The sequence below is a fragment of the Tachyglossus aculeatus genome, chromosome 2, assembly GCF_015852505.1.
Source record: "Tachyglossus aculeatus isolate mTacAcu1 chromosome 2, mTacAcu1.pri, whole genome shotgun sequence".
Lineage (NCBI taxonomy): Eukaryota > Metazoa > Chordata > Mammalia > Monotremata > Tachyglossidae > Tachyglossus > Tachyglossus aculeatus.
Window position 1 is genome coordinate 176,082,399 of NC_052067.1, and position 71,091 is coordinate 176,153,489.

Genomic DNA, 71,091 nt, shown 5'->3' on the forward strand with positions numbered 1-71,091 from the left:
CTTTAATTCTATCTGTTCCGTCAACTTGACACCTGTCCACATGTTTTGTTTTGTTGCCTGTCTCCCCCTTCTAGACTGTGAGCCCGTTGTTGGGTAGCAACCGCCTCTATATGTTGCTAACTTGTACTTCCCAAGCGCTTAGTACAGTGCTCTGCACACAGTAAGCGCTCAATAAATATGATTGAATGAATGAATGAATGGTAGCAACCATTATTGTTATTATTATCATTCTGATAAGAGAACTAAAGCACAGAAAAGAAAAGTGATTTGCCCAGAGTTACACAGCAGACAAATGGCAGAACTGGGAGTACAACCCAGGTCCTCCGACTCCCAGGCCTGTGCTCTTTCCACTAGACCATGCTGATTGTTACTATTCTTCTTCTTATTATTTTTATAAATAATAATTGTGGTATTTGCTAAGTGCTTACACTGTGCCAAGCACTGTACCAAGTACTGGCATAGATTCAAGAAGCAGTGTGGCCTAATAAGAAGCAGCCTGGCTTAGTGGATGGAGTATGGGTCTGGAAGTTAGAAGGATCTGGGTTTGTTCATTCATTCATTCATTCAATTGTATTTATTGAGCGCTTACTGTGTGCAGAGCACTGTACTAAGTGCTTGGGAAGTACAATTTATCAACAAAGAGAGACCATCCCTGCCCACAATGGGCTCACAGTCTAGAAGCGGGGGGGGACTGACATCAAAACAAGTAAACAGGCCTCAATAGCATCAATATAAATAAATACAATTATAGATATATATTCACATCAGAACAAGTAAACAGTAAACAAGTAAATATTATTAATATAAATAATTCATTCATTCAATTGTATTTATTGAGTGCTTACTGTGTGCAAAGCACTGTACTAATCATGGTTCCACAACATGTCTCCTGTGTGACCTTAGGTAAGTCACTTAACTTCTCTGGGCCTCAGTTCCCTCATCTGTAAAGTGGGGATTTAGAGTGTGAGCCCCAATAAATACACTTGAATGAATGAATGAATGTGAGACAGGGACTGTGTACAACCTGCTTAATTTGTATGTATCCCAGCACTAGAACAGTGCTTGGCACATAGTAAGTACTTTACAAGTACCATAATTATTAGTGAAAAGAGTGTGAGCCTGGGACTCAGAGGGCTTGGGTTCTAATTCCCGTATGGCCACTTGTCTGCTGTGTGACCTTGGGTAAATTCATTCATTCATTCAATTCATTCAATCTTATTTATTGAGTACTTACCGTGGGCAGAGCACCATACTAAGTGCTTGGGAGAGTACATACAACAATAAACAGACACATCCATGCATTCATTCATTCAATCATATTTACTGAGCACTTACTGTGTGCAGAGCACTGTACTAAGCACTTGGGAAGTACAAGTCGGCAACATATACAGACGGTGCCTACCCAACAAAAGGCTCACAGTCTAGAAGTGGGGGACAGACACAAAACAAAACAAGGAGACAGGTGTCAAAACCATCAGAATAAATATAATTATAGCTATAGGCACATGATTAATAAAATAGAGTAGTAAATATGTACAAGTAAAATAAATAAAGTAATATGTACAAATGTATACAAGTGCTGTGGGGAGGGGAAGGAAGTAGAGCGGGGGGGATGGGGAGGAGGAGAGGAAAAAGGGGGCTCAGTCTGGGAAGGCCTCCTGGAGGAGGTGAACTCTCAGTAGGGCTTTGAAGGGAGGAAGAGAGCTAGTTGGCAGATGTGGGGAGGGAGGGCATTCCAGGTCAGGGGAAGGATGTGGGCCAGGGATCGACAGCGGGACAGGCAAGAACGAGGTACAGTGAGGAGGTTAGCGGCAGAGGAGCGGAGGGTGTGGGCTGAGCTGGAGAAGGAGAGAAGGGAGGTGAGGTAGGACAGGGAGAGGTGATAGAGAGCCTTGAAGGCAAGAGTGAGGAGTTTTGGCTTGATTCGTAGGTTGACAGGCAACCATTGGAGATTTTTGAGGAGGGGAGTGACATGCCTGGGGAGTGGCATGCCCAAAGCGTTTCTGTACAAAGATAATCTGGGCAGCAGAGTGAAGTATAGACTGAAGCGGGGAGAGACAGGAGGATGGAAGATCAGAAAGGAGGCTGATGCAGTAATCCAGTCTGGATAGGATGAGAGATTAAACCAGCAAGGTAGCAGTTTGGATGGAGAGGAAAGGGCAGATCCTGATGATGTGGAGGTGAGACTGGCAGGTTTTGGTGATGGATTGCATGTGTGAGGTAAATGAAAGAGGGGAGTCAAGGATTCATTCATTCATTCAACCGTATTTATTGAGCACTTACTGTGTGCAGAGCATTGTATTAAGCACTTGGGAAGTACAAGTAGGCAACATATAGAGACGGTCCCTATCCAACAACAGGCTCACAGTCTAGAAGGGGGAGACAGACAACAAAACAAAACATGTAGACAGATGTCAAAATCATCAGAACAAATAGAATTAAAGCTTTATGCACATCATTAACAAAATAAATAGAATAGTAAATACGAACAAATAAAATAAATAGAATAATAAACCTGTACAAATATATACAAGTGCTCTGAGGAGGGGAAGGAGGTAGGGCAAGGGGGGATGGGGAGGAGGAGAGGAAAAAGAGAGCTCAATCTGGGAAGGCCTCCTGGAGGAGGTGAGCTCTCAGTAAGGCTTTGAAGGGAGGAAGAGAGCTAGCTTGGCAGATGTGTAGAGGGAGGGCATTCCAGGCCAGGGGAAGGACGTGGGCTGGGGGTCGACAGCGGGACAGGTGAGAATGAGGTACAGTGAGGAGGTTAGCGGCAGAGGAGCAGAGGGTGTGGGCTGGGCTGGAGAAGGAGAGAAGTGGGGTGAGGTAGGAGAGGGTGAGGTGATGGAGAGCCTTGAAGCCAAGAGTGAGAAGTTTTTGCTTCATTTGTAGGTTGACAGGCAGCCACTAGAGATTTTTGAAGAGGGAAGTAACATGCCCAGAGCATTTCTGCACAAAGATAATTTGGGCAGCAGAGTTAAGTATAGACTGAAGTGGGGAGAGACAGGAGGATGGGAGATCAGAGAGGAGGCTGATGCAGTAGTCCAGTTGGAATAGGATGAGAGATTGAACCAACAAGGTAGCGGTTTGGATGGAGAGGAAAGGACGGATCTTGGCAATGTTGTGGAGGTGAGACCGGCAGGTTTTGGTGACAGATTGGATGTGTGGGGTGAACAAGAGAGTGGAGTCGAGGATGATGCCAAGGTTGCGGGCTTGTGAGATAGGAAGGATGGTAGTGCCGTCTACAGTGATGGGAAAGTAAGGGAGAGGACAGGGTTTGGGAGGGAAGATAAGGAGCTCAGTCTCGGACATGTTGAGTTTTAGATGGTGGGCAGACATCCAGATGGAGTTGTCTTGAAGGCAGGAGGAGATATGAGCCTTGAAGGAGAGAGAACAGGGGTGGAGACGTAGATCAGGGTGTCATCAGCATAGAGATGATAGTTGAAGCCGTGGGAGCAAATTAGTTCACCAAGGGAGTGATATAGATAGAAAAAAAAGGGGACCAAGGACTGACCCTTGAGGAACCCCTACAGTAAGGGGAGGGGAGGGGGAGGAGGAGCCCACAAAAAGACTGAGAAGGTATGGCCAGAGAGATAAGAGGAGAACCAGGAGACCACGGAGTGTGAAGCCAAGGTTGGATAGTGTTTTGAGGAGAAGGGGATGGTCCACAGTGTCAAAGGCAGCTGAGTGGTTGAGGAGGATTAGGATAGAGTTGGATTTGGCAATAAGGAGGTCATTGGTGACATTTGAGAGGGCAGTTTTGGTGGAGTGTATGGGATGGAAGCCTTCCCACAATGAGTTTATAGTCTAGAGGGAGTTTATGGTCTAGAGGGAAGTCAGAAAGTTAGGAGATCCTATTATACCTGCTGTGTGACCTTTCTGGTTCTCAGTTTTCTCATCTGAAAAGTGGGGATAAATACCTCCTCATTTTCTCAGTCAATTGTATTTATTGAGTGCGTACTGTGAGAGTACACTATAACATGCATTTCCTGCCCACAATCTATCTTACAGACATCAATATAAATAAATGCATGACAGATATGGACATAAGTGCTGTGGGGCTGGAAGGGGGGATGAAAAAAGGGAGCAAGTCAAGGCAGTGCAGAAGGGAGTGGGAAAAGAGGAAAGGAGGACTTAGGGAAAGTCTCTTGGAGGAGACGAATATATATGAAGAGGAAGGGCATTCTAGGCCACAGGCAGAGGTTGGTGATGAGATAGACAAGATTGAGGTAAAGTGAGAAGGTTAGCGTTACAACAGCAAAGTGTTCGGCCTGGGTTGTAGTAGGAGAGTAACCATGTGAGGCAGGAGGGGGCAAAGTGATTGAGTGCTTTAAAACCAATGGTGAGGAGTTTCTGTTTGTAGAGGTGAATGGGCAATCACTGGAGGTTCTTTAGGAATGGGGAGACATGTCCTAAACGTTTTTGTAGAAAAATGATCCGGTCAGCAGAGTGAAGTATGGACTGGAGTGGGGAGATACAAGACGAAGGGAGGTCAGCAAGGAGGCTTATACAATTATCAAGGTGGGATAGCATAAGTGATTGGATTAACATGTAGCAGATGCTACTGGTCCTGTCCATGAAGACACTCCTGGTTCTGTCCAAGATGACCCAGGTTCTGTTCATCAGGATGATCCAGGTCCTGTCCCTCAAGATGATTCGGGTCCTGCCCTAGATGAGTCAGGTCCTGAGAATCGGCATGGTATAGTGGATAGAGAAGGGGCCTGGGAGTCAGAAGGTCGTAGGTTCTAATCCCAGCTCTGCCACTTGTCTGCTGTGTGACCTTGGGCAAACCACTTAACTTCTCTGTGTCTCAGTTACTTCAATTGTAAAATGGGGATTAAGATGGTGAGCCCCACTTGGGACAACTTGATTACCTCGTGTCTACCCTGGCACTTAGAACAGTGCTTGGCTGTTGCAGGTAAAAAATTATGCCTGTTCGTTGCTCTGCATGGTCAATGATAGGAATACATGATTCGCTTAACAAATACTATTATCAACATCATCATCATCATCATCATCTTCAGACAGTCTCAAAATTTTATTTTGCAGAATGGTCAAACACCACACCTTGGGAGGTGATCAGTGTAAGACCCCAAAGACATTTTTTAGGTTACATTTATACCCAAGCAATAGCCCCCCTTCCCCACCCCCTTCCCCCACCATATGCACATTTCAATCAATGATGTTGGCATTTTGATTCTCAGATACTTTATCTTGGGCACCAGGGCTTGTTGACACACTCTCAATGGTCAGCAGTAAAATTCAGCCACTACAAAGGACTCTCTAAACCAGATGGAACCTTTCATATTAACATTTTAAAAGTTCTGTTCCTCAAAAAGGTGTTACTTTAGCTAAGGGCTATGTTTCCACCAAATGGCGGTGCCTTGGCTCAGGTATGGCAGTTTCACTACATCGCTTTCCTCAGGGTCTAACGAATACCATTATCATTGTTATTATTAATAATAAATACCATAATCATTATTATTATTATTGTAAGAGACGTTCGAAAACAGGGCGGGTTTAGGTGGACAGCGGGGCCTGAGGCTGCTGCGGCTGTGCCCTCAGACCAGAAGGGAGTCTAATCCTAATCCTCCTCGACCTCTCAACTGCTTTCTACACTGTGGACCACCCCCTTCTCCTCAACACGCTATCCAACCTTGGCTTCACAGACTCTGCCCTCTCCTGGCTCTCCTCTTATCTCTCCGGCAGTTCATTCTCTGTCTCCTTTGTGGGCTCCTCCTCCCCCTCCCATCCCCTTACTGTAGGGGTCCCTCAAGGCTCAGTTCTTGGATCTCTGCCCCTGCTCTCTCTCCCTCCTTCCAGGCTCGTATCTCCTCCTGCCTTCAAGACATCTCCATCTGGATGTCTGCCCGCCATCTAAAGCTCAATATGTCCAAGACTGAACTCATTATCTTCCCTCCGAAACCCTGTCCTCTCCCTGACTTTCCTGTCACTGTAGATGGCACTACCATCCTTACCATCCTTCCCATCTCATAAGCCCGCAACCTAGGTGTCATCCTCGACTCCGCTCTCTCCTTCACCCTACACATCCAATCCATCACCAAAACCTGCCAGTCTCACCTCCACAACATCGCCAAGATCTGCCCTTTCCTCTCAATCCAAACCGCTATCTTGCTGATTCAATCTCTCATCCTATCTGGACTGGAGTACTGCATCAGCCTCCTCTCTGATCTCCCATCCTCCTGCCTCTCCCCACTTCAGTCTATACTTCACTCTGCTGCCCGGATTATCTTTGTACAGAAACGATCTGGGCATGTCACTCTCGTCCTCAAAAATCTCCAATGGTTGCCTGTCAACTACGTATCAAGCAAAAACTCCTCAATCTTGGCTTCAAGGTTCTTCATCCCCTCGCCCCCTCCTACCTCACCTCCCTTCTCCCCTTCTACAGCCCAGCCCGCACCCTCTGCTCCTCTGCCGCTAACCACCTCACTAGGCCTCATTCTCGCTTGTCCCGCCGTCGACCCCCGGCCCAAGTCATTCCCCTGGCCTGGAATGCCCTCCCTCCACACATTCATTCATTCATTCATTCATTCATTCAATCATATTTATTAAGAGCTTACTGTGTGCAGAGCACTGTACTAAGTGCTTGGGAAGTACAAGTTGGCAACATTTAGAGACAGTCCCTACCCAACAACAGGCTCACAGTCTAGAAGGGGGAGACAGACAACAAAACAAAACATGTGGACAGGTTTCAAGTCGTCAGAACAAATAGAATTAAAGCTAGATGCACATCATTAACAAAATAAATAGAATAGTAAATATGTACAAGTAAAATAAATAGAGTAATAAATCTGTATAAACATATATACAGGTGCTGTGGGGAGGGGAAGGAGGTAGGGCAGAGGGGGGATGGGGAGGAGGAGAGGAAAAGGGGGGCTCAGTCTGGGAAGGCCTCTTGGAGGAGGTGAGCTCTCAGTAGGGCTTTGAAGGGAGGAGGAGAGCTAGCTTGGCAAATGTGTGGAGGGAGGGCATTCCCGGCCAGGGGGAGGACATAGGCCGGGGGTCGATGGCGGGACAGGCGAGAATGAGGTACAGTGAGGAGGTTAGCGGCAGAGGAGCGGAGGGTGCAGACTGGGCTGGAGAAGGAGAGAAGGGAGGTGAGGTAGGAGGGGGCGAGGTGATGGACAGCCTTGAAGCCAAGAGTGAGAAGTTTCTGCTTCCTTTGTAGGTTGACAGGCAGCCACCGGAGATTTTTGAGGAAGGAAGTAACATGCCCAGAGTGTTTCTGCACAAAGATAATCTGGGCAGCAGAGTGAAGTATAGACTGAAGTGGGGAGAGACAGGAGGATGGCAGATCAGAGAGGAGGCTGATGCAGTACTCCAGTCGGGATAGGATGAGAGATTGAACCAGCAAGGTAGCAGTTTGGATGGAGAGGAAAGGGCGGATCTTGGCAATGTTATGGAGGTGAGACCGGCAGGTTTTGGTGACGGATTGGATGTGAGGGTGTCACCCGTCGTCCGGGGACGGGTTCGTTCAATGATTGGCGAGGTGAGAGAGAGAGATAAGCCGGGGACGGAAAGCCTAAGTTTTATATAAAATTTGTTCCGCAAGGTGAATTGAATTTATGTAATTGTTTAGGCGCAATGGATTGAGCTTCCCTTTCGGGAGGAATATAATCAATTAGCAATATTAGAGCTTCCCTACACGGGAGGAACACAATCATCCGTTAATCGCGCGTGGGTGAGTTGGTTAACTCTCACCCATGTGCACTTCCCACTCGGGAAGAATCCGCTTACTTTCCCACATGGGAAGAATTCATTACATTACCCGCGCACGTGGTGGGCGGCTAGCTCTCACAATGTGCTCTCCCTACATGGGAGGAATCCACTCATAATTCCCATCAGCAGCGGGATACCTGGGTCCCACCCACGAGACACTCACCCATCCCGCGGCCCTTGCCTCAGTGTGTTGGTTCTGGTTGTAGAGCGGGCATCTGGCCTTCTGGGCAGGGAGAGACACGGGGGCTGCTGCTGCTGCTGCCGCAGCAGCAGCTCCTGCTGCTGCGTGTCCTGGTGTTCTGACCCCGAAGGTCAGAGGCGACAGGTATTTATTGCCTGTGCCCCTAGGCCATTCCAGCTTCCGGCCTCAGTCTATCCAATCTCTGCCCTCCCCGCCTCCTCCATACCTAATTTGATTGGCACGGGGGTGAGGGACACCTTCTGTATTCCCAGCTTGGGCTGTCAATCTAGCAGATTTGGTCGTGGGGGCAGTATACCACCCTCACTTCCAAGTTCCGCCTGCTGGCTCAGGTGGTCACGAGATAGCTTTTGACCTTGAGATGGCCGGTACCCAAGGGTCACCTCAGGACAGAGGGGTGAACGAGAGAGCGGAGTCGAGGATGACACCAAGGTTGTGGGCTTGTGAGACGGGAAGGATGGTAGTGCCGTCTACAGTGACGGGGAAGTCAGGGAGCGGACAGAGTTTGGGAGGGAAGATAAGGAGTTCAGTTTTGGACATATTGAGTTTTAGATGGCGGGCAGACATCCAGATGGAGATGTCCTAAAGTCAGGAGGAGACACGAGCCTGAAGGGAGGGAGAGAGAGCAGGGGCAGAGATGTAGATTTGCCAAAATAGCCAAACTAGCTTTCTTCCTCCTTTCAAAGCCCTACTGAGAGCTCACCTCCTCCAGGAGGCCTTCCCAGACTGAGCCCCCTGTTTCCTCTCCTCCTCCCCATCCCCCCCACCCTACCTCCTTCCCCTCCCCACGGCACCTGTATATATATTTGTACAGATTTATTCATTTATTTTACTTGTACGTATTTACTATTCTATTTATTTTGTTAATAATGCGCATATAGCTTTAATTATATTTGTTCTGACGATTTTGACACCTGTCTACATGTTTTGTCTTGTCTGTCTCCCCCTTCTAGACTGTGAGCCCATTGCTGGGTAGGGACCGTCTCTATATGTTGCCGACTTGTACTTCCCAAGCTCTTAGTACAGTGCTCTGCACACAGTAAGTGCTCAATAAATATGATTGAATGAATGAATGAATGAAAAGTTCTCCTCCGTGTTTCTCAAAAAGGTGTTACTTTAGCTAAGGGCTATGATTCCATCAAACGGTGATGCCTTGGCTCAGGAATGGCAGCTTCATCAGAGAAGCAGAGTGGCTCAATGGAAAGAGCACGGGCTTGGGAGTCAGAGGTCATGGGTTCCAATCCAGGCTCTGCCACTTGTCAGCTGTACGACCTTGGGCAAGTCACAACTTCTCTGTGCCTCAGTTAACTCTTCCGTAAAATGGGGATTAAGACTGTGAGCCCCAGGTGGGACAACCTGATCACCTTGTATCCTCCCCAGTGATTAGAACAGTGCTTTGCATATTGTAAGCGCTTAGCTAATGCCATCATGATTATTATTCTCACATCGTTTTCCTCAGGGTTTAATGAATAGCATCATCACTATTATTACTACTAATAAATACCATAATCATTATTGTTATTATTATTGTAAGAGATGATCGAAAAGGGGGCGGGCTTGGGTGGACAGCGGGTCCCGAGGCTGTCCCTCGGACAGCCTCCTCAAAAATCTCCTCACCGTGCCTCGTTCTCGCCTGTCCCACTGTCGACCCCCGGCCCACGTCATCCCCCGGACCTGGAATGCCCTCCCTCTGCCCACCCGCCAAGCTCGCCCTCTTCCTCCCTTCAAGGCCCTACTGAGAGCTCACCTCCTCCAGGAGGCCTTCCCAGACTGAGCCCCTTCCTTCCTCTACCCCTCGTCCCCCTCTCCATCCCCCCACCTTACCTCCTTCCCTTCCCCACAGCACCTGTATATATGTATATATGTTTGTACATATTTATTACTCTATTTATTTATCTTGTACACATCTATCCTATTTATTTTATTTTGTTAATATGTTTTGTTTTATTTTCCGTCTCCCCCTTTTAGACTGTGAGCCCGCTGTTGGGTAGGGACTATGTATGTTGCCGACTTGTACTTCCCAAGCGCTTAGTACAGTGCTCTGCACACAGTAAGCGCTCAATAAATACAATTGATTGACTGATTGATTATTCTCACATCGTCTTCCTCAGGGTTTAACGAATAGCATCATCACTATTATTACTACTAATAAATACCATAATCATTATTATGTAATAATAATTACATATTATTATTGACTGTGAGCCCAATGTTGGGTAGGGACTGTCTCTATATGTTGCCAATTTGTACTTCCCAAGCTCTTAGTACAGTGCTCTGCACATAGTAAGCGCTCAATAAATACGATTTATTGATTGATTGATTATTCTTATTCTTATTGTAAGAGACGATCGAAAAGGGGGCGGGCTTGGGTGGACAGCGGGTCCCGAGAAAGGAAGGAGCCGGTCGGGCCGCCTCCGGGCCCGCGCGGGGTGGGGGAGCAGCACGTGAAGGCGCGACCGGGCGGTCCTCCGCCCCCGGACCGCCCCCGGACATCCCCCGCCCTATGCCCCGCCCCCGGGCCCGTCCCCTCCCGATCAAACCCTAGGTTCTCCGCGGGCCGGTGAGAACGGCAGGGTGACGCGGAGCGGAGCGGAGCGGATTTGGATGGCCCGGGGACAGGGGACCGAGTGTGGGCAGATGGCGGGGGGCGGCCAGGGCCCGCCCGGGGACAGGCTGCCCTTGTCGGTGGAGGAGTCCGGGCCCGGGGGGCCGGAGGGGGCCTCGTCGGTGCAGATGATCCCGGACGGGGCGGGATCCCCCGGAAAGGCCCCCCCCGGGCCGCCGGACAAGCGGTGGCCGCTCCCGGAGCACCGGGCCCCGCACGGGCCTGACCGCCAACAGGACCGTTGGGAGGCCGCGCTGCGAGGTGATGGGGGTCGGGGGGTGGGGGAGCGGTGGGGTTGGGCGGAGAAGATCAATCAATCAATCAATCGTATTTATTGAGCGCTTACTATGTGCAGAGCACTGTACTAAGCGCTTGGGAAGTACAGATTGGCAACATATAGAGACAGTCCCTATCCAACAGTGGGCTCACAGTCTAAAAGGGGGAGACGGAGAACAAAACCAAACATACTAACAAAATAAAATAAATAGAATAGATATGGACAAGTAAAATAAATAAATAAATAAATAGAGTAACAAATAAATAGAGTAATAATAAATAAAGTAATAATAAATAAATAGAGTAATAATAAATAAATAGAGTAATATAAATAAATAGAGTAATAAGTAGTAAGATGAAGGTGAAGGGTTCCCGCCGGGCCCGGACAGCTGAGACATTTTGGTCCCTGCTCGGCCCGGGCCCGGCTCCGCCCCCACACTGGCCCAGGGCGGCAGGACCCAGCTGGGCGGGACAGAGGCGCCCCTCCACCCCGGAATCTGCCCAGGGTCGGGGGGCTCGTTTGGGGCAAGGAAAGGCTCCGTTTATTGTTGTTTTGCCCTGTCCCGAGCGCCTAGTACGGGTTCTGCAGGCAGTAAGCGTTCAATAAGTATGATTGAACGTATGGGGGCGGGGGGCAGGGGGTGCCAGTGGGAGGGAGTGGGTCAGAGGGCAGTGCCAGGGTTAACGGGGCCTGGAGGGCCGACGGTGGGTTTGGTCCTTTCCTCTTGGCTGCAGACAAGAAGACACGGCTCGTCCTGATCGGGATCGGGATTTTGTTCCTGACCATCATCTTGACTTCGCCGTTACTGAGAAATCGTGAGTGCCGAACCCCCCACACCCCAGACCCCTCCTGACTTCGCCGTAGTGTGGGAGGGGGGGCGGGGGGCGGGAAGGGGGGGGGGTCGCATTCATTCATTCAATCGTATTTATTGAGCGCTTACGGTGTGCAGAGCACCGTACTAAGCGCTTGGGAAGTACACGTTGGTAACATATAGAGACGGGCCCTACCCAACAACGAGCTCACAGTCTAGAAGGGGGAGACAGACAACAAAACAGGTGAACAGGTGTCAAGTCATCAGAGTAAATAGAAATAAAGCTAGATGCACATCATTAACAAAGTAAATAGAATAGTAAATATGTACAAGTAAAATAAACAGAGTGATAAATCTGTACAAACGTATATACAGGTGCTGTGGGGAGGGCTGGCTCAGGGCTTGGGGAACCGGGAGCCGATGAAGGAAGATCTGGAGGGTGGGGAGAGGGTGGTCAGGGGAATGGGAGGCTGGGAGGGGGAATAACTGGGGGCAGTTTTTTGCCTGAGGAATGGGAGACCCTTCCAGCCACCAGCCACTGTAAACCAAAGAATTTCCATTGGAATTGAACAAGTGGCCCCACAGTGGTGCGGAGGTGGGGGGCCCTGATCCATAGATAAATCATTGGGATTCATTATAATAGTAATAATAATCATAATAATAATTGTATTTAAGTGCGTACTATGTGAAAAGCACTGTTCTAGGCGATGGGGTAGATACAAGGTAATCAGGTTGTCCCACGTGGGGCTCAGAGTCTTCATCCCTTCCCTGAGGCACAGAGAAGTTAAGTGATTTGCCCAAGTTCACACAGCTGACAAGTGGCGGAACTGGGATTAGAACCCATGACTTCTGACTCCCAAGCCCTTGCTCTTTCCACTAAGCCACAATGCTTCTCACCCCCAAAGGTGTGAAGTCCATCCTGTTGGTATTTATTTTTAGTGGTATTTATTAAATGCTTACTATGTGTCAGGCACTGTACTAAGCACTGGGGTAGTTTCAATATTGGCTTCAAAGCCCTCCATCACCTTGCCCCCTCCTATCTCACCTCCCTTCTCTCCTTCTACAGCCCAGCCCTCACTCTGCCCTCTTCTGATGCCAACTTCTTCACTGTGCCTTGTTCTGGCCTGTCTCGCCATCGACCCCTGGCCCACGTCATTCATTCATTCAATTGTATTTATTGAGTGCTTATTGTGTGCAGAGCACTGTACTAAGCGCTTGGGAAGTACAAGTTGGCAACATATAGAGACGGTCCCTACTCAGCAGCGGGCTCACAGGTTAGAAGGGGGAGATAGACAACAAAACAAAACATATTAATAAAATAAAATAAATAGAATAGTAAATAAGTGCAAGTAAAATAAATAGAGTAATAAATCTGTACAAACATATATACAGGTGCTGTAGGGAGGGGAAGGAAGTAGGGCTGGGGGGGTGGGGAGGGGGAGAGGAAGGAGGGGGCTCAGTCTGGGAAGGCCTCCTGGAGGAGGTGAGCTCTCAATAGGGCTTTGAAGAGAGGAAGAGAGCTAGCTTGGAAAAATATGGAATGCTTCACGAAGCCTGGGAGTCTCCCTCAGCCCCACAGCATTATGTACACATCCATCATTTATTTAGTGTCTGTTTCCACCTCTAGACTGTGAGTTCATTGTCGGCGGGCAATGTGTCCCCAAACTCTGTTTTGACTACCTACAGTACGAATCGCAAATTCGTGAAGTGTTCCGTATTTTTCTATTTATTTTATTTTGTTAATATGTTTTTATTCATTCATTCAGTCGTATTTATTGAGCGCTTACTGTGTGCAGAGCACTGTACTGAACACTTGGGAAGTACAAGTTGGCAACATATAGAGACGGTCCCTACCCAACAGTGGGCTCACAGTCTAGAAGGGGGAGACAGAGAACAAACCAAAACATATTAACAAAATAAAATAAATAGAATAAATGTGGACAAATAAAATAAATAGAGTAATAAATACGTACAAACATATATACATATATACAGGTGCTGTGGGGAGGGGAAGGAGGTAAGGCTGGGGGGGGATGGGGAGGGGAAGGAGGGGGCTCAGTCTGGGAAGGCCTCCTTTGTTTTGTTGTCTGTTTCCCCCTTCTAGACTGGGAGCCCGCTGTTGGGTAGGGACTGTCTCTATATGTTGCCAACTTGCACTTCCCAAGCGCTTAGTACAGTGCTGTGCACACAGTAAGCGCTCAATGAATACGATGGAATGAATGAATCTACAGTCTAAACTCTCAGGGGAAAGGCTGGCATTCTGCTTCAGGTTGGAGAAAGGGGGTGGACTGGCAACCCAGGAGAAGGCCAGTGAGCTCTACCTCTGGCCTGGAATGCCCTCCTTCCACACATCCGCCAAAGTAGCTCTCTTCCTCCCTTCAGAGCCCTACTGAGAACTCACCTCCTCCAGGAGGCCTTCCCAGACTGAGCCTTCCCCTTTCCTCTGCTTCCTCCCCATCACCCCCACTCCCTCCCTCTGCCCTGCCCTCTTCCCCTCCCCACAGCACTTGTGTATATTTGTGCATATTTATTGCTGCATTCATTTTCTTAATGATGTGTATATATCTATAATTCTATTTATTTTGATGGTATTGACACTTGTCTACTTGTTTTGTTTTGTTGCCTGTCTCCCTCTTCTAGACTGCGAGCTCGTCGTTGGGTAGGGACTGTCTCTATCTGTTGCCAAATTGTACTTTCCAAGCGCTTAGTACAGTGCTCTGCACACAGTAAGCGCTCAGTAAATACAATTGAATACAAGATATTAGGTTGGACATAGTCCCTGTCCCACATGGGGCTCTCAGTCTAAGTTGGAGGGAGGAGAATTTAATGCTCATTCTGTGACCATCAGTCCCTACAGTTCATGGGCCCTCTCTTCCCATCACCCTCTCCAAGCTCTGCATCAAGATCTTCAGTCTGGATCCTGAAATCCACCAGACCCCTGCTCTCCTCATGATACATACATATATATATATAAATATATATATATATATCTCATGTGTGTGTGTGTGTGTGTGTGTGTGTGTGTGTGTGTAGGTAGTATTAAGCACTTACTATGTGCCAAGCACTGTACTAAGAGCTGGGGTAGATACAAGTTAATCATGTTGGACATAGTCCCTGTCCCACATGGGGCTCCCAGTCTTAATCCCCATTTTACAGATGAGCAACTGAGGCACAGAGAAGTGAAGTGAATTGCCCAGGGTCACACAGCAGACACACGGCAGAGCCAGGATTAGAGCCCAAGTCCTTCTGACTCTCAAGCCCATGCTCTTTCCATTAGGCCATGCTGCTTCCACATCTTCAGAGGGCTCCTGAAATCCTTAAACCCTGACCCTGACTTTCTGCAGCAGGCTTTTCCCAATCAGTCATCTTCTCTGACACTTGAGAAACAGTGTGGCCTAGTGGAGCACAGGCCTGGGTGTCAGGAGGACCTGGGTTTTAATGCCAATCTGACACTTGTCTGCTGGTTGACCTGTGGCAAGTCACTTCACTTATCCATGCCTGTTACCTCATCTATAAAATGGGGATTAAGACTGTGAGCCCCATGTAGGACATAATAATAATAATAATAGCATTTATTAAGCACTTACTATGTGCAAAGCACTGTTCTAAGCACTGAACATTGTGCTAAGCGCTGGGGAGGTTACAAGGTGATCAGGTTGTCCCACGGGGGGTCACAGTCTAATTATAATAATGATAGCATTTGTTAAGCTCTTACTATGTGCAAAGCACTGTTCTAAGCACTGGATAGGATACAAGGTGATCAGATTGTCCCACATGGGGTTCAAAGTCTTCATCCCCATTTAACACAGTAGGTACCTGAAGCACAGAGAAGTTAAGTGACTTGCCCAAAGTCACACAGCTGACAATTGGCGGAGGCAGGATTTGAACCCATGACCTCTGACTCCCAAGCCTGTGCTCTTTCCATTGAGCCACGCTGCTTCACATGGGCTGTGTCCAACCTATCTCGTATGTACCTCAGCACTTGGTATGGTGCCTGGCACATAATAAGCACATAACAAACTCCATTAAAAAAATAGTCCCTTCCTCCCACCTCCCACCTCAGCTTCTCATCACACTCTTGTGCAGATGTGGCCTGGGAGTCAGAAGGCAGTCTACCAATCTCCCTATTTTTAAAGCCCTCCTAAATTCACATCTCCTCCAAGAAGCCTTCCATGACTAAACCTTCTTTTACCCATATTGCCTCATTTTTGCATTGCCTCTGCCCTTGACTTATGTATCCCTTAGGCACTTTGGTAGTCTCCCCTCCCCCAATCCCCACAAGCCCTTAAATACATCTCTTCTAGACTGTATGCTCTTTGTGGACAGGGAACTTGTCAACACTCTGTTCCTGTTGTACTTTCTCAAGCACTTAGTGCTCTGCACACAATAAATGCTGTTGATTGATCCCCATCTGTGATTTGTTTTAATGTCTAGCTCCCCCTCTAGAGTGTAAGCTCCATGCGGGCAGGGATCATATCTACCTACTTTATTATATTGTATTCTCCCAGGTGCTTAGTGAAACGCACAGTGCACAAAGCCAGTCGTACCCTGTACAGTACAGTACACATTCAATAAACCCCATTGACTGATTAATAAATACTGATGATTGATTGGCCTGGGTTCTAATCTTGGCTCTAACTCTTCATTAATTCAATTGTATTTATTGAGCACTTACTAGGTGCAGAGCACTATACTAAGCGCTTGTGAGAGTACCCCAGATTTGCCCACTGGCTGGGAGGAGGTTTACATTTTTGAAGGAGCGAGTTATCATATAAAGTCACTCAAGCACTTCTGCATCAGGTTGGTGTTTTATGGAGGCCATCAATCTGTGTCCTTGACAGCGCCCTGTCAGTTGAACTGGTGTCAGGTGTTTGGGCCTGGGAGACCAGTTGGCTGGATTGTCTTCCTGGCGGTTAGTGAGCCTGTGTCAAATGCTATTCTTACGTAGTTGTTCCTCCTTCCGGTACTTTCTGGAATGGCCGGATTGTTGGCACGTGAAAACTGGTGTTGGCGCCCAGTGTAGGCCTGAGTCCAGCTTGCGGCTGGTCCTGGGGCACCGCCCACTCTGGCCAGATTACAGGCACTGAGACCCATGAGGTGTGGGCGAGGGTACGTGGGGTGTGAGTCGGAGCTTGTGCATTAGCACTGTGTCCTAATGGATGGAGCCCGAGCTTGGGAGTCAGAAGGACCTGGGTTTTAATCCCTGCTCCGTGACGTGTCTGCTGGGTGTCCTTGGGCAGGTCACTTCACTTGTCTAGGCCTTGGTTCCCTCATCTGTAAAATGGGGATTAAGATTGTGAGCCCAATATATTAAACTTGTCCTCTAGACTGTAAGCTCATTGTGGGCAGGGAATGTGTCTGTTTACTGTTGTTTGTTTACATTTATGTGTCTGCCCTGCTTTAGACTGTAAATTCAAAAATCTCCAGTGGCTACCAATCAACCTACACATCAGGCAGAAACTCCTCACCCTTGGCTTTGCTCTCCATCACCTCGCCCCCTCCTACCTCACCTCCCTTCTCTCCTTTTACAGCCCAGCCCGCACCCTCCGCTTCTCTGCCGCTAATCTCCTCACCGGGCCTTGTTCTCGCCTGTCCTGCCATCAACCCCTGGCCCACGTCCTCCCCCTGGCCTGGAATGCCCTCCCTCTGCCCATCCGCCAAGCTAGCTCTCTTCTTCCCTTCAAGGCCCTACTGAGAGCTCACCTCCTCCAGGAGGCCTTCCCAGACTGAGCCCCCTCCATCCCCTCCCCATCCCCCCCCCACCTTACCTCCTTCCCTTCCCCACAGAACATGTATATATGTTTGTACATATTTATTACTCTATTTATTTTACTTCTACATATCTATTCTATTTTATTTTGTTAATATGTTTTGTTTTGTTCTCTGTCTCCCACTTCTGGACTGTGAGCCCACTGTTGCGTAGGGACCGTCTCTATATGTTGCCAACTTGTACTTCCCAAGCTCTTAGTACAGTGCTCTGCACACAGTAAGCACTCAATAAATGCGATTGATTGATTGATTGTGGCCAGAGAATGGATCTGTTTATTGTTGTACTCTCCCAAATGCTTAGTACAGTGCTCTGCACACAGTAAGTGCTCAATAAATACAATTGAATGCAGGAATTCCTTGCTCACGATGAGCTTACAGTCTAGAGCTGGGGAGACAGACATTAATATAAATAAATACATTACAGATATGTACATTCGTTCATTCAATCATATTGAGCGCTCACTGTGTGCAGAGCACTGCACTAAGTGCTTGGGAAGTACAAATCGACAACATATAGAAACAGTCCCTACCCAACAACGAGCTCACAGTCTAGAAGGGGGAGACAGACAACAAAACAAGAGAAGTGACTTCTCCAAGTTCACACAGCAAACAAGTGTCGGAATTAGAACCTTTGACCTTCTGACTCCCGGACCCGAGCTCTAGCCCCTCGCCAAGTCTTCCGTGGCCCAACCCGCTCTGGGCATCCGAGGGCCTAGAAGGGGGTCGCCCGCTCCGGGCCTGACTGAGCCTCACACCAGGGCCTGGGGTGACCTCTCATCCGTCCCGGGCCCCGCACCCTCTGCCCACACTCCCCCTACTGAATCTGCCGGTCCAAGTGGAATCTACCCCAGCTCCCTCCAACTACACCAGTCCCGAGCTCCTCACATAAGTGCTGTGGGGCTGGGACAGGGGCGGAGAGCAAAGGGAGCAGGTCAGAGTGACACAGAAGGGAGTGGGAGAAGAGGAAAGGGGATGCTTAGTTAGGGAACCAGGGGTTGACGGCAAGGTAGGTGAAATCGAGGCACAGTGAGAAGGTTAGCGTCAGAGGAGTAAGGTTGCAGGCTGGGTTGTTGTAGGAGAGTAGCAAGGTGAGGTAGGAGGCGGCAAGATGATGGAGTGCAGTGAGGAGTTTTTGTTTGATGCAGAGGTGGATGGGCAACGACTGCAGTTCTTTGAAGAGTGGGGTGACATGCTCTGAACGTTTTTGTAACAATAATGATGATACTTGTGTTAAGCGCTTACTATGTGCCCAACACTGTTCTAAGCACTGAGGTAGATACAAGGTAATCAGGGTGTCCCACGTGGCGCCCACAGTCTTAATCCCCATTTTACAGATGAGGGAACTGAGGCACAGAGAAGTTAAGTGACTTGCCCAAGGTCACACAGCAGACAAGTGGCAGGGTTGGGATTAGAACCCATGACCTCTGAGTCCCAAGCCCGTGCTCTTTCCACTGAGCCACGCTGCTTCTATAGAAAAATGATCCAGGCAGCAGAATGAAGTGTGGACTGGAGTGGGGAGTGACAGGAGGCAGGGAAGTCAGCAAAGAGGCTAATGCAGAAATCCAGGCAGGATAGGATGAGAGATTGCATTAACTTGGTAGTAGTTTGGACGGAGAGGAAAGGGTGAATTTTAGTGATGTTGTGAAGGTGTAATGGACAGGATTTAGTGATGGCTTGAATATGTGGGTTGAACAAGAGAGAGACGTCAGGGTAACGCCAAGGTTACGGGCTTGTGAGACAGGAAGGAGGGTGATGCCGTCTACGGTGATGGGAAACTCTTGCCTGCTGTGTGACAAAGGGCAAGTCACTTAACTTCTCTGGGCCTGTTTTCTCATGAATTAAATAGGGATTCAGGACCTGTTCTGCCTACTGAGACTGTGAGCCTCATGTGGGACATAGACTGTGTTCAACCAGATTATCTTGTATCTCTCCCAGTGCTTAGTACAGTGCTAGTAGGATCATAATAAGCACTTAACAAACACCATTATTTTTCCTCCTTTCAACTGTAAGGTCCTGGAGGGCAGGGAATGTGTGTTGGCTGCTTCTGTAGTCTCCAAAGTGCTGGCCTCGATGCCCAGCACTCAAGCCCGCTGTTGGGTAGGGACCATCTCTATATGTTGCCAACTTGTACTTCCCAAGCACTTAGTACAGTGCTCTGCACACAGTAAGCGCTCAATAAATACGATTGAATGAATGAATGACTACTGTTGATTGATTGACTGATGGTATTCTCCACGGGTCCTCGGCCTTGTCTGCTTTGTTACCCTCCCAGTCAACTGACACCTGAGCTTTTCCTCCCACAGCCCCCACCTCCTGTGCTGTGAGTGTCTGAGGCAGAAGGGGTTAAGAATCCCAGCCCTCCTCTCCCCTGGCTCAGACCTGATGCCCATTCATTCATTCATTCATTTAATCATATTTATTGAGCGCTTACTGTGTGCAGAGCACTGTACTAACCATTTGGGAAGTACAAGTTGGCAACATATGGAGACGGTCCCTACCCAACAGCGGGTTCACAGTCTAGAAGGCAGGTTCACCAGGCCTCCTCCCCACTGGCTCAGGCCTTAGGCCTCATCCCTAAATTTCCTCCCCGCTGGCTCAGGCGTTAGACCTCAATCCCCAATCCTTCTCCTTGATAATAATTAATAAATTATAGTATTTGTTAAGCGCTTAATATGTGCCAGGCACTGTACTAAGCCTTGGGGTGGATACAAGCAAATAGGGTTGGACACAGTCCCTGGTCCCTGTGGGACACACAGTCTCAATCCTCATTTTACAGATGAGGTAACTGAGGCACAGAGAAGTAAAGTGACTTGCCCAAGGTCACACAGCAGACAAGTGGCAGAGTCTGGATTAGAACCCCTGATCTGACCTTAAGACTCCCAGGACCGTGCTCCTGCTTCTCTGAGCCTCATCCCCAGCCTTCCTCCCCTTGGCTCAGGCCCCATCCCCAGCCGGTCTCCTCTGACTCAGGTCTTCTCCCCATTTGCTCAGCTCTCATCTGCAGGCCTCATCCCAAACCCTCCTCCCCAAGGGCTCAGATCCGGGCCTCCTCCCCAGCCCTCCTCCCCACTGGCTAAGGCCCGAGGATTCATTCCCAGCTGTCCTCTACTCTGTCCCAGGCCTCCTCCCCAGTACTCCTCCCCGCTGGCTCAGGCTTTGTCCTCAGCCCTCCTCTCCACTGCATCAGGCCTCATCCCCAGCCCTTTTTTCCACTGTCTCATGCCTTAGGCCTTATCCCCAGCCCTCCTCATCACTGTCTCAGGCCTTAGTCCTCAGGTACTAATCCTGACTCTGCCACTTGTCTGCTGTGTGACCCTGGACAAGTCACTTCACCTCTCAGTGCCTCAGTTCCCTCATCTGCAAAATGGGAAATAAGACTGTGAGCCCTATGCGGGACAGGGACTGTGTCCAACCTGATTTGCTTGTATCCACCGCAGCGCTTAGTACAGTGCCTGGCACATAGTAAGCGCTTAACAAATACCATGTGGCGAGATGGAAGATCCGTGGGCCTAAAAGCCGAGGTCCCAGTTTTGAATTCCAGCTCTGACACCCATTCCCTGTGTGGCTTTGGGCAAGTCACTTCACCTCCTAATGTCTCAGTTTCCCCAGCTGTAAACTGGGGGTAATAATACCTGAACCCTTCCTTGCAGGGGTGTTGTGAGGAGTAAATAACTAAATGATGTAAGGTGCTTTGGTAATAATAATAATAATAATTTTATTGATATTTGTTCAGTGCTTACTATGTGCCAAGCACTGTTCTAAGTGCCGGGGTAGATACCAGGTCATCAGGTTTTCCCACGAGGGACTCACAGTCTTCATTCATGAGGCACAGAGAAGTTAAATGACTTGCCCATGGTCCTACAGCCGGTAAGTGGCAGAGGCAGGATTCCAACCCATGACTTCTGGCTCCCAACCCCGGACTCTTTCCACTAAGCCAACGCTGCTTCTAGGTGGTAATAAAAGCACCACCTAGAAATACAGATACCAGTGCTTAGAACAGTGCTTGGCACATAGTAAGCGCTTAACAAATGCCATCATTATTATTATTAATATCAGTAATCCCCAGCTCTCCTCCCCACTGGCTCTGGCCTCATCCCCAGCTGTCCTACTAGCTGGCTCAGGCCTCATCCCCAGCCCTCCTCCCCGTTCATTCACTCATTCATTCATTCATTCAATCGTATTTATTGAGCGCTTATTGTGTGCACAGCACTGTACTAAGCACTTGGGAGAACACAATATAACAATAAACAGACATGTTCCCTGCCCATATTGAGCTTACAGTCTGGGGGAGTCGGGGAGGCAGACATTAATATAAATAAATAAATTACAGATATTCATTCAGTTGTATTTTTTGAGTGTTTACCGTGTGCAGAGCTCTGTATTAAGTGCTTGGAAGAGTACAATAGAATAATAAACAGACACACACATTCCCTGCCCACAATAAGCTTAAAGTCTATTGATGGGGGGAGGGGGGGGAGAGAGAGAGAGAGAGAGAGACACAAACGGAGACGGATCAGATCCAGAACCCAACCCAACCACTTCACCTCCCAAGGGTTCAAGGTCAGTAAGTTAAAGTTCTCTTGCAGTTACATACATACGTGCTGTGGGGCTGGGAGCAGGGATGAACGTGGGAGCAAGGCAGGGCAATGGGAGAAGAGGAAATGGGGGGCTTAGTCTGAGAAGGCCTCTTGGAGGAGATGTGCCTTCAATAAGGCTTTGAACTGGGGGGGAGTTATTGTTGGATTTGAGGAGTGAGGGCATTCCAGACCAGAGGCAGGATGCGGGCAAGGAGTTGTCTGCGAGATAGATGAGATCAAGGCACAGTGAGGTGAACATTAGAGGAACAAAGTGTGTGGGCTGGATTGTAGTAGGAGAGCTACTAGATGAGGTAGGAGGGCTCATACTCTATCCTAATCCTCCTCGACCTCTCAGCTGCCTTCGACACTGTGGACCACCCCCTTCTCCTCAACACGCTATCCGACCTTGGCTTCACAGACTCCGTCCTCTCCTGGTTCTCCTCTTATCTCTCTGGTCATTCATTCTCAGTCTATTTTGCAGGCTCCTCCTCCCCCTCCCATTCCCTTACTGTGGGGGTTCCCCAAGATTCAGTGCTTGGTCCCCTTCTGTTCTCGATCTACACTCACTCCCTTGGTGACCTCATTCGCTCCCACGGCTTCAACTATCATCTCTACGCTGATGACACCCAGATCTACATCTCTGCCCCTGCTCTCTCCCCCTCTCTCCAGGCTCGCATCTCCTTCTGCCTTCAGGACATCTCCATCTGGATGTCTGCCTGCCACCTAAAACTCAACATGTCCAAGACTGAACTCCTTGTCTTCCCTCCCAAACCCTTCCCTCTCCCTGACTTTCCCATCTCTGTTGACGGCACTACCATCCTTAACCGTCTCACAAGCCCGCAAACTTGGTGTCATCCTCGACTCCACTCTCTCATTCACCCCTCACATCCAAGCCGTCACCAAAACTGCAGGTCTCAGCTCCGCAACATTGCCAAGATCCGCCCTTTCCTCTCCATCCAAACCGCTACCCTGCTCGTTCAAGCTCTCATCCTATCCCATCTGGACTACTGCATCAGCCTTCTCTCTGATCTCCCATCCTCGTGTCTCTCCCCACTTCAATCCATACTTCATGCTGCTGCCCGGATTGTCTTTGTCCAGAAACGCTCTGGGCATGTTATTCCCCTCCTCGGAAATCTCCAGTGGCTACCAATCAATCTGCGCATCAGGCAGAAACTCCTCACCCTGGGCTTCAAGGCTCTCCATCACCTCGCCCCCCTCCTACCTCACCTCCCTTCTCTCCTTCTACAGCCCACCCTGCACCCTCCGCTCCTCTGCCGCTAATCTCCTCACCGTGCCTCGTTCTCGCCTGTCCCGCCATCAACCCCTGGCCCACGTCATCCCCCAGGCCTGGAATGCCCTCCCTCTGCCCATCCGCCAAGCTAGCTCTCTTCCTCCCTTCAAGGCCCTACTGAGAGCTCACCTCCTCCAGGAGGCCTTCCCAGACTGAGCCCCTTCCTTCCTCTCCCCCTCTTCCCCCTCTCCATCCCCCCCATCTTACCTCCTTCCCTTCCCCACAGCACCTGTATATATGTATATATGTTTGTACATATTTATTACTCTATTTATTTATTTTACTTGTACATATCTATTCTATTTTATTTTGTTAGTATGTTTGGTTTAGTTCTCCTTCTCCCCCTTTTAGACTGTGAGCCCACTGTTGGGTAGGGACTGTCTCTATATGTTGCCAACTTGTACTTCCCAAGCGCTTAGTACAGTGCTCTGCACACAGTAAGCGCTCAATAAATACGATTGATTGATTGATTGATTGAGGAGTTTTTGGTTGATGAGGAGGTGGATGGGCAACCACTGGAGTTTCTTGAGGAGTGGGGAAACAGATACTGAAGATTTCTGCAGAAAAATGATCCAACTAGCAGAGTGAAGCATGGGCTAGAGTAGGGAGAGACAGAAGGGAGGGAGGTCAGCAAGGAGGCTGATACAGTAATCCAGGCAGGATAGGATACGTATCCTAGATTGTATTAATGTGGTAGCAGTTTGTGTGGAGAGGAAAGCAGATTTTGGTGATATTATGAAGGTGGAACCGACAGGATTTAGTGATGGATTGAATATGTGGTTTGAATGAGAGAGGAGTCAAGGATAATGCCAACGTTATGGGCTTGTGAGAAAGAAGAATTGTGGTGCCATCTACAGAGATGGGAAAGGCATGGGGTGGACATGGTTTGGGTGGGAAGATAAGGAGTTCCATTTTGGACATGTTAAACTTGAGGTGACGGGAAGACATCCAAGTAGGTCATCCCCAGCCCTCCTACTGGCTAGCTCTCACTTCATCCCCAGGCTTCCTCCACCCTGGCTCAGGCCTCATCATCTCCAGCCCTCCTCCTCCCTGGCTCAGGCGCGACCCCAGCCCTCCTCCACTGTGGCAGGGGAGGAGTCGGGACATGTGGCATAGTGGATAGAGCATGGGCTTGGGAGTCAGAAGGACCTGGTTTCTAATCCTGGCTCCGCCTCTTGTCTGCTATGTGACCTTGGGCAAGTCTATTTACTTCTCTGTGGCTGTTACTTAATCTGTAGAATGGGGATTTAGACTGTAAGCACCATATGGGACAGGGACTCTATCCAATGCAGTTAACTAGCATTTACCCCAGCACTCAGAACACTGCTTGGTACATAGTAAGTGCTTAACAAATATAAGCAAACAAACAAACAAGATGAATCGAGGGAAGGATGCCCTCAGTGCCCCTCTGGGCCCTGGCTGAGCCTTAGCACAGTTTGCCTGTTCCTCACCTCCAGATGCCCTCGCCCCATCTCCAGCTTTTTGCCCTGATGGCTGGACACCTTTCCGGCAAAGCTGCTACTTCTTCTACGCTGATGGAAGAACTTGGGATGTGAGCACCGGTTTGTGCTATGTGAATGGCTCCTTCTTGGTTGTGCTTGAAGACCTGCAGGAGCTGGTATGTAGGTGTCGCGGGGATAGGCGGCCCTTGGGTTGGACCCACCTTGTCTTGTCCTGGGCAGAGACTGCCGGGCAGGTCGGGAGATTGGGGTGAAGGAGGGGGCAGCTTGGAGCACAGGTCGGCTCCAGAAATCCCAACTGGGACCCGCCGGGGCGAGATGGTGGGACCAGGGAAGATCGGGGGTGGTGGTGGTGGGGAGAGCATGAGAGAAAGGCAGAAGTCAGTGATTGGATGAAAAAGCTGCTGGGAGCAATGAGGAGGAGGAGGGGCTACCCGTCTAGAGGACAAACAGATGGTGGGTGGGTGGGTGGATGGATGAGGTCCCTGCTGTAAGGTTGGAGAGGAGGGGCCTGGAAGGAGCACAGTCAGGGCAGCCAGAGAGCGAGCACTGGACCCAGGTTAGGCAGCAGCCACTGGGCCTCCACCCCTTGGCCACCCCTCTAGTCTGCCCTCCGGCCCTTCAGTCCCAGGACCTCTGTGCCCGTGTCCCGGCTTTGCCCGGCTGCTGCACACTTGTCAGTCATGGCCTCCTTGCGACTTGCCCTCAGGCCTTCTCCTCTGCTCCTGCCGGCTCAGATGCCTTGGGTTCCGACATGGGTCTCTGGGGCCATCTCCCCAGAACCAGGATGCACCCTGCAGGTCTGGGGGCTGGAGGCTCCTGCCCCTTTTTCTGAACCAGAGCAAGCCAGGGCCTGGAGCCTGCAGTCAGGTGGGTGCTGGGCAGGTGGACATTTTGTACTGCTGTGCTTTTGTCCCTTGCAGGAGTTTATTAGGAAGCACACAAAAGGAGAGCTCTGGATTGGGCTTCGTCGAAGAAGAGAGGACCTGTATTGGGTCAACGGGACAAAACTGGATCCAACGGTGTAAGTTGCTCTGAGCCACCCCTGGTCCTACTCCTGGGCTCCTTGGAGAGGAAGCATCCCGTCCCGGGAAGGAGGTAGACAGAAAGGCCCTTGGGGGTGGGCAGGGGAGTGGTCCATCCCCTCTCCTGGGGTTGCAGGAGCCTAGGGCGTCCAGCCTCTGTGCAGGTCTCCATAACCTCCGCAGATGATTAGGTGGCTGGCCTTCAGATGCCCAAGGCCCTCTGGCTCCGGGAGCCCAGGGTTTGGGCCAGGATCTTGCGGACTCTGGGTAATAGGGGCCTTCGGGGACAGGCTGAGAGGCTGGACCTCAGGAGTCCTCACCCCAGGAAGTGTCAGGAGTCTGGAAGGGGTGGAGGGAGAAGTGGGAGAGTTGCCCTTGGGGGAGAAGCGGGGGAGCCTCTAGGGGCAGGGGAGGGGGTCACGAGTGAGCCATGGAGGAGAAGCAAGGGCAAGCAACCAGCCCATGGAGCCAGGGTGATTTGTGTAGTTATAGTCTGAGTCTCCTGCTCCTTAATAAAAATAATAACCATCATTACTATTAGGATGGTGTTTATTAAGTGCTCAAAGTAGTGTGGCCTAGTGGAAGGATCATGGGCCTGGGGATCAGAAGACCTGGATTAGAATCCCAGTTTCACCACTTACCTGCTGTGTGAGACCTTGAGCAAGTCACTTAACTCTACTGGACCTCAGTGTCTTCGCTAGCAAAATGGGAATTCAATGTCTGTTTTCCCTCCTACTTAGACTGTGAACCCCACATGGGACCTGATGATCTTGTTTCATTCATTCATTCATTCATTCATTCATCCATTCAGTCGTATTTATTGAGTGCTTACTGTGGGCCGAGCACTGTACTAAGTGCTTGGGAAGTACAAGTCGGCAACATGTAGAGATGGTCCCTACCCAACAATGGGCTCACAGTCTAGAAGGTGGAGACAAGCAACAAAACAAAACATGTAGACAGGTGTTTCTATCCCAGCGCTGAGTACAGTGCTTGGCACATAGTAAGTGCATAATAGATACCACAATTATTATTCCTCACCTGGGTAGATCCAAGATAATTGGATCAGACATCATCCTTGTTCCACACTAGGCGTGTGGTATAAAGTGGGGAGAGGAGGGATCTCATCCCCTTCTCCTTTCCTCGTCTCCCACTCCCTTACTTGCTCCTTGTATTTATCCCCCACTCCCAGCCCCACAGCACTCAAGTCCATATCTGTAATTTATATTAATGTCTGTCTCCCTTGTTGTGGGCAGGGAATGTATCTATTTATTCATTCATTCATTCATTCATATTTATTGAGCGCTTACTGTGTGCAGAGCACTGTACTAAGTGCTTGGGAAGTACAAGTCAGCAAAATATAGAGACAGTCCCTACCCAACAACAGGCTTACAGTCTAGAATAGGGAGACAGACAACAAAACAAAACATGTAGACAGGTGTCAAAACTGTCAGAATTATAGCTGTTTATTATTATAATGTACTCTTTCAAGTATTAGTACAGTGCTCTCACACAGTAAGCACTGAATAATTACAATAAAATGAATGAATGAATGAAAAAGAGGAAACTGAGGCCCAGAAAGGCGAAGTGGCTTGCCCCAGGTCACACAGCAGGCTGAGAGCAGAGCAGGGACCAGACCTTGGTTCCCGGCCCAGCCTGTACCCTCACCACTGGGCCCACGTGGCTTCCCTGCTCCCAGCAACCCCATCCTGGAAGAATTGGGGGAACCTGAGGAAGGGTTCCCCCACAATGGCCTGCCTTTGGTCCTCTGCCCCCTCCCCACAACCTGACTGTTTGCGGGTCCACTGATGGGTCCTTCTCCCCAGGTTCCCGGTGGCAGGCTCGGGAGAGTGCGCCTACACCGATCCTGCTGTGTTCTCCACCTCCTCCTGCTCATTGACCCGTTCATTCATCTGCAAGAGGGCCAAGGCCAGGTGATGTGAGTGGCTGCAGACCTGGCTCTGAGCCCTGACCACGCTGTTAAGTTATTAGAAGTTGTTAAGTTATTGGAGAAGCAGTGTAGCTCAGTGGAAAGAGCCCGGGCTTGGGAGTCAGAGGCCATGGGTTCTAATCCCGGCTCCACCACAAGTCTGCTGTGTGACCTTGGGGAAGTCACTTAACTTCTCTGAGCCTCAGTTACCTCATCTGTAAAATGGGGATTGACTATGAGCCCCATGTGGGACAACGTCATCACCTTGTATCCCCCCCAGCGCTTAACAAAGGCTATTATTATTATTATTAAAGATATAATATATGTATAAATTAAGTACTGTTACAATGTTTTATCAAATAGTTGTTTGAAATATTTCATAAAGTGTTTTTAAATTTGTGAATTAGTGTGTGCTGTTGTAATTGAAGAGGCCAATGGGAGCTGAAGAAGGGGAAGACTCAGGGGACCTGGAAGCTTGTATACTTTGCTGTACAAAGCAGGCTACATGTTAAGCCTGTGCACTGCGATCCATCCCTTTCGGACACTTGGTATTCACCCCACAACACTTATGTCCTTTTCCAAATGTTAATATCCATCTGGACTCAGCTTGTTGTGGGAAGAGAACATGTTTACCAACTCAGTTGAATTGTACTCTCCCAAGTGCTCAGTATAGCTCTGATGGATAGATTAAGCCATGACTCCTTCTCTCAGACCTCTAGACCTCGTTCCCTGGGCCAGCAGTGCTGGCCACCCTGTTCTGGGTTGGGCTTTTCCTTAGCTCCATGTTTGGTCATTCTCAAAACTTTGACCTTTCCTTTCTTGGTTGTTTCCTGTCTCTGTTGTCTCCATTGTCCTCTTGGATACATTGTGCTTGTGTCTAGCCAGGAATAATAATAGTTATACATTTTAAACATTATTATTATATTATTGTATTTTTATTATATATTATTATTGCAGGACCCAACATCACACAAGGCACTGTCTCTCCTGGAGAGCAGGGCTGCACTCAATCAGTCACGTTTATTTAGTGCTTACTGTCTGCAGAGAACTGTACTAAGCGCTTGGGAGAGTACAGTATAACAGAATTGGTAGCCACGTTCCCTGCCCACAATAAACTTACAGTTTAGAGGGGAAGTCTGACATAAATACTAGGCATTGATACTAGGAAATATTAATATTGATATTGGAAAAGCAGCATGACCTAATGGATAGAACATGGGCCAGGGAGAAGGACCTGGGTTCTGCTCCTGTCTCTACCACTTCTCTGCTGTGTGACCTTGGGCAAGACACTTAACTTCTCTGTGCTTCAGTTACCTTGTCTGCAAAATCAGTCAATCGATTGTATTTATTGAGGACTTACTGTGTGCAGAGCCCTGAATTAAGTACTGGGAGAGTATAGTATAACAACATAAAGGACACATTCCTTGCCCGTAATGACCTTACAGTCTCGAGGAGGAGACAGACATTAATATACATAAACAAATTACATTTATGTACATAAGTGCTGTGAGACCGGGTGGGGGGATGAATGAAGGAAGCAAGTCAGGGTGAGGGAGAAGAGAGTGGAAGAAAAGGAAATGAGAGCATAGGGAAGACCTGACATAGACCATGAGCTATGTATCCCAGAGTTAGTACAGTGCCCGGCACATAGTAATCGCAACAAAGCAGCACTTACAGGAAGCAGCATTCAGAGGGGAAGCAGCACTAGTAGGAAGCAGCATTCAGAGGGGAAGCAGCACTCAGAGGAAGCCACATTCAGGGGGAAGCGTTCATGAAGGAAACAGCACTAGGGGAGCAGCAGTCGAGGGAAGCAGCATTTGGGGAAGCAGCTTGAGGAGAAGACTTGCAGCGTCAGCAGTCCATGATGCCAAGAACCTCTCCAAACATTCTGATGCAGGATTGACAGAACGGGCTCCCTTGACCAGAAGACTGGTACTGACCCTTGGTAGAGTGGTGTGAGTGAGGGTGTGCATGTGTCACTCCCTTGCACGTTGGTTAAAAAAAAAAAAACTAAAATTTTCCACAGTAAATTTGGTGGCTTCGTTTGACTCTTCATGCGTCATGGAGAGGCTACCCAATCCAGGGAAATCCTGGTTGGTACGAGACAGGGGCTTGTTAACACCCCTCACCAGCCTTTTCTCCCACACCCTCCTTGCAAATCTGTCCTGTTCCCCGACAGTGATCTCTGATCTTTTGACCTGTTTCAATATTCTCAGACCCCACTCTTCTCTGCGTATTTCTCTCCCCTCAGCCCCGACTCCTTACTGCCTATTTCCCTCCCCTCACCCCCACTGCTCAATGCACACTTCTCCCCCCTCAGCCCCAACTTTCCATGACTATTTCCTTCCCCTCAGCACCCACTCCTCACCGCACATTTCTTCCCCCTCAGCCCCCAGTCCCTACTGCATACCACCCTCACCTCAGCCCCCACTCGTCACTGCACATTCCCCTCCCCTCATCCCTCCCTCCCTCCCATCTCACTCCTCCCTGCACACTTCTCTCCCCTCAACCCTGGCTCCCAACCCAACATTTCTCACCTCTTAATCCCCCTTGGTGGCAGAGTCCCAGCCCTCACTTGCCTTGATCGCCCTCTCTACCTGTGGTGGGGGGTGGAGGCTGTCTCTCTCTCTCATAGCAGCCCCTCCGCTCTTGCCCCTACCCACTCTCTGGGATTCATCTACAGGATTTATCTGGACTTGCGACGGGGTGAATCGTGGGTTTGGAAGAGCCAGATCCAGCGGAAGCGGCTTACAGAGAGGACCTCCCAGCCTCGCCCCCAGCTTTAGTGTGCCCTCCCACCAGACACCTTGTGTGGATGTGGCTGGGGTAGCCTCCCCAAGCAGTCTGGCCGAGGCCATTGGTCAGAGGAGACTGGAGAGGAGCCTGGCGTGGGACCTGGGGAGAATGACCAGCCATTATCCAATGGAACGTGCTCAGCCAACAGCTGTTGAGGGCAGTTCAGAGGGTACTTCTGCACTGCGCATAGAGCCACCACCATCAACAGGCTCATCAGTAGTGCACGTGTGCGCGCGCGCGCGCACACATGCACACACACACACGCCCGCCCCTCTTCTCCCCACCATTGCTGCGTTATTAGCATTACTATCATCGTTAGTGCACAGAGCTATCTTGTGGATTCAAAGTTGACTCAACCAACATTTGATGTGATCCAGAAACACACACTTCCATGAGCTGCCTACTGGCCTTATACTGCCCTTCTCTGTCTCTGCCTCCTGCTCTCTCTTTCCCCGGTCCCTCAGTGTCCCTCAGCTTCCCTTCCTCCATCCAACTGCTCCCAGAGCCTAACGTTTGTCTTTGCCCATGGGCCACGAGATGAAAGCTGCTGCTCAGGAGGGAATTGTGAGGGTTTTATTGATCTAGAAGGAAGGGTCCAGGACAGAGGGGCAGGCAGGTGGGCATGACATGACATTCTGAGAGTGACAGGCTCTGGGCCTTCCTGGTGGGAATCAGCTGCTTCATCCTGCTCTCTTCAGGAATCCCCCCAGAGCCCTGGGAGTAGAGACAGGATTGAGTCCTTGGATGCTGCATGTGCAAGTGGGTAGTCGGGATATGGTCACAGCACAGGTTCTGGCTTCTCCTGCTTCCCCTGGAGAATAGCACAGCAGACGAAGAGTGGAGTGTGGGGAGTATAGAGGAGAGCCCCGTGGATGTGCAGGTCTGTGTGTGTCTGTGTGTATGGGCCATGGAGAATTGTGTGCATGTGGCAGGGGAGGGGGATGGGGAGAATAGGGCAGAGAACTGTGTGTGTTGGTCGGGGGTGGTGGCAGGGGCGGGCCTTGGCCCATGACTTTCATCAGTGATGTGTCTCACTCCCGCACTGGATTCGTGGCTCCCATTTCTGGACAATGGCACCTCACCTAAGCGTCACTGACGAACAGGACTCTGGTTGTCATTTCTTTCTGTCCCGATGCTGGAGCCACCACCTTGTCCACACAGATGTTTTTCTCGTTCACAGCCTTGGTGATGGCTGTGAAGACCACTTGCCCTGCAACAGACCAGGCCAAACCAAGGATGATGATCTTTCCTGCTATCACAGCAGAGGCCTCCAAGTGGAGTCCAGTCAGGTCACCTCCGTGACACTGGCTGGGACGCGGGCACCAGGACAACTGGGGAGTCGGAGCCAGGAGAGGCTTGCCCCTCCCTTGGCCAGTGAGACACCTGGTAATGAAGCATCAGATCAGAAATGCTTGGACAGAGCCCCAGGAGAGGGGAGATTGTCTCTCTAATCTGCTAGGGGGCCCCAGATGGATGGGGAGAGTGGAATTATCCAAGCAGCCACCAAGCTGGTCCAGACACCTATCGTGTCCCGTCTTGGCTGCTCCATCTGTATCCTCACCAGTTTCCCTGACTCCAGCCTTCCCCACTCCAGTCCATATTTCACTCTGAGCCTGGATGATTTTTCCAAAACATCATTCTCCACCACTCTTCATGCACTTCAAGTCAACCTACTCACTGTGGTCCGTAAGCTCCTTGTGGTTAGGGATCACCCATACGTTCTCCTTTGTACTGTATGTGCCCAAGTGCTTAGTACAGTGCTCTGAACATAGTAAGTGCTCAATATATACTATTGATTACAGATTGATTGTTTGTGCCTTGTTCTCATCTTTCACCACTGACAACCTTGCTCATGCCCTGCCTTCTGCCTAGATCTCTCCCTCCGACCCTTTCATATTTGCCAGACTGCTGTTCTTCCCCTGAGCCCTACTAAAATCATACCACCTCCAGAAGTCTTCCACAATTAATCTCTCATCGCCCACCATTTCCCCCCATCAACTGCAACTTCAGCATTTTTGCCTCACCTAAGCCTATGGATACTAGCCCTCCCTCATTCCTGCATATCTTTATCCTCTCTTGCCTCCTTCTATTTGTACTTTACTACTACTGTGTTTGTTTCCCCATCCAGATTGTAAGGGAGGGATCATGCCTAGTAACTCTATATTGGACCTAGTACAGTCAGTGCTCTACACAGAGAAGCCTTCAATAAATAGGAGATCGTGAGCAGATGCTGGGTTTTCAGAGGGCTTTGACCAGAGTCGACTGAAAAGGCTTGTAAGGACACAAGTTCTCCAGGTCCAGAGGGAGTATTCTGTTCTGCTCAGATACTGGGCTCCGCCACATGTCTGCTGTGTGACCTTGGGCAAGTCACTTAACTTCTCTGAGCCTCAGTTACCTCATCTGTAAAATGAGGATTAAGACTGTGGGACAACTTGATCCCATTGTACCCCCCCAGTGCTTAGAACAGTGCTTTGCACATAGTAAGCGCTTAACGAATGCCATTATTATTATTATTATTATTATTATTATTATTATTATTATTATTATTATTACTGGGAAAAGGATGGGAAACATTGGGTGGGGGGCAAAGGTCACTTTGAAGAGTGAGAGTGTCAGCTTGGGTGCCTGGTCTTGGCCGGGGCCACTCTTTTTTTATGGTATTTGTTAATTAACTGTGGCATTTCTTAAGCTTACTATATGCCAGGCACTGTTCTAAGCACTGGAGTAGATGCACAGTAATTTTACAGATGAGGGAACTGAAGCCCAGAGACGTGAAGTGACTTTCTCAAGGTCACACAGCAGACAAGTGGTGGAGCCAGGTCTAGAATCCAGGTCCTTTGGACTCCCAGACCCGTGCTCTCTCCACTAGGCCATACTGCTTCTTACTCTTCTTTAACCCCTCGGGAGATTCCCTGCAGGAGGGACTGTGCAGTAAGAGCTCTCTGTAAGACCTCCAGAAAGCAGAAGAGGATGCGAAAACCTCCAGTGAGCTCCACTGTGGGCATGGGATACTCTAGGAAAAAGAACCGAAATTCAACTCTGGTTTGCCAGCCTGGGAGCCTCTGACTGGCAATGGGCCAGGTGAGACCTGATGGCTCTATGGCTGACTGCCCTGGTCAGGTCAACCTTAGAGGGCAGTGGTATCCGGGGAGGTTTCCTGAGGCTGGGCGTTGGTCAGAGAGGGACAGACTGGGGAAAGGCAGAGCTCAGTCACATGATCTAAGCACAGCTGCCCCACGCTGAACTTTGGGTAAGACCCAGGAGAGCGGCCATGATGGCCATTGGGAGACGGAGGGGTCCAGAACCTCCGGCTCGGATAGACGCAGGCCAAGAGGGGACCCAAGAGATGCCTGGAGGACCACAGCAGATGAGGAAAGGCTCCCCCAGAACTGTCCAGCCAATCCCACCCCTCCACAACAAGGGACCCTCACTGGGACTCCAGGGTGAAAGGTCCAAATCAAACGAAGGGAACACGTGTCTTCATCCCCCCAGGGGGGCAGGGAGTGTGGGGGGAGTCTGCACAGGCCATGTCCCCTGGGACACTGGGCAGAAAAGTTCAGCAGTAGGTTCAAGAGGGTTTGGGCAGACATATGGCTGAGTGGTCCTTGCTAGGTCCTAGGAGGGGAAGTTAGGGATGGAAAGAGGAAAAGGCAGGAAGGGGAAATGGTTCATCCTTAGCCTCCAATAATATGTCCACTAAGGCAGTGGTTACATAATCCCTACAAGTGTTCCAGGCCCTAGCCAGAAGCAGTCAGAGCTTGGATGGTCCACAGAACTGAACCAACTTTGGCATGGTTAGACAAGCCATGAAACTGACTCAACGCAGGCATGGCTGAAGGACTGTGAAACTCACCCACCATGGGCATGGCCAGATGGGCTGGGAAATTGACCCAACATGAGCAGCGTGGCTCAGTGGAAAAGAGCCCGGGCTTTGGAGTCAGAGGTCATGGGTTCAAATCCTGGCTCCGTCACATGTCTGCTGTGTGACCTTGGGCAAGTCACTTAACTTCTCTGAGCCTCAGTTACCTTATCTGTAAAATGGGGATTAAGACTGTGAGCCCCACGTGGAACAACTTGATCACCTTGTATCCACCCCCAGCGCTTAGAACAGTGCTCTGCACATAGTAAGTGCTTAACAAATGCCATTATTATTATTATTATTTTGAGCATGGCTGGATAGGCCATGGGGTGGCTACATTTTTGCCTCTCAGGTTGCTTGCCCCTTCCCTGCAACTTTCCTGGCCCCTGGCCCACAGTGACCCTCTCTGGGTCCCTAGAGACCCAGCCAGCTCCAGGCCCACAGTACCTTGGTTCTAACACCTGGCTCAGCCACTTGTCTGCTGTGTGACCTTAGGCAAGACACTTAACTTCTCAATACCCCAGCTACCTCATTTGTAAATTGGGGATTAAGATGTGAGACCTATGTGGAAAGGGACCGTGTCCAACACATTTATCCTGTAACTACCCCAGCATTTAAAACAGTGACTGGCTCATAGTAAGTGCTTAACAAATACCATTATTATTATTATTATCATTATTGTTTTATTATTATCATTAGTTTCCTCTACTACCCCACTTCCAGAGTCCCTCCCCAGAGACTGACTGAAGAAGAGTCTCCTGTCCAACCCTAATCCCTAGGGCTCCCTGCTGCCCCACTCCCCATAGAGTCCCACCCCAGAAGACTGGCTGAAGGATTGTTGTGGGGGACAGGAGTGGTGGGGCTGGCCAACCCCCATCTACTCACCTGGCTTCACCACCTTCACATCCCAGAAGAGGTTCTTGGGGCTGCCCGGGCAGAGGCAGGATGTGTACCGGTAGTTCCCGTAGTCAAACACCACCCCATCAGCTTCTGCAATGCTGCTCTCGACCTGGGCAAGGCACAGCAGGTTGATGGTCAGCGTCCCAGTGTCACTGCCCACTCCCAGGGTCACCACCCACTCCCAGGGTCATTATGCGGCCCAGGGAGGGCTGGAGGGCTATGGGCTGGAGGGTGGGGGGCCAGGGTGCAGAACCTGGGCTGAGTTGGACCCACCTCGGGAGAGGCAGAGGCTTAGGCGGAGGAGGACTGAAACAGAATCCCACTGCGGGTGACTCGATGTTATTTAGGGTCATGACCAACTGCAGCCTCAACCTGTTCACCCAGGGCTCTGTCTCTGACGATGCTCCAGAGGAAACTAGCAGGAATACTCCCAGGAGACCCTCCAGCTTTTTGGAAGAAGAAAATCTCTCCATTGACAGGGATGAACAACCTTTCAGGGTACACCTCTCCAGTACTTCCCCACTTTTCAGTCTGGGAAAGTCCTTTCCTGTCTGGAAGTTCAGCCAGAGCCCTTCTCTTTCACTCCTTCCTCCACAGGCCTGGACAATGACTTCTCATCAGTCTTTGATATTTCCAGAGTGCCCACTGCGGGCAGAGCACTGGACTGGGTACCCACTGTGTGCAGAGTGCAGAACCGGGTGCACACTGTGTGCAGAGCACTTGACTGGGTGCCCACAGTGTGTGGAGTGCTGCCTTGAGAGACTGCAATAGAGATAAAATAATGATAATAATGATTGTGGTGTTTGTTAAGCATGTACAGTGCAACAAACACTGTGCTAAGTGCTGGGTAGATAGGGTTCAATTAGATGAGATACTGTCCCTATCCCCCCATGGGATGGGGCTCACGGTCTCAGAGGGAGGGAGGGAGGGAGGGAAGGAGGAAGGACATTTCTGGGATGAGGTGGTCACCAGCTGATTGTGCCCCTGAGAAGAGCATGGTAACTTTGACCATGGTAAACTTTGCCCTCAGGGAGCAAGGCCTGACCTTCAAGGGACCCGCCACCCATTCTGGCTCCAACCACCCTCCACAGAGCCAGGCAGTCATTGGAAAATGCTTGGACAGCCCTTGTGCTACCTCTGTCCCCAGGGACCGAGAAGGGGGTGCAGCACATCTCTCTCCCACTCCCTGGCTGGAGGTGGTGGAGGGTGGGTGGAGGACTCAGTGGGAGGCTTAATGTGTGACGGGTGGGGGCAGGGTCAGAGTCATTTCATGTTGTGACACCTACCACAATACAGTCATCCAGGTGGTCTGTCACCTTGGCTTTCAGGGTGAAGGGCTCGCCTCTGATCACGGAGCTGGGCATGTCCAGCTGCACAGAGAAGGGTCGCCGGTCGGCCGCAGCCGGGGGTGGGGAGACAGGGAGGTTGGCCTTGGGAGATCCGGGAACCCGGATGAGCACGGGCTTGGAGATTTGGTCTATCCGGCCCAGGTCCGGAACCACGGTTTTGACGAAGCAGATTTTCGGCCGGTCGAGGACCTCGGCATAGGCTCCGAGCATGGTCTGGCCTGCAGATGATAGTGGGGCTGGTTGGGGATTCCGGGCCAGGTGTGGTGGGGAGAGACACTGCCCAGCCCCCAACCTGTATCACAGTGACCCCACAGAGCCCAGGGGATTTCAGGGGCACCGACCACCTCTCTGCTCCCTTCCTCAGCCTCCAGAGCGGTGAGTGACTTGCCCAGGGTCACAAAGCAGGCAAGTGTAAGAGATGGGATTAGAACCCAAGTCCTCTGACTCCTAGGCCCATGCTCTTTTCACTAGGCCATAGTGCTCACTCGCTCTCTGTCTCTCTCTCTCTGTCTCTCTCTCTCTCTGTCTCTCTCTCTCTCTCTCTCTCTCACACACACACACACACACACACACACTCTCGCACACACACTCCCAAGTGTGCACACACCCACCCACTCCATCAATTCCACTCCTTCCTGTCACTCTGCTACTTCCTTATCTCCTCCCCTTCCCCTGGAGGCTTAAACACCTCAAGCCATTGGGGACCCTCCTTGCTGTCTGGCCTTGTCCTTTCTGTGGCCCAGGCCAGGACCCCATCCTGTGGTCACCTCCCTTCCACCTTCCCTGCAGCCCTTGGTCAGCTCCCTGCAGGGGCCCTATGGACATCTTATGACGTCCAGAACTCTAGGCACTGGTTCTCTGCCCACCTCCCAACCCCGTGGGTCCCATCTGGGTCTCCTCACAGTCACGGGTTGGTGCCACAGTCTGGTACCTTGACTGCAGCCCCATTGTTCCTGCAGTTGTCCTTCCTCCAGTCCCCACCCCCAACCCCAGGCCCCAACCCCCAGCCCCAGGCCCTCACCTAACTTGGACGTCTTTGCCTCCCACACGTATGATCGGTTCTGGCCAGGGCAGAGGCAGCTGATGTGCTTGGCATTTCCATCTGGGAACTCCAGCCCTTCAGCCTCGGCTAGACTCACCTGCAGCTGCAGGGAAGAGGAAGGGACTGCATCAGCCTTCTTACTGCATCAGCCTTCTCTCTGATCTCCCATCCTCGTGTCTCTCCCCACTTCAATCCATACTTCATGCTGCTGCCCGGATTGTCTTTGTCCAGAAACGCTCTGAGCATGTTACTCCCCTCCTCAAAAATCTCCAGTGGCTACCAATCAACCTACACATCAGGCAAAAACTCCTCACCCTGGGCTTCAATGCTGTCCATCACCTCGCCCCCTCCTACCTCACCTCCCTTCTCTCCTTCTACAGCCCACCCTGCAGCCTCTGCTCCTCTGCCGCTAATCTCCTCACTGTACCTCGTTCTCGCCTGTCCCGCCATCGACCCCCGGCCCACGTCATCCCCCTGGCCTGGAATGCCCTCCCTCTGCCCATCCGCCAAGCTAGCTCTCTTCCTCCCTTCAAGGCCCTACTGAGAGCTCACCTACTCCAGGAGGCCTTCCCAGACTGAGCCCTTTCCTTCCTCTCCCCCTCATCCCCCTCTCCATCCCCCCGTCTTACCTCCTTCCCTTCCCCACAGCACCTGTATATATGTATATATGTTTGTGCATATTTGTTACTCTATTTATTTATTTATTTTACTTGTACAGATCTATTCTATTTATTTTATTTTGTTAGTATGTTTGGTTTTCATCATCATCATCATCAATCGTATTTATTGAGCGCTTACTGTGTGCAGAGCACTGTACTAAGCGCTTGGGAAGTACTAATTGGCTCTGTCTCCCCCTTTTAGACTGTGAGCCTACTGTTGGGTAGGGACTGTCTCTATATGTTGCCAACTTGTACTTCCCAAGCACTTAGTACAGTGCTCTGCACACAGTAAGTGCTCAATAACTACGATTGATGATGATGATGATGATGATGATCAGCCTGGCAGCTGCTGATGCTGCTGCTTCTGCTGGGGAAAGGAGAGGCAGGGCAGGATGGAGCAAGGCAGGGCAGGGGACAGGAGAGAACAGGAAGGGACAGGAGGGAAGGAGAGCCCCCCTTCCATCAGAAGATAAAGTGGAAGGAATAAATGTTTCCATGGTGCAGCTGAGGCATATCCTAGTCACAGGATGGCCACTTCTGACCTCTTTGAGGCTCTGGAGAAGGCTCACTGCACTGGTCCCAGTGACCCTCTGGGCAGGATGAAGAGAGTTCCTGAGGGGAAGATCTGGGGTTGGTTCCAGAGCAGGGAACAGGGAGTGAGAAATGGGGAGTGGAGAGTTCAGAGTGGGAAACAGGGACTGGGGAGCGTGAATCATGGGACAAGGAGTGGGGCCTGGGGAGGTGATGAGGATAATGATAATGAAGAATCCCTGGCACTGCCCATGCCCAGGAGAGAGGCCAGCCTGAGGGGCTCACTCACCACGATGCACTCCTTGAGATTGTTGGAGACCCTGGCTTCGATGGGGAACAGTTCTCCCGGACTGGCCGAGTCAGGTATGTCCAAGTAGATGGAGAACGGCTTGGGGCTGCCTGTCGGAGAGGATTCGGAGGCCAAGCCCACACCCAAACCGGCCCCCAAGCCCTCACCCAAGTCCACACTACGGGTTGCTGGTTTGATGAGTACGGTCTTGGTGATTGAGTCCTTCATTTCAGTCTCTGGATCCACCGTCTCCGCCTGACAGATGTCCTTATTCTTTAAAGCCTCCATCGAGGCACTGCAAGGCACAGGACCTAGGGATACAAACAGGTGAACACACTGCCAGTAAACTCAATTTCCACACATCCGGGTGGCCTACTGACCCACTGACTGACTGGCCAACTGACCGACCAACTGGCCGATTAAAAATCAAGTCTAACCAGAGGTAGATTAGAGGCAGGTTAGAAGTGACTGACTCTCATTTTCTTCCTCCTCCTCTTCCTCCTGCTGCCCCCAGCTCCCACCCCAGTTTTACTTACAGAGAAGACCTCATCCCTGGCCTCAAGGACCTTACAGTTCCAGAAGGGAGGTAACAGACCATCTTTCAAGAAACCAGACATAACCACCCCATTATAATGCTCTCCTTCTCGTGTTCCCCTTCCAGTGCTCTTTCAGAATGATTCCTCTTGGACTTTAATGCCAATATTCCTGGCAGTGGAATTCTGTCCCCCCAGATAAACAATTTTGCCCAGTTTACCTTAGCTTCAGTACTTCTGTCCCCTTCTCTTGGAAGGATTTTGACTAAAACTCATTTCAGTTTCCCATTAGCTGTGAACAACTATTTAGCATAAATCATTCAGATCTATTCACACAGGGTACATTTTAGTTGTCTTGGATGTGAAATAAAACTGAACATTTTTGTTAAAAAAGTAAACCATAAAAATCGTACATATTTATATTTGTGTTTGAATGGGTCTTTATATACACTGAGGTTTTATCACTTTTTTTAATACATCAGTGGAAAACTTACAGTGCCTGGCACATAGTAAGTGCTTAACAAATACCATAATTATTATTATTTACTTAGCACCCATTTAGTTAACATTTTATTTTCATGGATCCAGTTAACAGTGCTAATAAAGGGACAGTTGTCCTCTTACTTTAAAAGATTCAACTGACAGTGAAATTATAGTGCTTAATACACTGCTTGGCACATAATAAGCACTTAATAAATACCTCAATTATTATTATTACTGATTTTTATGTGGCTGAAAAGACCATTGTAAGGCCCACAGTCCCAGCCACATTGTGCCCAAAATGAGATTATTCCTTTTTAATAATAATAGTAATAATAATTGTGGTATTTTTAAGCACTTACTATTGACCAGACACTGTACTAAGCGCTGAGTACAACAATATGAACAAATCAGGTTGGACACAGTCCCTATCCTGCATGGGGCTAACAGTCTTAATCCCTATTTTATAGATGAGATAACTGAGGCACAGAAAGATGAAGTGACTCACCTAAGGCCACACAGCAGACACGTGGCAGAGCTGGGATTAGAATGCATGACCTTCTGACCCCCAGGCCCATGCTCTATCCAATATGCCACATGGTGTGCTTGCAACCCCTGGCGCTGTATTCTCTTTTGACTCATTGTCTCTCATTCCTTAGGAGGCTTCTAGAGAACAGCGTTTGCCTTCTTGATGGCGGAGTGCCATGCTGGTCTGTCCTCAGAAACTGACTCTCAGTTTTCAGTTGGAACATACCATTATCTTAGGTTTTGTTTTCCCGTGTCCTTTCTCTGCCCTTCTGGCTTTGTTTCCCAATCTCTGCTCTCCACATAGCAGCTGTTTGGGTTTCCTGCTGTCATCCATTCTCCTCACTCGTCTCTCCCACAGTAGTTGTGCTGAGGTGAGCAGACTTTAATGTTCTGAGATGGTCTGTGTTTTAGAAGTTTGTCATGATTCTATTTTGCCACTGAATGTTGGGTGTAACCCATAAATCCCATAAATGGTGATGATGCTGGTATTTCTTAAGCACTTTCTATGTACCAAGCACTGTTCTAAGCACTGGGACAGATCCAGGAGAATCAGGGTGGACACAGTCCTTGTGCCATATGGGGCAAGTAGGAAGGAGAACTGATGAAGAAACTGAGGAATAAAGAAGCTATATCAAGCAAGAGGCAGAGGAAGGGGTGAGGCTGAGCCAGTGGTCATTCCCAGCTGCTATTTTGCAGAGCTGCCCTTTCCCAAGTGCTTAGTGCAGGGTGTGGCACACATACGAGAAGCAGTGTTGCTTAGTGGAAAGGGCACGGGCTTGGGAGTCAGAGAATGTCGGTTCTAATCCCAGCTCTGCCACTTGTCTGCTGTGTGACCTTGGGCAAACCACTTAACTTCTCTGTGCCTCAGTTACTTCATCTGTAAAATGGGGATCAAGACTGTGAGCCCCACGTGGGACAACCTGATTGATTACCTTGTATCTACCCCAGTGCTTAGAACAGTGCTCGGCACATAGTAAGAGCTTAATAAATACCATTATTATTATTATTGTTATAGGCTGTTCATAAACACCCAGTCCTCCTGCAGTGTGAGTCTGTACCCCATGTTTTGGACAGAATGTGGCTGGAGAAATGGGGACCAACCCTCCCAAAACCTATGTCCATCTGGATTTCCCAAGGGACAACTTTTCTGGGTGTATATCGGGGCTGGGCCTGTGAGTACTGCATTGACCTTTTTCGTAGGTGACCCTCACCCTCAGGGAGGTCTTCTTCCACTGTGAAGGATAAATCATAGAAATGCATCTGTCTGTTTTGTATCTTGGTAGTATTTGTTAAGTGTTTACTATGGGTCAGGCACTGTGCCAAGCACTGGGGGAGATCCAGTCCAATCAGATCAGATAGAGTCTCTGTCCCAGCCAGGGCTCCCAGTATAGGGACCTGAACCCATTGTGTATTTGGAGGATACAGCTGTGCCCATGTGTGGTGAGGATCTGGGCCTGTCAGTCAATCAAACATATTTACTGAACACTTATTGTGTGCAGAGTACTATAGGAAGTGCTTGGGAGAGTACAATGTAACAGATTTGGGAGACATGTTCCCTGCTTACAATGAGCTAACAGTTTTGGGGGTCTGTGTGCTGTTGTGCAGGTTTTCTGTCACCTGCTCCAGTTCCAGGGAGCCAAGGGTCCCACTGGACCCTGCTCATTGACCTCCATGCCCCAGTGCACCTGGAAACTGCCTGATTGCATCATCTCTACCTCAGAGCTTACTACAGTGTTTGGCAGACAGTAAGCGCCCAACCAACACCAGTAATTAACAGTTACGCTGAGGGTGCAACGGGAAGAACCTGGCCCTGGGAATCAGGAGCCCAGCCCAGCTCTAGCAGGCTGGACCATCCGGGGATAGGTTTCTGACCAATGAAAGGCCTACAGTTTTCCGAGGGTGGACAGGCCCAGTAGGAATTTGGACAAATCCCTCCAGCACTCCCATGACTTCCCTGGCTTGGAACTTATTTTAATGTCTGGTTCTACTCCACTGAACAGTAAGCTCCTCGAGGCAAGGGATCATGTCTACCAGCTCTATTGTATCATACTTAGAACTGTGCTCGTCACACAATAAGTTCTCAATAATACCAATGAATGACTGATCGATCAGGTGGCAACGATCACAGTGGCAACCTAGGCCACTGCCTACTGGATCACAGTGCTCTGGCCTGGCGTCACCCTTGTCAGGATCACTGCAGCCGTCAGTGGGGCCCATGCATCAAACTACTCCGCAGTGACTTTGCCACACACTGTATCTCTCCCTGCCTGCCCACTCGTTGTGCTCCTGTTAAGTGTTTACTATGGGGACTTGAGTCGTAGAGGGGACTTGACAGGCACGGTCCTGAGAGCATGAGTGGTGCTGAGCAGGCCACTGGCCACTGAATCAACTTCTCCATATGAGGTCTCCAACTTGAATTCTCAGACCGAGGTTTATCCACTGTTCCTGATGGGAGGTTCCCACATGATGAGGCCCAACTCTTAGAATCCCAGAATAGTCACCCAAAGTTTCCTGTTGGATCTCACTGCCCCTTACCTACCCGGTATGCTGGGCACAGTGATTGGCACGGAGTGAGTGGTTAATGAATAGTAGTGATGACAAAACAGCCACAACAAGGGCAGTAACTATAGCAAGAACAAGAACAACAGCCCCAGCCATCTCACCCAAGCCGCTGGCCCGCAGGTCCCAGAAGAAGCTCTTGGAATCCCCCGGGCACAGGCAGGTTGTGTACTTGAAATTCCCTTCTGGAAACTCGAACTTCTTGGTGTCCTCCATGCTGATTCTTACCTGGGCACAGAGAGGACCACCGAGTGAGGCGTGAGAGGTGTGTGCTGGTCCGGGATCCAGCTTCTCTGTCCCGAGGTGTGTGGGGTGAGAGGGGCAGGGAAGCAAAGCCTGCACTGACCCTCAATGCTACTGGCCTGGACTGGCCTGACCCCACCCACCTTCCTAATCCTTCTTCACCCTTGAGGCTGAAGCAAGGTTGGGGATGTATCGGGGTCAGGGGACTGGGGCCACTCCTCGGACCCCTGCTATAACTTCTGCTATAATCTCTCATCCTATCCCAACTGGATTACTGCACCAGTCTCCCCTCTGACCTCCCATCCTCCTGTCTCTCCCCGCTTCAGTCTATACTTCACTCTGCTGCCCAGATTATCTTTGTAAAGAAACACTCTGGGCATGTTACTCCCCTCCTCAAAAATCTCCAGTGGCTTCCTGTCAACCTGCTAATCAAGCAAAAACTCCTTACTCTTAGCTTCAAAGCTCTCCATCACCTCACCCCCTCCTACCTCACCTCCCTTCTCTCCTTCTCCAGCCCAGCCAGCACCCTCCGCTCCTCTGCCACTAACCTCCTCACTGTGCCACATTCTCGCCTGTCCCGCTGTCGACCCCCGGCCCACGTCTTTCTCCTGGCCTGGAGTGCCCTCCCTCCACACATCTGCCAAGCTAGCTTTCTTCCTTCATTCAAACCCCTACTGAGAGCTCACCTCCTCTCCTCCAGGAGGCCTTCCCAGACTGAGCCCCCTTTTTCCTCTCCTTCTCCCCATCCCCGTGCCCTACCTCCTTCCCCTCCCCACAGCACTTGTATATACTTGTACAGATTTATTACTCTATTTTACCTGTACATATTTATATTCTATTTATTTTGTTAATGATGTGCATATAACTATAATTCTATTTGTTCTGATGATTTTGACACATGTTGAAATGCTTTGTTCTGTTGTCTGTCTCTCTCTCCCTTCTAGACTGTGAGCCTGTTGTTGGGTAGGGACCATCTCTATATGTTGCCGACTTGTACTTCCCAAGCACTTAGTCCAGTACTCTGCACATAGTAAGTGCTCAATAAATATGATTGAATGAATGAATGAATAACCTCCAGGGCCATAACCCCTCTGTTGTGGGGGCTGGAGTTGCTCCATATCAAGAAGACTGGATGGGCCAAGCCCGACTTGGGGCTCAGAACAGCATTCTCCTCCGTACAGCCCTCTGCATACAGGAAGCACTCAGTTCAGCTCTCTACACACAGATAATGCTTAGTACAGCACTCTGCATGTAACGGTGCTCAAGATGCTGCTCTGCACACAATAGGTGCTTGGAACACTGCTCTGCTCAAAACAGGCCCCCAGTCCAATGCTCTGCACATAGTGGGTGCTCGGGATGGTGCTCTGCACTCAACAGACTCTCAGTCCAGTGCTCTGCACACAGTTGTTGCTCAGGACAGTGCTCTGCACACAGTAGGCAGCTTGGCCTGGTGAACAGAGCACGGGCCTGGAAGTCAGAAGGAACTGGGTTCTAATTCGCTCTCTGTCACTTGCCTGCTGTGTGACCTTGGGCAAGTCACTTCCCTTCCTCTATACCTCCTCTATAGTACAGTGCTCTGCACACAGTAAGAGCTCAATAAATATGATTGAATGAATGTGGGGCAGGGACTGTGTCCCCTTGATTAGCTTGTATCTACCCCAGCACTTAGTGCCATGCTTGGCACATAGTAAGCACTCAACAAATGCCATAAGAAGTAGGCCCCCAGGCTTGTGCTCTGCACACACAGTAGGCACACAGAAAACAATAGACCTGGGGGCAGTCCCACCGAGCCCACCAGGAATCCCTCTTCAGCTCCGCCTCCCCCGGCCTGATCCCAGCAGGGGCATTTCATCACACTGGGAGCCTTGAGGAATCATAGAGTGGGAGCTGGGGTACTCACTGGGTGGTGGGCCCACCCTGGAGTCACCATATGGCCTGGTGGCTTGGGGTACACAGGGGCTCCAGGGGTGGAGAGTCCAGGGTGGCCTCATGCTCTAGGCTGGAGTGGTCTTGTTCTTCTGCTCCAGAGTCCTCTCCTCCCCTGATCTCTCCCTGATGGAACTGCCCTCAAGGGTGCTGTTCCTCCAAAGCCCACTTTGTGGGATGCCTTGCCCATCTCAGCTTGAGGTGCCAGCCGGCAGGCCAGGGAAAGGTCATCTTTAAGGATGGATGTTGGTCGGAACTGTCAGTGACCCAACCATCCAGTGCTGGGGTGGTGAGGGGGTCTGTGAGCTGTGTGCATGTTGGCTCTGGGGTGTGGCCAGGGTACTGGTGGGGGTATAGGGGATTTGGAGTCCAGATGGCCAGGGTGAGGGTCCAGAGGTGGGGGCCAGAGCAGGGCTGCTGCACCCAAACCCGGAGGCACTGGCTCCCAGAGGTTCATGAGTTGACTCTGAGAAACCCAGACCCTAGCCAGAAGCAGGCCCCCACTCACCGCAAGGCACGCCTGCCACTGGAGGGGTCTGGAGACTATGGCTTTGGCCCTAAAGGTCGAGCCCTGGGTGACGAACAGTGGCACCTCCAGCTTCAAGGAGAACGGTTTCATGTCAGACGGGGAGCTCAGGGTGGTCCGGGGACCACGGGAGAAGCCCCTGGGGGTCTCCACAGAGACATTCTTAGTCACCATCACCATCTTCCTTGTCTCGGGCACGACGATGTCCACATGGCAAAGATTCCTGTTATCCAGGGCCTCGGCAGTCACATTCAAAGCCACTTGGCCTGGAGGATGAGCAGAAGGGAAATGCCAATTCCCAGTCAGCTCTCACCTGGAGCTCGCATTCTGGGGCCTCTACACCATCCCCATTTCTTTTCATCCCCTGAATGCCCCACTCCCAGGCTTCTCCACAGTCCCCATTTCCCCCAACCCCTGGAACACCTACTGCAGGGCCTCTGAACCATCCTCATTTCCTTTCAATTCCTGGATGCCCCACTCTGGGGCCTCTACACGTTCCCCATTTCCTCAGGCCAGTCCAGTCCAGTCCAGACTCCCACAACTTCCCTCACTGCACAGTTCAATCCAAGTCCTCACCCCCAACCCCACACAGTTCAGTCAGGGGCCCCTTCCTCTCTCCCTGCATGGTCTAGTCTGGGCCATCCCCAAAACAGTCTGGTCCAAATATTCTCCCCTCCCACCCTGCACAGTCCAGTCTGGCCCACCCACCCACTCAGGAAGAAAAGAAGCTGCAGGGCTGAAGGGAGAGTTCTACAATCCTTTTCTCCTTTTTCCTTCCTTCTTCTCCCCAACCCCTCCTCCCATAATACATTGCTCTAGTCGCGTCATCCAGCTTCACCCCGCCCACACCAATCTCAGAGGTTTTAACACTGGGCCACTTCTTGGGCTCAGACTAACCCTCCCTGCCTCTCTGGAGCTCTGTGCCCCTCCCTCCCTCCCTCCCTCACTTCCTCTCTCCTTCCTTCCCTCCCTTCCTCTCTCCCTTCATTCCCATCCCCTTTTGGATGGTCAGCATCTCCCTCTGCCACACATCCAGGGGCACTGCCATAAGGAAGAAAAGAAAGATGGGCTCTGGGCAGCCATCTGGCTTCAATCACGAGTGTCAGGGAGAGCAGGCCCTCTGGGTGACTTGTCCAAGGTCACACAGCAGACAAGTGGCCTGCTGAGAAGCAGTGTGCCCTAGTGTCTACAGCCTGGGCCTGGAAATCAGAAGGACCTGAGTTTTGATCTCAGCTCCTTCACTTATCTTCCCCCTCTAGACTGTAAGCTTACTGTGGTCCAGGAATGTGTCTGTTTTTTGTTGTATTATACTCTCCCAAGCGCTTAGTAGAGTGCTCTGCACACAGTAAGCGCTCAATAAATAACATAGACTTTGTTGGACAGCTACTTGGACCTAGGTCTGTGGGCAGGGGTCAACGGTAACAGCTGGTCTTTGTCCCCATCAGTGACCCACAAAGTCCTCACCGTTTAGTGTAATATAAGGTGTAGGTTGTAATCCAATGTCTTTGTTGCCCTTGGACTCACCTGATCTGGAAGGCCTCACTTTCCATGAGAAATTCTCCGTGCCACACAGACAAGTAATGAATTTGGAATTTCCACTGGGAAACTCTATCCCATCTGTCTTGGCCACTGTGGTCTGGATCTGCAGGGTGGAAAGAAGTTTGACTGAGATGTGGGGCTTCCTCCAGCTGGCTGCAGGGAAGGTGGAGATTGGATTGTCCCTAGCAGAGACTCTCCAGAGGTGGGTAGAGACCTGGAACTCCTCCTGAGACGGGTCTCTCAGGGTATGGATGTGATCACTGATGGCTTGGAGGCTGGTTCTGGGAGGGTAGCTGGTAGATGGTGGAAGCGGGGGAAGCCCGGTCCGGGAGGGAGACCTGGAGCACGGCCAGCTAAAGGCTCACCACATACCAACTGGGGAAGCGCAGAGTAGTGCCGCGGCCCACTGAAGGTGGAGCCCGAGAACTGAGAACATGAGCCCTCTGAACTTGCTGGAACAAAATTAAAGGCAGCTGGCTTGGGGGACAGTGGGGACTAGGCCAGACCCGTGGGGAATGAGGCCAGTGCTGGGAGGACCAGACTGGATGGGGAGGGACAAGGCTAGTGCCGATGGAATGAAGCAAGTGTGGGAAAGATGAGGCCAGTGAATGCGGGAAAAGACCAGAGCTGAATGGATGAGACTAGTGGGGTGAGTTGAGGGCAGTGATGGGGGGATGAGACCGGTATGGGAGGGGTGAGGCCAGTTAGGTGGAGACGGGGCCAGAGAAGGGGGGTTGAGACCAGTGAAGGGGGGACCAGTGCAGGAGGGATGAAGCCAGTGAAGATTGGGATGAAGCCAGTGTGGTCAGGGCAGAGAGGTCAGTGCAGAAGAGATGATGCCAGTAAGGAAAGGATAAGTCCAGTGCTAGGGGAATGAGGCCAACTGGGAGAGGCAGGGACCGTATTACTTCAGAATGGGACAGTGCCCTGTGGAGGAGTTGTAGGTAGGGCCAGGCCCAGGAGCAGTGAGCCCATGGTGAGAATAAGACCCCTGACACGTTTGGATACAGCCCCTCCGGGAACCGGCTTCCCTGCCTTTCAGTCACCAGGCTCCACTTTGTCCAGGGGGAGCCCCACATTGCAAGGAGCCCCACCTCCACGTTCTTTCTGCCCATTTCCCTGGGTTTGGGTGTGTTTGTGCTCTCCCAGAATTGCTGGCTCTGGAGAGGCTCATCCTCAGTCCCTGCCACTGAGAGCTGGGCACCCGTCTGAGCCTAACCAGAGCCCACACTGCCTGGGATGGCCTGGCACCTACCAGCAGGCAGTCTTGGATGTTGTTGGTCACTCTGACTTGCAGCGGGAACTCCTGGTCCATAGCAGCCATCCTGGGCACTATCAGCTCCACAGAGAAAGGCTCTGAGTGTGGGACTAGGGCCACCGGTTTGTGGGTGGGGCCGTCCAGGACGGGGGACCCCCGGCTGATGAGGCGAACCAGAGGGGAAACCCCAGAGCCCAAGTCGGCGGAACAAAATGCCAGGGCCTTCCACTCTGCTTCCTCCCTGGGGGCCATGAAAGTCATATCCGCCATGCCAGTCTTCCTGCGGGGGAAACGGATGGTGAAGACCCAGCTGACCCCTGAAGGGGTCTGACCTGGAGGCTGGACACTCCTTTCAGGCCAGTCAGGACTCCCCTAGAAGTGACTTGCAATGGGAGGCTGCAGAACCAAGATGGTGTCCAGCCCAGGGGTGACCTGAGTGGGGCAGAGAGAAGTAGCTTCCCAACTTCTGAGGGCTTGGAGGGGGCAGGGCAGGGAAGGGGAGGGGAGGGGAGAGCAGACTCTCAATCCTGAGAGCTTGGAGAGAGCAGGGAAGGGCAGCAAAGGGCAGGGGAGTGAAGGGTAATAATAATAATAATGATAATTATGGTGTTTGTTAAGCACTTACTATGTGCCAAGCACTGTTCTAAGCACTACTACAAAGTCATCAGGTTGTCCCATGTGGAGCTCACATTCTTAATCCCCATTTTATAGATGAGGTAACTGAGGCCCAGAGAAGTGAACTGACTTGCCCAAAGTCACACAGCTGACAAGTGGCAGAGCCGGGATTTGAACCTACGACCTCTGACTCCCAAGCCTGGGCTCTTTCCACTGATCCACGCTGCTTCTCGATAGGGTACAGCAACCTCGCAACCCTGAGAGCTTGGAGGAGACAGGGCAGGGGTGGGGAGAGCAGCCTCTTCAACCCAAGAGCTTGGAGGGGGTAGGGCAGGGAAGGTCAGGGGAAACTGACTTGAGGCATTCCAGAATTTGATTCCCATCAAAGCAGCTTGATCCACCTATCAGGAACAAAACCAGCACTGCTTTCTGAGGGTCAGTCCTGCACCGGGCCATTTTCTGGGCAGGAAACACATGCTGCCTCATTTAGTGCATAACCAGAGGGCATCAGTGAACCATGGCCTGTGGAACCCAGTGAAGTCCCAGAGTCTCCCTGTGACCTCAGGGTTGGCCCTGCCACTGAGGATTTGGGCTGGGCAACGTGTACATATGTCCTGTATTCAGAGTGGACCTGGCCCTGTGCTCACTGTGGTTCTTGTGTGCATTCTTGTGCTCACTATGTACGTGTGTCCTGTGCTTACTGTGTACATACATCCACTTGTACTTCCCAAGCGCTTAGTACAGTGCTCTGCACACAGTAAGCGCTCAATAAATATGATTGAATGAATGAATACATCCTTGTTCTCACTGTGTCCATGTAATCTGTGCTCATTCCCTCTCAACTGTAAGCTCGCTGTACACGGGTAATGTGTCTGACTACTCTGTTGTACTGTACTCTCCCAAGCACTTTACAATGCTCTGCACATAGAAAGTGCTCAATAAATACCACTGATGATGATAATGATGATGATTATGGATGGGTGCCCTATGCCCATTGTGATACATGTCCTGTGCTTACTGAAGATGAGTGTCCTGTGGTCATCGTGGACATGTGTCCTGTTCTCTCTATGGATGTGTATGTGTGTCCTTGTCACACTGTATGTGTGTCCTTGTGCTCACTGTGTATGTGTGTCCTGTGCTCATTTTACCTGTGTAACTTGTGCTCATTGGGTATATATGTCCTTGAGCTCATTGCATATTTGTAACCTATGCCCGCTATGTACATGTGTCCAATGCTCACTGTAGATATGTGTCTTGTGCTAATTGGAGAAGCGGCATGGCTCAGTGGAAGGAGCCCGGGCTTTGGAGTCAGAGGTCATGGGTTCAAATCCCGGCTCCACCACTTGTCAGCTGTGTGACTTTGGGCAAGTCACTTCACTTCTCTGGGCCTCAGTTCCCCCATCTGTAAAATGGGGATTAAGACTGTGAGCCCCCTATGGGACCTGATCACCTTGTAACCTCCCCAGCGCTTAGAACAGTGCTTTGCATGTAGTAAGTGCTTAATAAATGCCATCATTATTATTATTATTATTAATTGTGGGCATGTGACCTGTGTTTACAGTTATGGGTCCTTAAGCTCAGTGGCTGAGCGGGTAGCTGTCTCATTTGGCCCCTTTGCTGTATGCTTGATGTGCAGGGCGGTGTTTTTTGAAGTTTTGTGAGAGTGTGTGTGTTTGTGTGGTATTGGTTAAGCACTTATTATGTTCTAAGCCCTGAAATAGATACAAGCTAATCAGTTTAACACAGTTCTTGTCCCACGTGGGGCTCCCAGTCTAATTAGGAGGGAGAATCCCCATTTTACAGTGGAGGAAACTGAAGAACTGAGGGATTTACCCAAGGTCGCATGGAAAGCAATTGGCACAACTGAGATTATAACCCAGGTCTTCTGACTCCCAAGCCCAGGCTATTTCCACTAGGGCCATGCTGTAACTCAAATGAGGATCATGAATGACTGACTGAAATGACCCAATTGGTTCAACCCAGGAATCTAGCCAACACAATAGGAAGAGGAAAACTCTTTCCATTTGTGGGTATTTCGGTTAATTTATGAAGGCGACATAGCCTGGGGAAGAAGGATACCTAGGTACAAGCCTCAGCTCTGCCTCTGACATGCTGGGTGGCTTTGGACAAGTCACTTAACCTCTCCAAACCTCCGTTTCCTCATCTGTACAATATGGACACATTTCCTGCTCTCCCTCTCACATAAACTGTGAGCCACGTGTGACACAGGGACAGTATCTAATTATAACGTATCTACCCAGCAATTAGCTCATAGTAAGTGCTAAATCAATACTGTAATTAACATTCCTATACCCACAGAACTGTTAATCTTTTGGATGCTGCTGTAGTTGGTGCCCAGTCTCAAAGCCTAGTGATAGGTGGGTGAGAATCTATTTCAAGAGGAATTTTAGAGAGAAATGAAAACAAACAAGGAGAACTAAGAGGGTGTAGGAGACTGACCCAATAGGAACCAGGCTCCACAACCAGTTTTCATCTATCCGGGATGCCAAAGTGTTGCCCTGGAGACCAGCTCCGGGTACCGGGATGACAGGCATTGGGTTGGATATTTTTGGACCTGTTGGGAGAACAAATGATTAAGCCATGTGACCTCTTCAAGGGGAAGGGAAGATGACACTCCCAATCTTGCTCCACTCCCTGGGAGCCTGAGCCCGCACTGAGGATACCTGACATCCTCCCCCTCCCCAACCCCCCAATTCACCATCCCTCACTAGTCCTTCTTCACACCTCCAGAGAGGTGATTCAGTGGAAACTCAGCCCTGGGGCTGCACAAAAGGAATTTGGGCAGGGAGGAATTGCCGATTTCTGCTACTGCTCTGAACATCCTCTCTAGCTAAATCCAACGGTCTTTACTCCATGTTAATCCTCCTGCATGACTGTGCTGCTTTTGGCACTGTGGAACAACCCCTTCTCGTGGAAACCTTATCTAAACGTGGCTTCACTGACATTGTCCTCTCCTGGTTCTTCCATCCCACTGACTGCTTCTTCTCAGTCTTTCACGGGCTCCTCCTCTGCCTCTCACCCTCTGACTGTGGAGGTCCCTCATGGCTCAGTTCTGGGTCCTTTTCTATTCATCATGTACACCCACTCCCTTGGAGAACTCACTTGCTCCTGTGGCTTCAATTACCAAATCAACACAGATGATTCCCAAATCTTTCTCTCCAGCTCTGACCTGTCTTCTCTGTATTCCTGCATTCCTCTTACTTTCATGACATCTTTATTGGGATGTCCCACTGACACCTCAAACTTATCACGTCCAAAACAGAATGCTTCATCTTCCCACCCAAATCCTGTTCTTCCCTGACATTCCCATCTCTGTAGAAAACACCACCATCCTCCCTGTTTCACAAGCCTTGTAACCTTGGGGTTAACCTCAACTCTGCACAGAGTAAGCTCTCAATAAATATTATTGAGTGGACTCATCTCTCTCACTCAACCATAGATTCAATCTGTCACCAAATCTTGACAGTTATATACTCACATCTCTAGAATCTCCTTTTCTTCTCCATCCAAACTGCTACCACTCTGATCCAAGTACTGATATCCTGTCTTGACTACTGCATCAACTTCCTCGCATACCTCCCTGCCTCATGTTTCTCCTTCTTCAGTCCATGCTTAACATTGCCTTCTCCTCTAAACTCAACTTCCTCACTCTCCTGTCCTTCCATCAATCTTATATGACCGACCTATAGCCCTAGATCACCTCTACAACCAATCCACATCCATGGACCACCCCCACAACCAACCTGCAGCCCTGGTCCACCCTCACAACCCACCTAGGGCCCTGGACCCCCTCCACAACAAACCCATAAGGCTGGATCACATCCACAACCAACCCACGATCCTGGATGACCTCCACAACCAATCTGAAGTCTTGGACCACCCCCATAACCAACCCAAAGCTCTAGACCACCTCTATAACCAACCTAAAGCTTTGGGCCCCCTCCAAGTATCTTCCTTCACTCTTATGCTCTAGCTGCTAAGCACTTCTGGTGGAAATCCAGATACCAGGCCAATTAATCCTCACTTACTATAGCTTGGCCCTCTCCTCTGCCCAGCAACAATTCTCCATCTTTATTGACTCCCATGTTCATTTCCCACTGCAGCTTTTTCCTACTTTTAATTCCTTCCTCAAATCCCCCGTTCCCCCACCCCCACAATCTCTTACCCCTAATGACCTCCTTCCCTTCCCCACAGCACCTGTATATATGTATATATGTTTGTACATATTTATTACTCTATTTATTTATTTATTTATTTATTTATTTTACTTGTACATATCTATTCTATTTATTTTATTTTGTTAATATGTTTGGTTTTGTTCTCTGTCTCCCCCTTCTAGACTGTGAGCCCACTGTTGGGTAGGGACTGTCTCTATATGTTGCCAACTTGTACTTCACAAGCGCTTAGTACAGTGCTCTGCACACAGTAAGCACTCAATAAATACGATTGATTGATTGATTGATTGACCTGGCCATGTACTTCATTATCAATTGGAAACCATCAGGTTGATGTCCCTAAAATCTCCCCTGTTCCTTTCCAAAACCTAGCCTATTTGCTTGAACCTCTGACTTCATCCCCTTGCACCTTATTAAAACACTTGCCCCCTCTCTTCCACCCTCCCTGACCACCATCTTCAACTTTTTATTTTCCAATTGCTTCTTCCCCATTGGTTTCAAACATGTCCAATTCTCCCCATCCTAAAAAAACCCCTCCCTTGACCCCACAGCTCCCTCCAGTTATTGCCCCATCTTCCTCCTACCATTCATCTCCAAAATCCTTGTGTGACTTGTTCTAGCTCACTGACTCTGCTTCCTCTCCTCCAGTTCTTTCCTTGACCCCACCAATCTGGTTTCCAGCCCCCTTCACTCCATGGAAACTGCCCTCTCTATAGTAACCAGTGACATTCATGCTAAATCCAATGGCCTCTCCTCCAACCTCATCTTCTTCAACATCTCCTCTGCTGTTAACACTATTGACAACCCACTTCTTCTGGCTGTAAGCTCATGTGCAGGGAATGTGTCTACCAACTCTGTCACATTGCTCTCTCAAGTTCTGAGCTCAGTTCTCTGAACAAAGTAAGCATTCAATAAATTCAATTGATTGATTGATCAAAACATTAATAACTTTGGCTTCACCGGCACTGTCCTGTCAATCAATCAATCAATCAATCAATCAAACAATCCATTGAGATTCTCCTCCTATGTCTCTGGCCTCTCATTTTCAGTTTCTCCCACTGGCTCCTCAACTGCCTCCCACTCTCTAACTGTGGAAGTCCCTCATGGCTCAGTTGGAAGACTGCACTTGGAGGTGGGTGGGGTCCCAGTTTGTCCCCATCAGCCCTAAGCCACCCAGAGGGATTGTTTCTGGATAATCTCAGGGGAGAAGTCTGCCACAGAAGTTGCAGCACTTTTAGCTTGACTCCCTCAGACTAACTATTCAGGTCACACTTGCTCTGGGCCTTAGCTGGGTCCCTGGGAAGGGAAGCAGGGGTCTGCTACTCCGGAAAGATAATGAGGAGGGGCTTCAGGGCCAGGATTCATCTTGCACGAGAAGAGGGAGAGTTAGTCCTGTCCAGATTCTCAAGACTGCGGGGGTTGTAAGGAAAATTCTTGATCATCATCCTGGATTCAAGGGCAGCATCACTTTGGGGGTTAGATCTATGGATGCTCCCTAGACCCTGCCTCTCTGCATCCATCCAGCCACTGTGCTCCCCCTCATGCACCCTGCCACTCTAACCCCACCCCTCACCATCCCTCATGGGAGTTAAAATATTTTAGGAAATGATCCACTGCATTTACCATCCTTATTCCTGCAGTCAGCTGGGGAATTCATTTTCGTGTTGGTGAAAACTTTGAATCCTATTTGCTAGGAAAGGGAAACAAAAGAAAAGAGTTTAAATGGATGTATGCATATGTTTTCCTGTTCTAGAAAATAGAAGTCTGGAATCTTGGGGCTAAGATTTCCATGACCCTTGATTCCCAGAAGGATTCACTCCATGACTCCCTTGATCCCTGGAAGGATTCACTCCATGACTATGGGCTACCATGTCTGTGCTGCCCCTTCCTCACTGTCTTTCCTCCCACTCCTACTCCCTCCTCAGCCCCTTTGGCCTGGTCTTTCTCCTGCTGATTCTCTGTCCCCTTCTTCTTCATCTTCACCCTGCTTTTCTTTGGATGAGTTTTTCTCCTATTCTTCCAGGATATTTCCATTCTGGTTTCCTCCTTCCATCCCTCCCTTCTCCAGCTTCTAGTTATTTCCTCCCCAGCCTTCTCCCCCTGGACACTCCCCTGGACTGATCCCTGGGGACAGTGGGGTGGGGTCGAGGTGGAGAGCACTCATTTTCATACTTTGAAAAACCTGTAGGCATTCCACTTGGCAGAGAAGTCATGGAGGGACCCTCCTGCACCTGGGCAGGGGCTGGGGTCTTCCACAGCTGCAGGATACCCGGACACTTGCTGGAACAAGGTGGCTGCCTGTGGAGGGAGCAGGAGACATGGTTTGGTAAAGGCTGGTTTCACACTTGAGCATGTGCAGAGCTGGTTTCACACACGAGCATGTGCAGGGCTGGTTTTGCACACAAGCATGTACAGGGCTGGTGTCGTGAACAAGTATGTGCAGGGCTGGTTTCACATACAAGCATGTGCAGGGCTGGTTTCATACATATGCATGTGCAGGGCCGGTTTCATGCACAAGCCTGTGCAGAGCTGGTTTCACACCAGTGGCTGCCCTGAAGCACGTGGGTGCAGCAATCTGTCCTGTGCTGCACAGTGAGCTGAAGCCCAGCCGAAATTGATGCACAGCCCCCAAACCCCAAGCCCAGAGCATTTCTCCAGGCTGACTCTGCCTCTCCATGCTCAGAGCTGCCAAGGGCCCTCCAAGGGCATGTTACACAGATGCCGCTTCTGCCAGGCAATGTTCCCCCCTGCACTGCCCACCTCTGTCACTGCCACCCCCTTGGAGGGCTGCTCTGAGCAGCTGCCTTACTGAATTACTGGGTGACACCGACCCTGAGCACAGCCACCAGGCTGACACTTTGCCTCCCACACCCCCCTCCCAAACCCTGTTTATGGCGACCAGGGTCTGGGCAGGCTGCATGGGCATAGCCACCATACCCCCTGGTCATCAGCTCCTTCTTGCCCCCTCTGTCACAGTGAGGCCAGTTAGGCAGCAGCCCAGACCTTCTTGCACCTCTGGTACCAGAGTGCCAGTCTCAGCACCCGAAAGACCTTCTGCACCACCATTCCCCTGGTCATCGGCTCTTTCCTGCCTCCTCCTCCTTAGAGATGCCAGGGTAGGTGGCAGCCTGAGGCTTTCCCCACTTAGAGAATGTTGGGGCCCAGGACTCTGAACAGCCCTGATTGGGGCACTGAGAAGCCAGAAATCAGAACTCCTGGGAGGTTGATCCTCGTGTTTTCTTCATGTTATTTTTCTGTTTTTTGTTGTTCCACCCTTCCTTGCATGCCTGCCACCACCTTTTCAGCCTTATTCTTATTCATGTATCAGTCAGTGGTATTTACTAATCACTTACTGTGGGCAGGACATTGTACTAAGCACTTAGGAGAGTACACTCCAACAGAGTTGGTGGATACGATCCCTCCCTACTCACAAGGAACTTACAGACTAGTGGGCGAGTCCCTGATGGCCAGAATCTGAGTCTAATCATCTTCTCTGGACATTCTCATGACAGTGCTCTGCGTATAGCAGGTGCTTAGGAAGTACCATTACTACCACTAGACAGTCAGAGACAACTGGACCCCAGGCAGTTGCTATCAATCATTTGGTTCCTGGGCCAATCAGGACACCCACAGGAATAGCTGTTTTGTCGAGCTTCCCTCACTCCTGGCCCAAGAGGTCGCATGGAGCATGGTGCTGGAGGAGCTCACCTGTGGCCCAAGGTCCCTGGGCCTGTTTGGGTTCAGGGTGTGGAGGGTGCACAGGGAACCAGGAGCAGCTTGGACTTGAACTTTGACCTCCGAACCAGGAAGGACTTCATTCTTCTCAAACTTGAGCTTCACCTGGGATGCCACAAGAGAATAACGACCATAATAACAATTATGATCAATTTCAATGGCACCAGCCCTTGGGAACACCCCCGCCAAGGACATGGTAGCCTTTATAAATTGGTTTCTACCTCCTTGTCTCTCAGAGCATCACTAAACACTGGGCAATAAACTGCCCAGGGATGAGTCAAGGACAGTGTCCAGCCCCATGTTGCCGCTGCCGAGCCTTGGGTGTGTCAAACATTTGTCAGGTACACTGAGAAACATTTGAGAAGCATCATGGTCTAGTTATTGAGCATGGGGCTGAGAATCAGAAGGACCTGGGTTCTAATCCCAGCTCCATCAGTTGTCTGCTGAGTGACCTTGGGGAAGTCACTTCATTTCACTTCTCTGTGCCTCAGTTACCTCAACTGTAAAATGGGTATTAAGACTGTGAGCCCCATGTGGGACATGGGCTGTGTCCAATCTGATTATCTTGTATCCACCCCAGTGCTTAGTATAGTACATGGCACAACAAATACCATAAAGGGGGTGGAAGGCGGTGGAGGAAGAAGAGAAAAGAGAAAGAATGAGAGAATTAAGATTTGAGGGAAAAAATACAGAAAGAAGTGTACACATTGGAAGATAAAGACAATAATGAGGACAGAGTGGAAAAATGAAGGAAAAGATAAATACTGGAGAGAAGGAAGGGAAGAAAGGCCTGGGGGGAGGAATTTTCTATTTAACATCTCCAGAATCCATCCCCTCTTTTCCATCAGAGCTATCATCATACTGATCCAAACTCTGGTCATATCCCATTTCAACTACTGCATCAGCTTCCTCACAGACTTCTGGCCTCTAGTATCTCTCCTCTTTAGTCTCTTCTTTTCCCTGCTGCCAAACCATTTTTTTGAAAGTGTTCTGTGCACATCTCTCCATGCCTCAAAACCCCTCAAAGGCTGCCCATCCATCTCCAGATCAAGCAAAAACTCCTGATCATCATTTTTAGGACACTCCATCAGCTCCCCTCATCTCCACTTGTTTTCTGTGTGGCCCTGGGCAAGTCACTTCACTTCTCTGTGCCTAATTACATCATCTGGGAAATGAGGATTAAGAATATGAGCCTTTTGCAGGACAGGGACTGTGTCCAAACCAATTTCCTGCTATCCACCCCAGCATTTAGTACACTGCCTGGCATACAATAAGCGCTTAACAAATACCACAATTATTATTATTCTTATCTAAACACTCTCATATTACTACAGCTCAGCTTGCACCCTCCATTCTGCTCAAGCTCACTCTCTCACTGTGCCTTCTCAACTTTCTCAGCTTCTCAACTTTCCCTCCTCTGACCCATGGCTCCTGCCCTCCCTTCTACCTGAAGCCCCCTCCTGCTTCTAGTCCATGAGACAACACCTCTCCCCATTTTTGCAGCCCCTCTAGAATCCCATCTTCTCCAGGAAGCCTTCCTTGGTCAATATTTCTCCTTCCCTGCTAACATCTCAGCACTTTAACATCTCCTTAACATTTGCCTGCTCACCATTTCCCATTGCAATTGTGAATGTTATTTTACATGCTCAATTTGAGTACTTTCATTCATTCATTCAATCGTATTTATCGAGCACATACTGTGTGCAGAGCACTGTACTAAGCTCTTGGAAAGTACAATCCAGCAACAAATAGAAACAATCCCTGCCCACAATGGGCTCACAAGTTCACCTGTCTGAAATTTATTCTAGTGTCTGTCTACCCATTAGACTCTAAACTCCTTGACAGTAGGTGTTGTCACCTACTCTATTGTATTCTCTAATATAGCAAAGAAGCTTGGCTTAGTGGCGTAGGGACTGTCTCTATATGTTGCCAACTTGTACTTCCCAAGCGCTTAGTACAGTGCTCTGCACACAGTAAGTGCTCAATAAATACGATTGATTGATTGATTGATTAGTGGAAAGAACCTGAAAGACAGAGGGCCAGGGTTCTGATCCTGGATCTGCCACTTGGCTGCTGTGTGACCTTGGGCAAGTGACTTAACTTTCTTGTGCTTCAGTTTCCTCATCTGTAAAATTGTAAATTCATTACCTTTTCTTCCTCCTGCTTAGACTGTGAATCTAGTGAAGGACAGAGATGATATCCAACCTGATTACTTTGTATCTACCCCAGTTCTTAGTACACTGATTGGCACATAGTAGGTGTTTAACTAATACCAAAATTATTATTTTTTTTACTATTACTCTCCCAATAGCAGGGAGGAAAGGAGGAAGGAGGTGAAGAAAGTGTGGGTGAAGGGAGGGTTCTAATCTTGGCTCTTCCACTTGCCTGTTGTACAACCTTGTGCAAGTCCCTTAATTTTTCTCTGCCTCAGTAACCTCATCTGTAAAATGGGGATTAAGACTGTGAGCACTATGTGGGACAGGGACTGTGTTAAACCTGATTGTTTTGTATGTACCCCAGCACTTACTACAGTGGCTGATATATAGTAAGTACATAGAAAGTACCTAACTGCCTAACAAACAACATTTTTTAAAAAAAGAGAAAGAAGGGGGAAAGAGGGAGGTGGAGGAGGAAGGAGGGGGTAAGGATGATTGCCCTCGGTCACTTTATGTGCCCAGCCTATGTTTCTATGTGCCTGCCCTCCCTTTCCCCAGGACTCACATTGTTCTGGTAGCACGAGGAGATGTGGAACTGGGCACTGTCTGCGGCGACCTGACCATCACGGAAGACTGTGTACACCACCACGGTGGCAACGGGGAAGAGATTTTCAGTGGGCAGGGCCACTGAGAATGAGCCATTCATCTCTGCAGAAAGAAGAGAGATCCCCCAGATGGACACAGTCATGATCCTTGCCCAGCCTGCTCTGGCATCCCATCAGTGTCCTCAAGCATCCTCTTGCCGGGTCCAGTGGTCTTGACCCTTACCCCCAGATGACCCCCCCCCCCGAACTTTCCCTTAGACCCTAGCTGACTCCCATCCTTTCCCTCAGATTACAGCCCCCAGCCTCGTGACCCTTGGCAGGTCTCCGCTGGGTCTCCCTCCATGTTGGGGGGTCCCTGGTGATCAGAGAGTGAAATGTGAATCCCATCTGCCTAATGGATCAGGGTCAGCCCATCACGCCCTCATGATCCTGCCTGGTCAGAAAGACTCCTGAGCTGTAGGACCCTTGGTCCCCCCTACTCCCCTCATCTGGCTTTGTGATGTCTCTGGGCCTGATGCCACCCCCGAGCTCTGGCCCAGGCCTGCAGGCTCTCTCCCACAGCACTTACCGGCTGGCTGTCTTAACAAGATGGCCTTTTGGCCATATTGTACAAAGGTCCCCCTGGCTGAGACCTGAGAACATGAGAAAGCACAGAGGAGGTTAATTTATTCATTCATTAATTCAATCATATTTATTGAGCACTTACTGAGTGCAGAGCACTGTACTAAGCACTTGGAAAGTACAATTCAGCAACAGACAATCCCTGCCCATAACGGGCTCACAGTCTAGAAGGGGGAAGACAGATATCAAAACAAGTAAACAGGCATTAATAGCATCGATATAAATAAATATAATTATAGATATATACACATCATTAATATAAATAAATGGAATTATAGATATGTACATAAATACACATATATACACACACATATACATATATACACAAGTGCTGAGAGCTCAGTAGGTGCTGAGAGCTCCTACTGGGAGCTCACCTCCTCCAGGAGGCCTTCTCAGATGGAGCCTCCTTTTTCTTCTCCTCCTCCCCACCCCCTGCACCCAACCTCCTTCCCCTCCCCACAGCACCTGCATATATGTTTGTACAGATTTATTACTCTATTTATTTTACTTGCACATATTTACTATTCTGTTTATTTTGTTAATGATGTGCATCTAGCTTTATTTCTATTTATTCTGATGACTTGACACCTGTCCACATGTTTTGTTTTGTTGTCTGTCTCCCCCTTCTAGACTGTGAGCCCTTTGTTGGGTAGGGACCATCTCTATAGGTTGCCAACTTGTACTTCCCAAGTGCTTAGTACAGTGCTCTGCATGCAGTAAGCACTCAATAAATACGCTTGAATGAATGAATGAATGAATAAAGTGCTGTGGGGCAGGAGCGGGGGAGAGGGTAGAGCAAAGGGAGTGAGTTGGGGTGATGGGGAGGTTAATCTCCACAGACAGCAGTAAGGTATAGAGAACAAAACTTCTCATCAGGGCAACATAAAGCTACAAGAAACACCATTTCTTGATCAGGCCAGGGCCCCATCCAGTCCAGCCCTCTCTGCTCACAGTGGACAGAGCAGACATGTTTAGAGGGTCAGTGCAATGTTTTATTTACTTGCTTGCTATTGGTTTATTCCCTTGGATATTTATGTCATTTGTGATTCTTCTTTTTCCTTTCCTCCTAAGGTATCTTGGCCTGTTTGGGTCCACGTCCTTTCCATTAAGAGTACAACCTTGTTGAGGACAGGGATTTCATTTTTCCCTCTGTTGTATGCTTTCCTAGAGCCTAGCTCAGTGCCCATTAGCCCCTCGACAAATGCTGTGGAGATGGGAAATGCTGGTGACCCTCCTTGACCTTCCAACCTAACGGTGAAGGATGGGCTTTCTAACAGCCCAGTTGGACCATCACGGGCCTCACCTTCCCTCTCAAACCACTATGGATGGTCCAACTGGGAGATGATCCAAGCCCCTTCTGCACTCTGGCTCTTCTGGGCTAGCGCAGTGCTGATAGGTAACAGGACTGTGCATCTGCTACTACTGGGAGAGGTGGCTTCCCCACTTTGACCTTTCACTTTGAGGCTCCCCCGGGGGCCTCAGCCTTCTACTGTGTTTGCCCTGTCCACCCCTTCCTGGTTTTCTAAACTGTTACTATGGCCCATACTGGCCTCCATCTTTCTCCAGTCTGGGCTTAATCAGTCCTACTCCTCCTCAGTCCTTCTCCTTACACAAGCACCTCCAGCTCGGGGCCTTGTTTTGGCCTCCTTCCAGCATCCCGCATCCTCCTGCTCCATTATGTCCTGTGTGTGACATGGTGGTGGTCAGGACTGCACCAGGCACTCAAGACGGGGTGGACTGTGCCAAGAGTCTATTTTTCTTTTCTTTTTTTCTCTTCTAGGTGGCACTCAGCCCTTTGCTGACCTTTCTGTGGTCAGCAGACAAGGAGCCAGTGGTCAGAGGGATCATTTGGGGATGACTCTGGGATGCAGCTGCTGATAGCTTTATTGATTTCCCAAATCTCAATGGACCCCTTTTCCATCTGTGCCCTAAAAAGAACTCCCTCCCTTCCAACCATCCACCACAGAGACCTCCTTCCGATCTAACCATGCATCTTGGAGCCCCCTCCCCATCCTGCTATGCCTGCGGAATGCCGTCCCTGCAGGCAATTAGAAGGGAATTTTATCTACTGAGGGCTTGGGCTGCAGCCTGAGGGAGTTGAGTTGGCTCAGGTCCCCAGCCAACAAGAATAAGCAGTATGGCTTAGTAGATACAGCACAGGCCTGGGAGTCAGAATGACCTGGGTTCTAATCCCAGCTCCACCATGTGTCTGCTCCGTGACCTTGGGCAAGTCACTTAACTTCTCTGGGCCCTGTCAGTTACCTCATTTTTAAAATGGGGATTCATAGTGTGAGCCCACAGGGGAAAGGGACTCTGTCCAACCTGATTAATTTGTATCTTCCCCTGCTCTTAGAACAGTGCTTGGCTCACAGTAAGTGCTTAACAAGTGCCATTATTATTATTATTATTATTATTATTATTATTATTATTAAGTACCATTGAGTTGTTTCCGATTCATAGCGACTCCATGGATTTACTTTCTCCAGTCCTGTCCTCTGCCGTAATCTATAACCTTTCTAACGGTTCTTTCGTTTTTATTGTTAGGGTCTCTATCCATCTAGCTGCTGGTCTGCCTCTTCCAGTTTTCACTGGACTTTTCCTAGCATTAGTGTATTCTCCAGAGAATTAGTCCTCCTGATTACGTGTCCAAAATATGTTAATCTGAGTCGGGTCATTTGGCCTTCCAAAGACCAAAATTATTATTAATTTTTAAAAACTTGGGGTGGCCTCCGGGCCCTGGCCCCAACTGCATCTCCCTCCCACTGTCCCTCACCAGATAGTAGACATCCAGATGGGTAGCCTCGAACTCCAGCTCCTCGGGTCTGATGACGTAGCTCACTTGGATCCGGAGGTCTTGCCCACAGGGGTGGACCCCCTGTTCTGGTCTGATCACCACCAGGCTGCCGCTGGAGGTGTCCAGGGCATCCAGCTTCAGGGTGTAGCTGCCACCATGGGGTGGAGGTGCATTCCCTGGAAAATCCTCAGGGGACTCCTTCTTGTTCGTCCCCTGCATGACAGGTTTGGGGAGCCCAAGGGTTACTGGTCACTGGGGGCCTATCCAAATTGGATTTTTCCAGACCAGTTCACAGGCACCCCCTTGCCCCTGCACTCCTGTTCCCCTGGACTGGAGCCCCCTAGCCAGTTGTGGTTCTGCCCCACGGTCACCTCCACTAGGGAATGAGGCAGGAGTCAGGCTCAGTCATGGGACAGGACCACCATCAGCACCTGCAGCCTGATGGATCCACTTCCTGTGGGACTTGGGGTTTGCCTTCCTCTGGGGAGGAGGCCAGAGACCATTACAGTATTAGGGAGGGGAAGCTGAGACTTTCCTCTTCCTCCTCCTCCTCCTTTTTTGTCCTCCTCCTTTTTTGTCCTCCTCCTCCTCCTCTTCCTCCCCCACAACTGCACAACCCCCACCTCCTGTAAATTCTGTAGCCATCACCACCTCTCTTTCTGTTGGGCCCGGGGCCGGGCCTAAGTCCCTGGCCCACTCAATATAGCTCCCCCGACCCAGAGCAAGCACTACCCCCTTGCCATGGCTCCTCTCTCCCTCCCTCCACACCTCACCCTCTCCCTTCCTCTGGCTAAATGAATAAAGTCCTGAGGAAAGTTAGCCTAACCCTGGAGAGTTAGGGAGGAGACCCTTTCTCTGCATGGGGCAGGAAGGGTCTGGGATTGCAGCAATCCCCCACTTGCCAGGTGATCCCACCCCAAGGGCCAGACCCCTCTTCCTCACCTGCAGAGTGACAGGGCCAGTCTTCCCCCAGGCAGACGTGTCCAGGGTGAAGGTGACCTCTCCCTTGTCATCCGTGCGGTAGGTCTTCACCTCCCGGTTCCCCTTGTACTGGACAACCAGGTAGACAGGCTCATTGCTCTGGACCTTCCCCATGACGCTCTGAAATTTCATCTGACACAGCCAAGGCAAAATGGGGTTATGAAGGGAGACCCTTCCCTTCCTCAGTTGAAGTTTGCCCTCTTGACCCCTGCTTTGGGGGTTGGGGGCAGGGCTTGCCTTGTCTTGGGTTGTAGCTCCAAGGTGATAGCCTCTGCTTGCCCCACCTCTACTGAACTCTCTTTCCCTAAGGGAGTGGCAGTATGGAAAGTCCTCCAGGACCAACTGTCCTATACAGAGAAGCAGCATGGCTTTGTGAAAAGAGCACAGGCTTGGGAGTCAGAGGACATGAGTTCTAATCCCGTCTCTGCCACTTTCATTCATTCATTCATTTGATCGTATTTATTGAGCACTTACTGTGTGCAGAGCACTGTACTAAACGCTTGGGAAGTATAAGTTGGCAACATATAGAGATGGTCCCTACCCAACAGTGGGCTCCCAGAGAACAAAACAAAACATAGTAACAAAATAAAATAAATAGAATAAATATGTACAAGTAAAATGAATAGAGTAATAAATACGTACAAACATATATATATATACATATACATGTACAGGTGCTGTGGGGAGGGGAAGGAGGTAAGGCGGGGTAGATGGAGAGGGAGAGGAGGGGGAGAGGAAGGAGGGTGCTCAGTCTGGGAAGGCCTCCTGGAGGAGGTGAGCTCTCAGTAGGGCTTTGAAGGGAGGAAGAGAGCTAATTTGGCGGATGTGCCGAGGGAGAGCATTCCAGGCCAGGGGGAGGATATGGGCCTGGGGTCGACCGTGGAACAGGCGAGAACGAGGCACAGTGAGGAGATCAGTGGTAGAGGAGTGGAGGGTGCGGGCTGGGCTGTAGAAGGAGAAAAGGGAGGTGAGGTAGGAGGGGGCAAGGTGATGGACAGCCTTGAAGCCGAGGGTGAGGAGTTTTTGCCTGATGCGTAGGTTGATTGGTAGCCACTGGAGATTTTTGAGGAGGGCAGAAACATGCCCAGAGCGCTTCTGCACAAAGACGATCTGGGCAGCAGCGTGAAGTATGGATTGAAGTGGGGAGAGACAGGAGGATGAGAGATCAGAGAGGAGGCTGATGCAGTAATCCAGTCGGGATAGGATGAGCGATTGAACTAACAGGGTAACGGTTTGGATGGAGAGGAAAGGGCGGATCTTGGCGATGTTGTGGAGGTGAGACCGGCAGGTTTTGGTGATGGATTGGATGTGAGGGGTGAATGAGAGAGCAGAGTCGAGGATGACACCAAGGTTGCGGGCTTGTGAGATGGGAAGGATGGTAGTGCTGTCAACAGTGATGGGAAAGTCAGGGAGAGGTCAGGGTTTGGGAGGGAAGATAAGGAGTTCAGTCTTGGAAATGTTGAGTTTTAGATGGAGGGCAGACATCCAAATGGAGATGTCCTGAAGGCAGGAGGAGATACGATCTCTACGCTGATGACACCCAAATCTACATCTCTGCATCAGCTCTCTCTCCTTCCCTCCAGGCTCACATCTCCTCCTGCCTTCAGGACATCTCCATCTGGATGTCTGCCTGCTACCCAAAAACTCAACATCTCCAAGACTGAACTCCTTGTCTTCCCTCCCAAACCCTGCCCTCTCCTTGACTTTCCCATCACTGTTGATGGCACTACCATCCTTCCCGTCTCACAAGCCCGCAAACTTGGTGTCATCTCGACTCCGCTCTCTCATTCACCCCTCACATCCAAGCTGTCACCAAAACCTGCCGGTATCACCTCCGCAACATTGCCAAGATCCGCCCCTTCCTCTCCATCCAAAATGCTACCCTGCTCATTCAAGCTCTCATCCTATCCCGTCTGGATTACTGTATCACCCTTCCCTCCAATCTCTCATCCTCCTGTCTCTCCCGACTTCAATCCATACTTCACGCCGCTGCCCGGATTGTCTTTGTCCAGAAATGCTCTGGGCATGTTACTCCCTTCCTCAAAAATCTCCAGTGGCCTCCAATCAACCTACGCATCAGGTAGAAACTCCTCACCGTCGGCTTCAAGGCTCTCCATCACCTCGTCCCCTCCTACCTCACCTCCCTTCTCTCCTTCTACAGCCCAGCCCACACCCTCCGCTCCTCTGCCGCTAATCTCCTCACCGTGCCTCATTCTCACCTGTCCCGCCGTCGACCCCCGGCCCACGTCATCCCCCGGGCCTGGAATGTCCTCCCTCTGCACATCCGCCAACCTAGCTCTCTTCCTCCCTTCAAGGCCCTACTGAAAGCTCACCTCCTCCAGGAGGCCTTCCCAGACTGAGCCCCCTCCTTCCTCTCCCCCTCCTCTCCCTCTCCATCCCCCCACCTTACCTCCTTCACTTCCCCACAGCACCTGTATATATGTTTGTACATATTTATTACTCCATTTATTTATTTTACTTGTACATATTTATTCTATTAATTTTATTTTGTTAATATGTTTTGTTTTGTTCTCTGTCTCCCCCTTCTAGACTGTGAGCCCACTGTTGGGTAGGGACCGTCTCTATATGTTGCCAACTTGTTCTTCCCAAGCTCTTAGTACAGTGCTCTGCACACAGTGAGCGCTCAATAAATATGAATGAATGAATGAATGAATATGAGCCTGGAGGGAGGAAGAGAGAGCAGGGGCAGAGATGTAGATTTGGGTGTCATCAGCGTAGAGATGATAGTTGAAGCTGTGGGAGTGTATGAGTTCACCAAGGGAGTGAGTGTAGATAGAGAACAGAAGGGGACCAGGAACTGACCCTTGAGGAACCCCTACAGTAAGGGGATGGGAGGGGGAGGAGGAGCCCACAAAAGAGACTGAGAATGAATGGCCGGAGAGATAAGAGGAGAACCAGGAGCGGACAGAGTCTGTGAAGCCAAGGTTGGATAGCATGTTGAGGAGAAGGGGGTGGTCCACAGTGTCGAAGGCAGCTGAGAGGTCGAGGAATATTAGGATAGAGTAGGAGCCGTTGGATTTGGCAAGCAGGAGGTCACTGGTGACCTTTGAGGGGTCACATTTGCCTGCTGTGTGACCTTGGGCAAGTCACTTAACTTCTCTGTGCCTCAGTTACCTCATCTGTAAAATGGGGATTAAGACTGTGAGCCCCACGTGGAACAACGTGATGACACTGTATCTACCCCAGTGCTTAGAACAGTGCTTGGCACATAGTAAGCGCTTAACAAATACCGTAATTATTATATGCAGTTTTTGTTTTATCATCTCATCTTTCACCCTTCCACCTGGCCTAAAACTGAGAGCCGTTGGGGGCCCCGGACTGTGTCTAGTTCTCAGCACTTAGTCCATACAGTAAACCCTCCTCAGAACTAGCGCTACCACAGGGAACAGCAGCCACATGGGGGCAGCAGAGAGCCAGTGGAGGGCCAAGAGAAGGCTAGTGGAGAGTCAGAGGAGGGAGGGCCAGCAGAGGGCTAGCAGAGGTCCAGCGGAGAGCCCAAACATTTCATTCCTCTAATGCTGACATTCTCACTATACCTCGTTTTTCTCTATCTCACCGCTGACCATTCGCCCAGTTCCTGTCCCTGGACTTGAATGCCCTCTCTCCTCGTATCAGACAGACAATTGCTCTCCCCCACCTTTAAATCCTTATTGAAGACACATCTCCTTCACGACGTTTTCCCTAAGACCTCTTTTCCTCTTCTCTCACTCCCTTTTCATTCATTCAATCGCATTTATTGAGCACTTACTGTGTGCATTGCACTGTACTGAGTCACCCTGACTTGTTCCCTTCATTCATCCCCCCTCCCAGCCCCATGGCACTTATATATAGCTTTAATTTATTTATTTATTTATTCATATTAATGTCTACCTCCCCCTTTAGAGTGTGAGCTCGTTGTGGTCAGAGAATGTGTCTGTTTTTTGTTATATTGTCCTTTCCCAAGCGTTTAGTACAGTCCTTTGCACAAAGTAAGTGCTCAGCAAATAAGATTGAAAGAATGATTCCTGCTTTGTACATAGTGAGCAGTTAAAAAATATTACTACTACAACTTCTACTACTACTAGTACTAGACCACAGGCTTGGTGAGGGCAGAGGTAATGTTTACCAACTTCATTGAGCTTTCCAAGTGCTTAGTCCTTTCAGCTGTATGCATTAAGTGCTCAGTGCTCATTGATTGATTGATTCAGTCTCTAGCTTTTCCCTAAAGCCTTTGGGCTAGGGAAGACCTCCTGTGGACCTCACACCACCCCTCTGCACACTGGGTCTCTCTTCTGCTCCCCGTGACACTCCTCTGCACCCCATGCTCTTCTTTTGTGCCTCCACACCCATTCTCTGGACCCCACACCCTTCTCTAGATTCCAAGCCCTTCCTGTATGAACCCCCCTTCCTTCCCCCAAAGCCAATTCCCCATTATTACCTAGCTAGCATTCAACTCCAGCTTGCCCCCAATGCACTGTGTAGATCACAGTTCAGTTCCCTCCCAGAAGAAACTAAAGGCAGCCACTCCTGGGGTCTGGAGAGATCCCAGCAGGTTCAGGCAGGATCGTGGACAGCTCCATTACCTCCAACCCAGCACACTGGTTCTCCCAAACTCACTTTTCCATAGTACGGAGCTCCGGGGTGGTAGTATCTCTTGGCATTGGGGAATCGTATGGTGATGAGGTCTTCAGCTATCCAGCAGTTCTGGGACCCTTTAGCAGATCTCGCTACAGCACAGGTAGAGGACCGGACAGTCACAACCAGAAAGACCTTTCCAAACCTCCCAGGGACTATGTGTATTGGGTAGGAGGGCTGATGTGCAGTATCTAAAGTTTGTAGGGCCCCGAGACCCCAGTTCACACAGAGTCCAATGTGGGTGCTGGGGTGATTGATGGCACCCATCCACTCTGGGGAGCAGAGGAGTTAAAGCTGATGACAGCTCGGAGCTGCATCCTCAGATGTTGTCTCCTATGTGTTCCCAAAGTGAGTTGAGCATGCACCCAGAGAGGATCAGCCCCTTGCCCACCCCACCTGCAGACCAGCCAGCCCACACTCAGAAAGCACCCTGGGCTGCTCTGGGGGCCCCGACCACACCCCAGACAATTTGGCCTGGGGCTGGCATGGTCATCAAGGAGGCCGCCAGGGCAGGGGTTGTTCTGGCCTGGGAGAAGTGGCTGCCCAGAGGGCAGGTTGGGGTTGTCCAGAGCAATGTGGGGCCCCCTACGGCGGTGTGAGACCCAGGCTGGGGGATGGTACCTGTATGCTTTTCAATCACAATGGCTCGCACTTGGAGGTACGGGCTGAACTGGCTCGATGGGGTCAGCACAAAAGCCGAGGTGTTCACCTGGACCGTGAGGCATCCGTTCTCACCTGCCTGAACAAGGTGGGTGGGGAACTGTTGTTAGAGTCTGCCTCCCACAGAGCCCGCGGGGCTTCTCAAGCAGGACCTGCGTCCTGGTAAACTGGAGGGCAGGAAGGGATGTGGGAAAATGGCCTGAACGGGGACTTGGAGAGGGCAAGGGGTGATCTGAATGGGAATTTGGAGAAGGGAAGACCAGTGCCAGAATGGGAATTTGGAGAGAGGAAGAACAGAGCCTCAACCTAACTTTGGAGATAAGATTGTAAGCTCTTTGTGCATAGGGATCAAGTCAACCAACTATATTGTACATTCCCAAGCACTTAGTATAGTGCTCTACATACAGCAAGTGTGCAATAAATACCATTGATCCACTGATTGACTGGAAAGACCAAGGCCAGAACAGAAATTTGAGGAAGGGAAGACCGTCATGTGAACAGGAGTTTGTAAAGGGGAAGATCAAGGTGGTAAAGTAGGAGGGTAGGTGATTAAGTGCTTTAAAGCCGATGGTTTGATGTGGTGTGGATGGGCAACCATTGGAGGCTTATGAGCATTTGGGGAAACATGGACTGAATGCTTTTGTAGAAAAATGATCCGGGCAGCAGAGCGAAGTATAAACTGAAGATGGAAGAGACAGAAGCCAGGGAGGCCAGCAAGGAGACTAATGCAGTAATCAAGGTGGGATAGGATAAATGCTTGGATTAACATGCTAGCAGTTTGTATGGAGAGGAAAGGGCAGATTTTAGAGATGTGAAGGTTGAACCAGCAGGATCTGGTGACAGACTGAATATGTGGGTGAAATGAAAGTGATGAGTCAAGGCTAAGGCCAGGGCCAGAGAGCCCCATGCCCAGCATGGCAGAGACGGCAAGGTCTGGTCTGGTATCCCAGGTGTCCCTCAGGGCCAGTCCAGCCTGGGGCACTTACGATGACAATGGACTCCTCACGGTCTGGGCTTCAGCAACAGCCAGGGTGGTTTGGGATGATGGGATGAGTTTCTGGGAGGAACTTCTTAAACTTGCCACTTCCCCACTTCTCCTCCTCCTTCCCCTCATCCCATTCTTCTCCCAGCTAAAGATGCTCTTACTTTTAACCTTCAATTAACCCTTTAATCTTTTAACCTGACCCTCTTGACCTTTAACCTTACCCCCTTAACCTTGTCCCTTAACATTTAACTTTACCTCCCTTTACCTAAGTTTTTAACCTGACCCTCTTAATCCTTTAACCTTACCCTCTTAACCTTTAACCTCTAAATTTAACTTCACCTTGCCTGACCCTCCCTTACCGAGGCTCCCCAATCCTATAAACCATTGTTTGTTGTCACTGTGGGAAGACAAGT

General features: G+C 50.1%; 2 protein-coding genes across 2 annotated transcripts; one reads left to right on the top strand and one right to left on the bottom strand.

The window, feature by feature from the left end:
* Nucleotides 1–5,047: 5,047 nt before the first annotated feature.
* Nucleotides 5,048–27,825, top strand: LOC119944483 (C-type lectin domain family 2 member L-like). The gene is made up of 8 exons (XM_038765430.1): nt 5,048–5,081; nt 5,337–5,390; nt 9,057–9,081; nt 10,387–10,802; nt 11,553–11,633; nt 24,724–24,884; nt 25,650–25,750; nt 27,575–27,825. The coding sequence occupies exons 1-8, from the start codon at nt 5,048–5,050 to the stop codon at nt 27,684–27,686; spliced, it is 984 nt and encodes a 327-aa protein (XP_038621358.1). The 3' UTR covers nt 27,687–27,825.
* Nucleotides 27,826–31,034: 3,209 nt separating this feature from the next.
* On the bottom strand, nt 31,035–42,861 carry LOC119944494. The gene is made up of 9 exons (XM_038765441.1): nt 42,825–42,861; nt 42,209–42,299; nt 39,271–39,398; nt 39,104–39,213; nt 37,604–37,727; nt 36,520–36,800; nt 35,219–35,342; nt 31,557–31,684; nt 31,035–31,285 (listed from the first exon to the last, which is right to left on the bottom strand). Exons 1-8 carry the CDS (start codon nt 42,859–42,861, stop codon nt 31,557–31,559), a joined length of 1,023 nt encoding a protein of 340 aa, XP_038621369.1. The 3' UTR covers nt 31,035–31,285.
* Between the last annotated feature and the right edge of the window lie 28,230 nt (nt 42,862–71,091).

What these genes read in the sequence shown, in the direction of transcription:
- LOC119944483 (XM_038765430.1), top strand. Translation starts at nt 5,048, where the DNA reads ATGGTCAAACACCACACCTTGGGAGGTGATCAGT. An exon ending in CACCTTGGGAGGTGATCAGT is followed by an intron (nt 5,082 to 5,336) that starts GTAAGACCCCAA and finishes TTCCTCAAAAAG; the next exon opens with GTGTTACTTTAGCTAAGGGC. An exon ending in ATGGCGGTGCCTTGGCTCAG is followed by an intron (nt 5,391 to 9,056) that starts GTATGGCAGTTT and finishes GTGTTACTTTAG; the next exon opens with CTAAGGGCTATGATTCCATC.
- LOC119944494 (XM_038765441.1), bottom strand. Translation starts at nt 42,861, where the DNA reads ATGGGCCCCACTGACGGCTGCAGTGATCCTGACAAGG. An exon ending in AACCCGTAGTGTGGACTTGG is followed by an intron (nt 39,214 to 39,270) that starts GTGAGGGCTTGG and finishes CCTCTCCGACAG; the next exon opens with GCAGCCCCAAGCCGTTCTCC. An exon ending in GGCAAAGACGTCCAAGTTAG is followed by an intron (nt 36,801 to 37,603) that starts GTGAGGGCCTGG and finishes TATCATCTGCAG; the next exon opens with GCCAGACCATGCTCGGAGCC.